A 72,089-nucleotide genomic window follows, 5' to 3' on the forward strand; every position below is an offset into this window, starting at 1 on the left:
CCAGTGTTCTGACCTCCATCTCTACAATGCAATAAAAACACCAAGATCTGTCTGTTTGGGCTCCTTTGCTCTCCATCAAACTCCAGGAGGTGATTCTAAGCAGAAAACCTGATTTGTTTTCCTTCTCTCAGGAATCAGTTCTGTGCTGCCTGTGGTCCAGTGTCTGAAAACAGTTGTTTTATATATTTTGCTTAATTTTCCAGTTGTTTACATCAGAGAGCAAATCTTGTCATGCTTATTCCCACCTGACTGGAAAGCCAAAATTTCCGTATATTCTTCTGGGAAGTCTGCCTTTTGCACCTGCAATGAACTAGACAGTGCTCCTCTCTCCATATGGTGTAAAATATGTGATTATTACAATTCATCACGTTTCTGAATGACACACTGGTCTTTATCTTATTTAAGTTATCCTGGAAACTAAAATGTCCATAGCCACTTAAAAGAGAAGGTGGCATTAGGTAGAAGCTAGACCTGAGCAGTGGAAGGAATGCCCTGACGTAGAGTCCCAAGTCCTTGAAGGGGGATGATAGAGACCTTAGCTGTAGTCAAGGATGGTGAATAAAAAGCTACACATTAAAAGCCCAGGAATACAACATCCTGACTTTGTGGCTTCTAAGACCTTGGGGCTGACAGACCAAAAAGCTACAGGAGCAGACAGGGCTCTCCTCTTCCACCTCTGCCCTGGGGTAACCCCTACACTCATTGAAATACATTTGCATTGTGGGTACAATCCTCCCATCCCCACAACTCCATGGAGGAAAGGTTGCTGGGATAGTTCCAGTACACACCTGTGGGGTCAAAAAGTCCTCCTCCCAACCTGTGGGAGGAGTTTCCAGAATGATTGGAAATAGTTTCCATTAGAGACCACCCCACTGTATGTCACAGCTCATCCCAGCCCAGAGAGACCCATAACAATCTCAAAACAATTCCGAGGCCAGGTCCACCTGGAGGAACTTGCCCTGCTCTCCCACCTTGAGAGTGTAGTTTCACTTTAGTAAACTGCTTTATGCTTGTCACTTTCCTTCTGGATGTCTTTATTCAAGCCCAGATCCCCACTTAAATCTTCATGGGAAATCCAAGGACAGAGACCCCTATTCACACAACACAGATTCTCTCACCTGTAACAGTGATACTTGAAACAAAATTTTACAAAAGCTTTACCTCCAGTTTCCATTTAAACCTGCCTTTATGGGGTTCTAATGCATAGCACATATATTTGGTTTAGCTACTGGCTGTTTGATACATTTTCCCCATTTTCAGTAGCTTGCCAGATCAGTTTGTGCCCAGTGGTGACTGAAGCAGTTAGTGTAATACTACCTATTGTAATGCTACATAATTTATGTTTAATTTCAAAATTCAATGAATACCAGGTTTCCCCTGTTATTCAAAAGTAGAGCATTCCTATGAAACATTGGCAAGAGTATCCCCCACTTTCTGCATTAGTACGGTAATAGCAGTTTTCATCGGATTTCTTTTGGTTAGTGAAAACAGGTACTAACATAGGTCTTTTGTGAGAACAAAGTGGTATGATGCCAACTTTTGGAAAGCAGGAGATACATGTAGATGCTACCAAAAAATAGACACTTTCATAAATGCACAAAATAAATCATGAATATCACTTCCAAAGAGGGTTCCAGGTTTAGAGAGTTTTAGTCGGACAAACAGTGGAAAGGAGGAGAATGCAGAAAGAGGGAGGAGAGAATAAGTAGCAAGGAATTCAGCAAAATATATATTTCCTGTATGTTTCGGGGCCCTGTCTCACAAAATAAGGCCCAGGGGGCATTCACAAATTTATATAGTCTTCTATGTTGGTGTATACCCAAAGGAATTAATCTTTCAGTCTCTTTGTATCTAACAATAAAAAGCTTTCCCTGGTTTTCTTCCTCTCTTCAATCTTTACAAGGCGATTTCAAAATAATATCTATTCTGTAAATATATGAGCATATAGATCAAACGTAAGTTGACAGATTTCTATGTAAAAATCATTGATTAATAGTAACCTGTGGCAGAGTGTGGAATGGCAAATGGGCAAAGAGGCAGGAAGGGGCTTGAAAGCCATTCAGCTCGGGGTCCATCAAGATCAACTCCATTAGTTACTAAATTACTTAATGATTTTATTGATGACTTGCTATAAGATTTACAGGTGTTTGAAATGAATCTTTTTAGCTTGCAAAATAAACATTAAAGGTGGGGGCAGAGCGAGATCTAGTGCTTGACCTATAAAAGGTAGGAGAACTCTGAAAGCAGAAACAGCAGAGAGACAAAGAACAGGCAGCGGCAAATTATAAATGAATCTGTAAAGCATCAGCCAGTTTTAAAAAAAAAAACAACCAAAAAGTTCTATTCTGTAATATCCCTGAAGATAGATCTGCCTCCAGTTGTTAGTGGAGCCTTTTGATTTTAGGGGTTTTTATTGTTTGTTTTTTGTAATGGTATTTGATGGATGTCAGCAAGAACTAAAATGTGTGTGTTGTGTTGTGTGTGTGTTTCAGTTCTCCAAATTTAAATTTAGAACATGAAGGCATTAAAGTTTTTTTTTTACAAAGCAAAAGTTTATTTAATTAGACCAAAAATGGAACAACTATTTATGTGCCCTTGACCTCCCCATCCTTGTCCAGATGAGAGCACTTTGTCTTCCTTCGTCCTTTCCTGTTGAACTTGAGCAAGGCCATAAGGCTTCTTGCCTGCTGAAGCTCACACTGGCCTTCCTTACCTTGAACTCCCAATATTCATACAGTCGAATATAAAATTTGTTTTAAAGCAACTGGTCTTTATGATCCTTAAATAGATCATGTGTTATCACACTCATTGGAGGAATTGACTAACAAGATCCCCCAGGGCCAGCTCTCCTTTTTTTGTTGCTTCCCTTGCTGGGCACAGAGGGGCAGTGATTTATCTGGTGGTTTAGGTTCCAAAGGTCTCATAATAAATGTGGAGAGAAGAATCTCTAGTTTTAATAAATATTTCTACCAGTTATTTATTTAATATTAACATCTCCTGTGATAGTACTTAATTCTTCAACATAGGCTTATAGTAGGCAATAAGGACTCTGAAAATACTTAACTATAAATTCAAATACCTTTAGGGACCAGGCACGTCATAAGGCAAGCATTTGGGCCTATGACAAAAGGGATGTGAGGCTTGTGGAAAACCCAGAAAGCCTAACTTTTACATCAACTCTATGAAGTAAAAATAGCTTCTTAACTCCATTTTACAGATGGGAAACTGAGACAGAGAGAGATTAAGTGATTTATCCAAGGTCATAAAAGGGAGTTAGGATTAGAGCTAAATTCCATCCAGGCTGTCTGGCACCAAAACCTATGCTCTTGGTGGTCAGAAATGGAGTTGGATGCTACAAATAGCAGGAGGTCTATAAGGACTGCATGTTGCAGAAAGAGATAATACCCAAAATTGGTTCAACAATCTGGACCACATTCAAGGGGAAAAAAAAAAAAAGACTTTAATGCCAAAGCTCTTTCCTTTTCTCCCTCAGGAAACTCTCACATCCTTCTTGTTAGAGGAGGAGCCCATCCCCGAGTGAAGCCAAGTGAGGGCCAGCAGGAGCAAGTGCCCAGTGGGATCTCAAGCAGGAGTGGAGTCCTATAGGATGAGGGGTCCTGGAATGTGGTGGGGATGCTCAAAAACAAGCCAGAGGGATGCATGGAGAGAGAGAGAGATAGACCATCTATCAAGTATCTCCAGAATCCATCAGAGAACGAAGAAGCATTTCAATAGGCAATGCCCATATGAAAATATTGGGATTAAGTTGAGGCACGCACAAGGAAAATAATCCATTTAAAGATGGTTCTAAGACAGGAAAAAAACTAACAAGACATTTTGACTTCCTGAAATAAGAAATTAAATTTTTTTTCTAAAGATTTTATTTATTTATTTGACAGAGAGAGACAGTGAGAGAGAGAACACAAGCAGGGTGGGTGGGAGAAGCAGGCTTCCTGCCAAGCAGGGAATCCGATGTGGGGCTCGATCCAAAGACCCTGGGATCATGACCTGAGCCGAAGACAGACGCTTAATGACTGAGCCACCCAGGCGTCCCCCAGAAATTAAATTTCTTAAATACCTATTAAGAATGAACCATATTGGGTGCCTGGGTGCTCAGTTGGTTAAGCGTCTGCCTTCGGCTCAGGTCATGATCCTGGAGTCCCGGGATCGAGTCCCACGTCGGGCTCCCTGCTCAGCAGGGAGTCTGCCTCTCTCTCTGACCCTCCCCCCTCTCATGCTCTCTATCTCATTCTCTCTCTCAAATAAATAAATAAAATCTTTAAAAAAAATAAAAATAAAGAAAAAAAAGAATGAACCATATTAATTAACTTCTTCATTAAGAATACTGGAGTACACTACCCAGGTAGTTCATTCACTGCCATCATTACTAAAAGCCAGTCAGTAAGAAAGGCCATGAGCTTTTCCTACCATCCCATTCCTCCTCAGTTTTCATGCTCCCTTCCTGCCACTCCATGTCCTCTTACCTCCGCACACACCATAGGCTTTACCATATCCCTGAAATTTAAAAGAGCAGAGGCAGGTGCCTGAATATAGACCTTGCTTGACTTCTCTCTGGCTATACAGACTCTAATGAAAGAAATATGGTGACATAAGGACTCTATGCATGAGTGTTGATCAGTATCAGTCGGTCAGTACCTGCTTCAATGACCTTTATAATCCCAATCCCCAAGGTGGATGGGAAACTTAATTAGGGCATTTCAATCCCTGTAAGCACCTCTGATGAACAGGTAGTATATTGCAGTAATTCTGAAAAATGTTTTCCACTTCTGCAGATTTCCCAGGGGATGCTCTGTAAGCTAGACACACAAAATCTTTCTGCATTTTGCTCTTTTATCCACACTCTCTGATGGAGCTGATTGCAGTTGGCCAACTGGAAGAAGGGGAAGAAAGAAAAACCACTTCTAGTTATTTGCCAGGCTCAATGCTAAGTCATGTGGTTCCTGAGTTGTAGCTGAAGGGGGTGTGTATGCGTGTACATTACTGTTAACTTGGATCTATGTAACTGCACCTTGGGACAGGCAACGACTGAATGGGAAGTGGCTTTCACAGCTGAGTATCTTTTTAATTCTTCTTAACAAAACATGCACTGGTGTTAGTAGGGCTCTGTTGGTAATCATGGCTGGCTACATGATGTGGTACCTTGGCTGGTAATTCCCCTCAGTGGTTTCCAAGTGTTTGTGTATCCTAAGAACACATAAGCATCAGGATAAAAGGTTGGTCTCCCATTGGTGCAATCCAATGCTCTGATGTCTGGGTGCTTTGATGAAACGATGAGACATTCCAAAACTGTCAGAGCATCTGGGCTAGCTGCTTTAGGCCTCTGAAATGATTCTCTCTTCTAAGAGGCAATGGGCCAGGATTAAAAAAGAAGCCAAGTCACTTGGAAATGAACATACCTGTTTGGTGGAAAAGGGATTTTCCAGGCTTATTTCCCTGTAATTCTCCGGTATCTGTCCATGGCTGGAATTGATCATGTCCCCATATCTTCCCTTTAGCCTCATGTCAAAGCAACATGTCCTTTTCCTTGGAAAACTGCCTATTACAGGTCTGTACTGCAGACTGGTCCTCTTCCATTCCCTGTATTGGTATAACTCAAGGTTGTTTTTCTAATTCTAAGCTTAATTAAAAAAAGCTTTTTCATCAATAAACAAAGTTTGAACCCTTCTACACTGTAGGATCACATCTCCTATTTCTATGGCAACATCTTTATATAGGAGATCATTTCTTTTATCTTGACTGTGGATAGTGTTATTTAGTCTGTGGAAGGGTTTTATTATTAGTTTCCTAAACTCCCCCTATCCCAGCTCCAGCCCTAAGGTCCCTTCTTAACATCAGTTATCACCTTTATTTGATTAACTGTGTAGCTATTGAGTCAATCCTCAATAGCCATGCTCTCTGCCTAGCCATGGGCACCATCAATTACCTTTTAATATTTGGTTGTTTATTTATTCAAAAAGTATTTATCATTGCACCTGCTAGCTATAGGAAGCACGGCACAGTCCCTCTTTTCAAAGTCTAATAAAAAAGATAAATGAGAAGACATTATGGCTACAAGAAAGCACATTTGAGTCAGAGGACAATCTAAGAAAAGTAAGAGTTTAAAAATAATCTATTATATGGGGTGCCTGCGTGGCTCAGCTGGTTAAGTGTCTGCCTTTGGCTCGGGTCATGATCCTAGGGTTCAGGGACCGAGTCCCACGTTGGGCTCTCTGCTCAGCAGGGAACCTGCTTCTCCCTATCCCTCTGCTGCTCCCCCTGCTTATGCTCTCTCTGTCAAATAAATAAATCAAATCTTTAAAAAAATTTTAAAAATAGAGATAATCCATTATCTACATCCAAGTGTGTGTGTTGGAAGTGCTGAAGTAAATACATAGGATATGTAAATCTAAATTATGTTACTTACTGAGAGCATTGATTGTTGGACACCACTTGGTACATTAATTCACTAAACATGCTTATTTTAGTATATCTCTGTGCTAGGAATTGTACTTAAAGACCTTGCAGATACTAAGGTGATGCCAACTGTCCTCTACTTCAGGAAGGTTCCAGTCTAGTGATCCCAGAAAGTGACCCAAACATTGTATTAGGGTGGGAAACATGCTATGACATAGGAGTCACAGGAGGGCCTGGGCACTCAGATTAACTGGGGATAGCACAAATTTCCCAAGGAAGGCTTTATTTCTTTAAGATTGGGCTTTCTCCAAGTTGAAAAGAGGAAAGACATTCCAAACAGAAGAAAGAGTATGTGTGAAGTGTCAAACACAGAAAATTATCATGACTCTTTCTACATAGCAATAAACATAAACTAATAATATTACTCAGTAGGTTTTTTTGGAACGAGTTTGCTCTTTCAAAGCACCTGTAGTGCATAATGAAATTAAATCTGCATTTTGATTGGAAAAAAGAAAAGATGTGTATTGTTTCATCAGTCAAGAGGAAGCAAGCAAAACTCCACTGTCCTAAAGAGCTGTGTCTACCCTGGAACTCTGCTGCCATATTGCTGCTGGGATGAAGCTGGTGGAGGAATTGTGTCTTTCCTTTGAGATGAGAGCTTCACCCTGTGCTTTGTCAGGGTGGGCCTTGACCAGTGAGGGATGTGGTGGAGACAGCCACACTCCCCTTCATGCCTCACAAATGATAATTTAGATGTTATTTGGAGCTTTGCCACTCAGGAACATATTTCTAAAAACAATTTTTTTTTTAAAGATTTTATTTATTTATTTGAGAGAGAGAATGAGAAAGAGAGAGCACATTAGAGGGGGGAGGGTTAGAAGGAGAAGCAGACTCCCTGCTGAGCAGGAAGCCCGATGTGGGACTCGATCCTGAGACTCCAGGATCATGACCTGAGCCGAAGGCAGTCGCTTAACCAACTGAGCCACCCAGGCGCCCTCTAAAAACAATTTTAACAAACTGTTAACTCAGTGGAATTTCAGCTAGAAGCTAAAATGCATGCATATGGCCCGAGGGTAGTTACTCGAGAGACTTCCTTGGAATCAGCCTAGGTGAACCTACAAGATGTGAGAGCCTCTCAAGAGAGATTTAAAACTGAAACTGATTCTATCAAAACTGTCTCAGCTATACTGATAAATATTTCCCCATCCGGAAAAGTAGAAATACCTGAGAATGAAGACAAATGTGAAAATATTCTTGATATCAAAGAAGACCTGAGGTGTACAAACTTAATGTAGGACATAACTAGCAATTAATAGCCTTGTCAGTCTCTAGGCCCCTTCTTTGTGCTGCTCTATGAACACCGTTAGTAAAGCATGTAAATATTCCAAACGCTTGCTACATGATGGAACTAAATTAAATTTTACTTGTTTATTTTTAATCAATGGGGAAACATGAAGGACTGGTAGGCAGGTAGAATGGCCTTAGGCCACTTAGTTTTCAAGCTTTGGAATTAGAAATGTACTTTAGGCGTCCTCCCACCATTTCTTATTCCAACTATTAGTATGTTACTCCCTGCTGTACTTGGATTAATTGAGTCACTACTGGAAATTCTCTTTGATTTTCTTTACTAATTGAAAAAGAGTTCTAATTCCCAAGTTTCCCTGCAGGCTCCATGCAGACATTATTTTGGAAACCAACATGGAAGAGAGAAAATTGCTTGTGTTTTTTGTGCTTTTTTCTAGAAAACTGAGAGAAATGTTGACCAACCAAACTATGAACAGACTTTCAGGTTTGATATTCTATCAAGGTATATGTATATAGTGTATTATTGATCTATGCACTATTGTATAATTATTTCAATGTCAATCTAAAGGAAACATGCAAAGATGTGATCTTTCTTCATCTAAAGATGAACTGTAGTTATAGCACATTTTGTCACCCTGACCATCAGTATTTCATTAAAAGATAAATATTAAATTATATATACATGTATTTTTAAAAGGACTGAGTTCACAATGTTTTTGCTAGATCACATTGACCTGCATTTTGAAGCATTTGCTCCACTAGAAAATGTTTTCTCTTTGAAATTCTTCTAAGTGTAATGATTATTAATAATCTTGTCCTTTCCTTTAGAGAATTATGAATATTTTTGGTAAAAAGATTAATAAGCTGAAAGTGTTTTCTTTTAAAAATATAAGAAACATCCTTATATGCTCCACTTTTATTCATTGATTCTTAAATCTTTTTGTTAATATCTTAGACTGGTGTTAGAGTCTCTTTTCTGTTAACTCATATCAAAGCTCAAAAACAATTTATTCTTGGGATATATTTTTTAAACTCCAAATGCTCAGAATTAAGAATATTTAAGGATCTTTAAAAACAATAATTTTATTTCATGCTGACTAGATATAATGATTTAATGATTGCTTCATGGATACCTGGACAAGCTACCTGAAAACATCAGCTGAATCATGAGCACTTGAGGATTCTTAATGTGACAAAATTGCAAAGTCTGTGAACGTGGTCCTGGTGTTTCAGAGACACAAGACATTTTCAATTAGTCATTCAAATTCCTTTTCTGCTCTTCTCCTTTGTCTTTGTCTTCTTCCCCTAACTCTTAAAATTTTAAAATAAGGTAAAAGTTTCTTTGATATGAAAGATTGAATTAAATGACTTGCTAGAAATCATTTATTTGCAAGTAATAGAAAACCAAATTTCTACTGGCTCAAACAAGGATTAAACCAGAAGATTTTCAAGGACAATTATCTCTGAATTCATGTTCCAGGTAGCAGTGGTACTAATCAGTCTTCTAATTGCTATGATGATAGAAGACTGAAACAGGGAGAAGATTATAAAATATTTTGATGATGGAAGAAGCATTCTGAAATATTTATAAACTTTTTTAAATGATACACTCTGACTCAGGTAGGAGTCCATGGAGCAACCATCATGGCACCAACATATCTCCATGAGTTTGTGAACCAGGATTCTAAGCATCCATGAATAGAGATAAGGGAACCCTGGATTAGTAACAAAGGCAAACTATACATCTTTCATTATCATCTGATTTCCCATTTCCTGGACTGTAGAAATCTCTGGCTTACAAGGGCAATGGTGTGATGAGGTGTAGGGATCTGCATTGTTCAAGGTAAGAGTGAGATCTACATGGCTAGAAGAAGGGTGTTACCATATGAGGGACCATGTGCAGGCCATACCTGGGGATAGAAGCCAAATGTGATGGCAGAAATCATTGTTAGTCATCAGAGCAAGGGCCTCCAGTGCTCAAGAAAATGATGATTCTGGGTTGGCCTGGTGGTGGGTATTGAGGAGGGCACGTTCTGCATGGAGCACTGGGTGTTGTGCACGAACAATGAATCATGGAACACTTCATCTAGAACTAATGATGTAATGTATGGGGATTAACATAAGAATAAAAAAAAATGGGAAAAAAAAATGAAAAAAAAAAAAAAAAGAAAATGATGATTCAAACAACATATTAGGAAAAAGAATTCCAGTTCAGATGAGGTGACAGAGTTCAGGATATAGGCCAAAAATATGCCAGTAAGTGAAGACCTCTCTGCTTGAGAGGTGGCCACATGCTGTGAACAGATTCATTATTTAAAGAAAGTGCAAGGTTCTGATCATTTAGCTTCTCTTCATGGAGAACTTGACTGGGGTTACAGAGTCACCTTAGTATAACATGGTAAACAACAAATGCCCTTAATGGCTTGATTCGTGATTTGGATGTACAAAACAACAGTTAATAAGAAAGAAATGCTATTAAAAGTGGCCAAATTCAAGTATTCTCAATTCTTTGAAGGCAGAAGCTTGATGACATTTCATAAGACATGCACCAATGTCATGTATGTGACTTTATACCTCAAGAATAAAAATTGGAAGAGATCGTAGATGTCACCAAGTACAAAGTCAATACTAATCAGTTTTATTAGGCTGCTGATTTTTCTAGACTTAACCATTCAGAATATAATTTAATTCAAATTATATTCACCACTTATCATCATGACTAGTCTTTATTTAATTACAAGAGGACTATTTCATTTGTGAAATGCCAACCTGTGGTGCCCCAAATACCAAGGAGGCTCTGATTTCCAAGATATTAGCTAAGTTTAACATGTGATATTGGGTTAAGAGATATGTTTTTTAAAGTACATACAAACTTACAAATTCACTATTCATTAAGAAATCCACATGCCATGCCTCAGCTGAACCATCTGAACCTTAGGAACACCAAGGAAAGCTGAATAAACCAATATATTCAATTCAGGTTCATGAAAATTTAACAGGGTTTCTGAACTTCAGGCCATACGTACTCTGTTGAGGGTGTTGAAACTCTCAGGTTTGACTTAGGAAAAGATAAACTCAAAAAGTAGCAACTAGGGGCACCTGGGTGGCTCAGATGGTTAAACGTCTATCTTCGACTCAGGTCATGATCCCAGGGCCCTGGGATCGAGCCCCACATCCGGCTCCTGGCTCAGAGAGGAGCTTGCTTCTCCCTCTCCCTGCTCATGCTTTCTCTCTCCTCTCTGTATCTCTGTGTCTCAAATGAATAAATAAAATCTTAAAAAAAAAAAAAAGTAGCAACTAAATAACCTTCCTTGCCTGGTGCCTCAGATATAAGTAAAAATGACAAAGGACCTATTCAAACTCTTCCACCCTCTATGCTTAAGTCCCTATTGACTATAATGACTCTCTATTATTTAGATAAGTAAAATCTAAAGGGCTTGTGAAAGGAATAAGGTAAAGTTGATATGGCATTTTATTTGATTTCATTTTACTTTACTTTAAAAATAAGTTATTATTCTGAGTAATGACCCTCAGCATTTTTTTCTTTTTCTGATGGAAAATTTACTCTATTTTCCTGCTTAATTATTATTAGAATGTGATGGGCTTGACTAAATCATCGTCCTTAAATTTTCAACTTGGGATCAGGTTTTAATTAGATATTCTTGATACTTCAATAATTAAGCTCCATCACATTGGTCTGAACTACCTGCCCAATATATAATTTTGCTTCACAGTAATTACAGGAATTCATTCAATCATTCAATAAATATTTATAGAATACCTACTGTGTATGTTTGAGACACTGTCAGAGACTTGGGGTACCACAATAATTAAGACAGACATGTTCCCTGCTGTATTATTTTGCTAGAGCTGCTGTAAAAAAGTATCACAACTGGGTGGCTTAAACAGCAGAAATTGATCGTCTCATAGTTTTGGAGGCTAGAAGTCTAAAATGAAGGTGTTGATGCATTAAATCCTTCTAAGGGCTGTGAGGGAAGGATCTGTTCCGGGCTTCTTTTCTTGGCTTGTATATGGACATCTTCTCCCCATGTTTCTTCAGTCACCTTCCCTGTACATGTGTCTGTGTTTGTGTCCAAATTCCTCTTTTTATAAGGTCACCAGTCATATTGGATTAGAGACCCACCCTACTCTAGTATGACCTCATCTTAACTAATCACATATGCAATGACTCTATTTCCAAATAAGGTCACATTCTGAGGTACTGGGAATTAGAACTTCAACATATAAATTTTAGAGGAATACAATTCAATCTGAACACCTAACCTGTGGACCTTCACTCTAATGGAGGCAGGTAACATTTAAACAACAAATTACAATAAAATGTAATAGATGTTACATCAGAGCATGGATCAGGTAGTGGGTAAGCACATAACCATGGAAAGAAGCCCAGATTTTATCCAAGGGCAATGGAAATCCATTTTAAGGGTTTTTAAATAGAGTTTTGACATAATGAAATTTGCCTTTTGGAAAGATCACTCTGGCTTTGCTATGGAAAATGTTACCATAGGGGAGACCAGACAAAAGTTGGAGTTAGTCTAGTTTAGCATAAAAGCAATGAGAATGGAGGAAATGGATGGGTTCAAGAAATATTTAGATCAGACTTAGTAAAACTTAGTATTTCATTAGAAAATTAGAACTGAAGGAAAGAGGGGGCTAAAGGTGACTTCCATGTTTCTGGCTTGAAAATAGCAAATGTCATTTCCTGTAAAGGGAAATACAGAGAAAGAAGAGGAGAAGCTCGTGTGTTCATTGATGTCCATGTTAGTATTTAAATACTCTAGAAAATCCAAATGGGCCTCTTTTTGGGCACAGTGGTCAGTTCTTTGGATCTCGATCTCAGGCAAGAAAGATGGACTTGAGATACAGATGAGGGTAATTTCAGAGTGTGGGTCAGAGTTTTGGCAGCAAATAGATGTCATATTGGAAAGAGGTCACAAGAAAAGACCTTAATGAATAAACTATTTACAAAGCTGTTGACTAGGTTCAGGAACACAGCAAGAGTGAGGAAGTCCTCTGGAATGAGCAACAACTGAAAGCAGCTACCACCTCTCGGCTTGAGGGGAGAGGGAAAGGAGAAGCTTGGAATCTCCAAGACCTATACCTATAGAAGAAATCTGCCTAACAGGAATGGTCTCTGATAAAGAAATGCAACCACTGCTAACCCAGAGCCTGGCAGGAAAGGAGCCAGAAAAATATTGGTATCTTGACTCTCTCCTTCTGTTATCTAATTTCCTGCTGGTTATCTTCCTCGACAAAAGCAAGCCACCAGCCAAAGAACCGATGACGCAGTTCATAAGAGATCAGCTTCCTGCTGCACAGAACAGAGTAGAGAGGGGTGGACAAGAGACCTGAAGAGCAAAGGATATCAGCACAAGCAGCACAGGGATGATTAGGACCTGGAATTTTGATAGAGATTTAGATCACCCAGGAAGAGATGTAGACAGAAAGAAAGCCTAAGATAAAGGTTTGCTAAACATCAAAATTTGAGTGTCTAGAAAAAGTAAAGACATAAAAAAAAAAAAAGATTTAAAGAGAGTGATTAGAAAAGCAGAGAGGTGGACATTTCATGCAGGAAAAATTCTTCCCAGAAGGAGAGAGCAGCCAACAATAATAAGTGCTGTGGTGAAGCAAAACAAAGATAGAAAGGGTATGTGAAGTTTCGCTTATATGGTGGCTGTTTGGGAACTCAGTGGGTAGCTTCTTTGAAATGGTAAGGCTGGTAGCCACATTGTGTCCACATAAAGAACAAGAAGCATGTGAGGAAATGAAGAGAACAAATATAGCTAATTTATTCCTGCAGGGGAGTAGGAAATATGAAAGCATATTTTCACCATCTTTTTTTTTTTTTTAAAGGATTGGAGACACAAGCATGTGTTGCAAATCCCATCAATTTAGCTGATGTGGTCTTGGTCTTTTTCTGTGGAGACTGGCCAAGCCAGCTTTAGGAAGATGATTTTGCCATTGTTCCTTAGGTAGCTGTGGACCCTCCAGGGCTGGACTGCTTTGAACAAAATGAAGAGTCAGAAGGCTTGACGGATGGCCACCATTTAAAAGGCTGACATCTGGTTCTCTTTACTGCTCTGGGAATGGACTTTGTGTGTGGCTTTCCAGGGAGGGTCCACTGGACTACTAGGTCTGTTTGTTTAATTCACTTGAGATGATCACAGTATTCACTGATGCCAATTTGATAATAAGAAGACTTTCCAGCACTCCCTTTGCTTCCTCTCACCAAGGCATTTGATTATCCCACCTATCTGGGGATTTAAACATGAATCTCTAAAGTGCTAGACTTCCTCAGAAGACCAGATGTTGGAAGAGAAAACCACTGGGCTGTTCTACTTTATCACATTTTTGTGTTATTGTGACATATGGTGTGAAGCAAATAATAGTGCGTGGAAATATAAAACATCAGGATGCATCTGAGTTATCTCTCCCTAGTTACATTTGATCTGTGAATGCCGGAAACACTCCATTTCATAGCCATATTTATCATTCAGAGTAAATCATGCATTTGGGTGGCATAAAATGAGATGTTTTAGAATGCATGTGATTACCAACTATAGCATATTTCTCCAAAGAAAGATTTGAATTATACGGTCAGTAAAAAGGGTTGCTGCTTTAGAGTGTGGCAAAGAGAAGCTGAGGTGAAGGATACATTATAATAGATTCATATTAAGCAAATGTTATTTTCCTTTTCCTCTTCAGTCTCAGAAATCAATTCCTTTAAGAGTTGCCTTGTGGAGTATTTTTGTTGGTTTGCTTTGTTTATTTTGTTTCATTTTTATTTTACAGTCATTCTTGACATTTAAAATCTGTAAATCAGACTTTTATAGATCAACTAATAGTTTTCAATAGATTTCCATTGTATTTTCAGAGGTGTGTTGTTTGTATAGAAATGCACTTGACTCTGGGCGCCTGGGTGGCTCAGTTGGTTAAGCGACTGCTTTCGGCTCAGGTCATGATCCTGGAGTCCCTGGATCGAGTCCCGCATCGGGCTCCCTGCTCGGCAGGGAGCCTGCTTCTCCCTCTGACTCTCCCCCCTCTCATGTGCTCTCTGTCTCTCATTCTTTCTGTCTCAAATAAATAAATAAAATCTTTAAAAAAAAAAAAAACCATAAAATTGTTTAAAAAAAAAAAAAAAAGAAATGCACTTGACTCTAAGGCATGTTAAAAATTACATTTAAAATAATTTGCCAATGGGAGAGAGTATTAAGATAAAAAAAAATCAAGAGTCCGTATTAGAGAAGCTGTGAGCACATGCTAAATCTAGTGTTAGAGGTATGGGAAATTTCAGGAGCAAATTTAAGGTCAGCTTAGTTTTAGGAGGTTAAATGGACAAGGTCAAGAATCCTGAGGGTCCAAATTAGGAATCAGCACAAGTGTTGAGGTTACAGCAGTGAGGTTGTCTTAAGGAGGAAATCTCAAACTGTCCATCCTTGTTTTGTTATCTTAGTGCTCCTTCCCTTACCCTCTGACTTGCACTATAAAAACATCCAGTGAAGGCAGGATGAGGATTCTGAAATTTATACAGAAATTGCCCTGAAAATGAAAGTCAAATGAACACATCCTAAGCTCCTTATTGCTTGTCAATATAAGGAATAGACTAGGGAATACTTACAGTGTAATTTTTAGAAACTACTTTAAAAATTGTTGCCTTAAGAACCTTAAGTGGCTATCTTCCACTCAGAGGAACTTTCTAATTTTATACATTTGTATATTCTGTCCTGACACCTCCTCACCTCTTCCCCCCACCTCTATCCCCCAATAATTTCAACCTAAGATATGTCATTATGATTTATTTTAATAGTCGTGGTTATATAAGTTCCATCTGGAGATCACCTCTTTGCTTTCTAAGATATTAACTTATCTTTTATTCAAACTCCTTGATGCTAATGTTTTTTGTTTGTTTGTTTGTTTGTTTTTAATACAGTGACCTCACATTTGCAATGAAGTATTGGGTAAGATAAGAGACTTGGCTTTCTTAGAGGCAAAAACAAAACAAAACAAAATGAAACAAAACAAAACTTTTTTTTTCTTTTTCTTCTCTCTCTCTCTTTTTTTTTTTGTAAGATCCAAATTACTCCTGCTCACCAATTAGGGAAACCCATATGCGGTCATTCCTCTTGCTTTTCTCCCTCCCAACCTTCTGTCCTCGTGATAGGCACTACACATATTTACATATTGTTTCAAGATTTATGTCCTCTGCAATGAATCTGCCTCTACTCCTCCTGGAAGACTTATGCTCTTCTTCCTATGTATTCCCATAGCATGTTTTTATTAAAACATTAAAGCACATTACATGTTGTATTGTAATTTTATTTCTATGCTCCCAAACCACAATGTCCTTTAACTCAAAGCTCTATCTTATTCTTGTCCATATCCCTAAAATTTGGTATAGTACATAGCATTTAACAACAACCACAATGCTAACAAGGAGATACAGAAACAGAAAAAAAAAAATAAAGCAATGATGATAATACCAAGTAAAAGATAATATTTTTGAGGGTTTATTATGATCCAAAGTTTGTCTTGGTTAATTTACATGTTAAAAATGTTAGGAGTAGGTGTGGTTGCAAGAAACAGAAAACCTCAAAATACCAATGAATTAAAAATGAAAGTATTCTACTTTTTGTTCACATTCAAGAGGTTCAGAGGCAGTAGGTCTGGACGTAATATGTCACTCTGTGGTAGCAAAAATCCAGGGTCTTTGTATCTTGTGATCCTCCATTGTCAACCTCTATTCTGAAGGTCATCTCATGCTTCAAGATGGATGTTAGAGCTTCTGGAGACCCATCATACCTAAATTGCTGTCAACAAAGAAAGAGAAGGGGGGCAAACTCCTCTTCTCCACTCGCTTCTTTTAAGATCTCTTCTCAGAAGTTTCAAGTGGAACTTTGCTTATGCCATATTGGCTGGAATTAGTCACATGATCAATCTTGATTGAAAGGCATGGTGGAAAATGGAGTCTTTTTTTGTGGAAATAATGTGAAACATTTATTTTCCATATCAGACAAGAACACAGCTAATTAATCCAATTCCACTGCAGCATTATAAAAATCATCCCTTCACCACAGTGTAAGATTTAAATGCATCTGCACAAGGGCACATGCTATATAAAAGTAGTAGTAAGATTGCTGCTGCCCCACCAAGTACTTCTAGTACCAATCCAGGTCCTACTGCAATACTGGTAGTCCCAATGGTTTTATTGAACTAAATCATGTTTAAAAAAATAAAGCATGGGGCGCCTGGGTGGCTCAGTCGGTTAAGCATCTGCCTTCGGCTCAGGTCATGATCCCAGGGTCCTGGGATTGAGCCCCACATTGGGCTCCCTGCTCAGTGGGAGGCCTGCTTCTCCCTCTCCCACTCCCCCTGCTTGTGTTCCCTCTCTCGCTATGTCTCTCTCTGTCAAATAAATAAATAAATAAATAAATAAATAAATAAATAAATCTTTAAAAAAAAAATAATAAAATAAAATGCAGAGTCCCAAGGGGCGCCTGGGTGGCTCAGGCGTTAAGCGTCTGCCTTCGGCTCAGGTCATGGTCCCGGGGTCCTGGGATCGAGCCCCGCATCGGGCTCCACGCTCCGCGGGAAGCCTGCTTCTCTTTCTCCCACTCCCCCTGTTTGTGTTCCCTCTCTCACTGTGTCTCTCTCTGTCAAATAAATAAATAAAATCTTAAAAAAATAAATAAATAAAGCATTTTAAAAGACAAGTCAAAATGCCTCAGAAACCATATATTCAACTCAAACTTTGTGTATTTTTTTTTTTAAAGATTTTTTATTTATTTATTTGAGACAGAATGAGAGACAGAGAGCATGAGAGGGAGGAGGGTCAGAGGGAGAAGCAGACTCCCTGCCAAGCAGGAAGCCCGATGCGGGACTCGATCCCGGGACTCCAGGATTATGACCCGAGGCGAAGGCAGTCGCTTAACCAACTGAGCCACCCAGGCGCCCCAAACTTTGTGTATTTAAATGTTATATTTGCCTCCCACTAATAAACCTTTATTTCCCTCTAAGCAATAAATCTTCCATACTGAAGTATCTTCCTTGCCCAATTAATCCAAAGGAAAAAACTGAAATGATTAGTAAAAATAAATAAATAAAATAAAAATTGTAGGAATTAACATATACTTTTAAATTGTTTTTAAATATTTTGAAGATTTAAAAGTGTTTAAAGTTTGTAATTCATAGTAAGAGAACATTACCATTACCCTAATGGTAAACCACTATAAAGTGTTTCACTTGCATGTGGGGCAGAGGGTAGGGATTGTCTTCACAGTACCCTAGCTTTCTCCATGAGAAGTTCAGAGGTACACTTGTTTGAATTACTGTGATGTCCATTAGGTGATCAAAGTTGCTCTTCCTTCAGCAAGGGCTTTATTTGTCAGAGGGGCATTTGGCTGACAATTTACTAATGAGATTCATAACCTTTGGGTTGCTCTGATATTTTGACATATTTGCTGGTTTCTGGGCCACATGCTGGAAGGCCACCATAACTTCTGGATCCTGCCTGGCTGTAAGAATCTCTGAATCACTAAGAATTTCATTGAGCCCAGGCATCCCTGCCACTCCAGGCATGCCCCCTTCCATTCCAGGCAATCCTCCAGGAAAGTCACCTGGGAAAGAGCCATCCGGAGCTCCTGATTGTCCTCTGGCTTCTTCCTCTCTCTGGGCTGTCTCCTGTTCTTCCCAAGCCTTCTTAACCCTTTCTATTCTTTATTTGATTTCCTGCTCTTCACATTTTTGCTCATTCTTTATCACATGTTCAGCAATTTTCAGGGCCCTTAGTTGAACTTCTTTCAGCATGCATGAGCATCTTCTTCATAATCCAGTTTACAAGCATGGGCAGGATCATGTGCTGCTTCTTCCCAATGGCCCAGAAGTCTGTGTGCTTTCCCTCACCACTCATAAGGCTGAGCTGAATCAGGATTTATTTCAATAGCTCTGTCACAGTCTCAGATGGCAGCATTTGGCCTCTGTAATTTGATGAAGACACTGACTCTCTTGGCATACAGACTGGCCAAGAGAGGATTCAGCCTGATGGCACCTGTGAACAAGTCAATGGCTTTCTGTAGTTCACCATCACTTAGGGCATCAATGGCAGCCACTATTTTTTATCATTTGCCTGATCCATCATTTCCTCGGTTAGCTCTACATTTTCATCTCCCATTTCTTTTTTTTTTTAAGATTTTATTTATCTGAGGGGCACCTGGATGGCTCAGTCGTTAAGCATCTGCCTTCGGCTCAGGTCATGATCCCAGGTCCTGGGATCAAGCCCCACATCGGGCTCCCTGCTCAGTGGGAAGCCTGCTTCTCCATCTCCCACTCCCCTGATTGTGTTCCTTCTCTCGCTGTGTCTCTCTCTGTCAAATAAATAAATAAAATCTTTTAAAAAAAAGATTTATTTATTTGAGAGAGAGAGTGAGAGAGAGAGAGCACAAGAAGGCGGAGGGTCAGAGGGAGAAGCAGACTCCCCACTGAGCGGGGAGCCGGATGTGGGACTTGATACTGGGACTCCAGGATCATGACCTGAGCCAAAGGCAGTCACTTAACCAACAGCCACCCAGGCACACATCTCCCATTTCTTGAGGGGATCAGGAGAGTTCAATCACACTTTCATTGTCAATTTCTAGACCACTTTCCTCACTTGATGGTTCGTCTGTCTTTATGTTTTCCTCCACCTTATTACTGTTTTTTCTTCCTTGATATTGTCTTCTGATTTAGTTTTATGAGCAGCAGGTGACATTTTACCCACCATGCTCTCCACCCACTCTGACAGGAAGCACATTTCCTTGGTGTACAGAATGATCGGATCCTGCTTACACATTTTCACCAAGGCCTGAAGCTCATTCACTCTGTGGGGATCCATGGTCCAGAGGCAATGGGAGGTCAGGAGGTAGCAAGAACAACAGAGGTTGCAGCCTGATACCAGGTGTGGGTACTGGCTCAGCATCACCATGTGGAAGGGATGGAAATGGAGTCTTTATTCTGGGAAGCCATGTGACTAAATAAAAGTTGGGGATTCTCAGGAAAGAAGGAAGGAAGAATTGACATTAGAAGATTATTAGCAGTCTTTGGCATATGTATATTATCAAATTTAACCCTCTAAACAACCTTATGAGTACTAACCTTAGGGTACTCTATAAATACTATTCATTTATTTGTTAAATATGATTGTGCATTACTGCACATTAGAGGTAGTTCTAGGGTCTTGGGATTTGGCAGGACACAAGGCAGGCAAGCCCCTGTCCTTTTGGAGGTTTTATTCTGGTTAGGAAGGCAGACATTAAACAAATACATAGATGATATGCTATACAGTGATAAGAGTAATGAAGAAATGTTAATAAGAGTAAGAGAATAATGTATAATGAAGTTAATTTAAATAGAGGGATCCTGAAAGGACTTTAAAGAGATGACTCCTGAGCAATGATCTAAATGGAGCCATAAGAAAATTGGGGAAGGGAGGTTTCCAGGCAAAAGGAACAAAAACACCTTCAGTTGGACATTAGGGAATTTGTAAAAATGCTGGTGAATATGGAAATAAAATCAAAGAGAAAGGGGCAGGGTCAGACTACATAGAGTTGTAAACAGCAATAGGAAGTCTGAGTTTTATTTTGAGTTTGATGGAGCCACTGGCGTTTTGGGGCTGGTGAGTGAAATGATTAAATTTATGTCTTAAATAAAACATTTTGGTTGCTGCATAAATAATGGACTCAGAGGGTAAGGGGCCAGTGGGGTAGGAGGCAGAGTGAAAGCAAAGAAAGCATAAAGAGTGTAGGTGAGAGATGATGATAGCTTTGATGAGGATGGCAATAATATTGAATATGATAAGTGATAAGAGGCAGGATATACACTGAAAGTGGAGCTGATGGATCTAATGTAGTAAGAGTGAAAGACACCAAGGATGACTTGTAGGTTTTTATAATGCTTGATTTTATGTGTGCCCAGTGTTTGAAATTGGTTCTCTAATCTTATTAGATTCAAAAGCACTAATGACTACTTCCATTGGTGAAGAGAACACGGATAGTCTGTGGTGTGATGTGACAATAGAGATTCAAAAGTATCACCATCGGATACTCCTAATCAAATACTTATGAGGCAAGTTTCTGAGTGACCATGTATTTAACATTTTAGAACATTTTTATCAAAATAATGAGTATGATTTTGGCTAGTTGCTCCTAATTGCACTGGACCAAGCAAGGAAAAAGAAGGATGAGTTTAGGAATCAAATTCCCAGCTCATATGCCACGTTAATGACCTGAAAGTTTCTATTCTGTCCTGAAAGAAACCCTTATCACCTGTAGCAAAGAGCTGAGAGTGCTGGAAACAAACTCAGAGTCTCATCCTGCAAGTGGTTGAATTACAATGCAAATTGAATTTTCAACCTCACAGGGTGTCTGCTATTAAAGTGAGGGCATAAATTGGGAAGGAATGAGATCCTGAAAATTGGAATATGGGAAGATCCTGATAAAGCTGGGGACATTGAACACTTTAACTCCCATGAGTCTTCTTTGCCAGTAGAAGCAGCCACTCCATCCTCATCTGAGGATATTAACCTTGCTCTGCCTAAAGAAATTGTAATGGTCTCCCCTGAGGTAGTTGCCTTGCAAGACACTGATGATTCTCTTCAGGACCACCCCCACCACTGTCTTTGCTTCTAGATCTATCACTGGACTCAAGTTCCTGTAGACCCCTAATGGTGACATACAAAATGTGACCCATAAAGAGGTGTAGTATACTCCACAAGAACTACATGATTTTTCCAATTTTTATAAGCAGAAATCCAGGAAATATGGGTGGGAGTCAATATTTAAAGGTGTGGCATAATGGTGGAAGGGCCATAAAATTGGATCAGGCAGAATTTATTGATAAGCAGAGATCTGGATTTAATGTTGCAGCTTAGGGGATTAGTAAGAGCTCTAACTGATTGGTTGGTTGGCTACCTGAAACACGAACAAACAGGTGGTCTACACTAAATGAACTGAAATACCAGAACTGCTTTGATAAACTACAGAGGAAGAGATTCAAAGGCTTAGGGAGATTGGAATGTTAGAATGGATTTATCACTTAAGATCTCCTCATCCACCCTAGGAGGGTACAGAGGACATACTTTTCAATATGACTATGACCAGTAAGTTTGTGAGGAGAGGCCCAACATTCTTGAAGAACTCTGTGATTGTTTTCTCTATAGGTCAGAAATTATAGTGGGAACAGCTGTCACTGACTTGGAAAACCTAAATGCCGTGGAAGTAATTGAATCCCAAGGTGTCAAAGGCCAAGTGGTTCTATTTAATCACCAAAGGCAAGGTGGTCATGGTTGCTCTAATGGATAGCAGAATCAAAGTAGCAATTAGAATATTATGATTTGCAGAGAGCTACAGCACTGGCTAGCTGATCATGATATTTCTAGGAGTAAAATGCATGGTAAGTCTACTAAATTCTTAATTTGTGTAAGCAGAGAGTTCTAGGTCAAAGGAACAGAAGTCAAATTTGAATCATAAAAGCAGAGAGTCACAGACCCATAATTAATTCCTAAACTTGAGCCAGTTTAGACTCAGGACCCCTTGAACTGAATGAAGGGGAGGCCAGTTCCCCTTGAAAAAGGACCCTACTACACTGCCAAAAATGTATACTGCTATTGTTTCTCCCAGTCTATTCCAGAGGGATATTTGGTGTTTTATCAAGATGACTGAGCATTGAGAAAAATAAAATAATGACTTTTCTTTTTTTACAAGTTGCCAATGGCACTTTATTTTTTCTTTTCAACATGATGTTCTGTAGCTTCCTTGGGCTTTTTTGCCCAGATGCCAAAGAGCCAGACATTGGCACTGGCCACGCCAAGACTGGTGAAGGCCTTGACATAGTTCTCCTCCTCTGTAATGACTCTGGCTTTCTCCTTCTTCTAGACATTCCCCAGAGGCATGACCAGTCCTGTTAGCTGGGTAGCCAATTTGAGTTCTTCATCAGAGTTGTCTCCCTTCTTGGGGACAGAGGGCTTCCCGGCAAAGAGGATGAGCTTGGAGTGGTACTCCTTCAGCTGCTGCATGTTGGACTGCAGGGATTCCATGGACTTGTTCTACTTTTTTGGATCCACTGAGATCCCAGTGACCCATGCCACATTCTTGTGGATGCCAGCCACCCTTAACTCTTCCAAGCTGAAGCCCCTGCCAGCTCGCACTTTGGTGTGATACCTTACTGTGGGACACTTTACAATGGGCTAGGTGGGTCCGCATGCTGGGCACGGGGTAATGCAGCATGCCTTGGCTTGCCAGGCCTCGTGTCTGTGAATCTCCTGGTGCCAGCTGGTTGAACCATGTGGCCATGTGCCCCTGCCATGTGGAAGTGGGGCCTCAGTATCATGCCATTCCAGCTGGGTGTCATGGCTGCTGCCTGCAGGCCTCCTATGAGGAAGAACTGAAAATAATGACTTTTTGAGGATGGTTGGACACAAGCTCTGCATAGACACCAAAGATGATATATATATATCTATATCTATATGGATATATATGTATGTATATATGTGTATATATATATGTAAATGAATATATATGATATATGTATATATAATATCTTTGTTTTTTCCCCTTTTATCTCTTTATCATATAAGATGTATTCACTTTATATCACAGGATTTAATTACAAGATATCAAGAAGAAAACTGAATTATCACCTAAGCACTTTGCATCCTTTTCTAGGGAAAATATGAGTGTGTTTTGGCTGTACACAGGATATCTGTATAATGTTAGAATTATGACCTTATTATGGTCTTTATTTGGAGATTAAATATAGTTTAAGAAGATGCATATGGATGTCAAGTTGACAAGAGGTGGACCGTGATGGTTAATTTTATGTCCTCTTGGCTAGATGTTGTAGTGAAGAAACTTTTTTAAATTAACATTTAAATTTTAATTTAATTTAGATTAACATTAACATGATTAATATGATTATCATTTAAATCAGTAGATTCTGAATAAAGCAGATTACCCTTCATAGTGTGAGTGGTATGCTCCAATCAGTTGAAGGCCTTAAGAGCAAAGACTATGGTCCCCTAAGGTAGAAGGAATTCTGCCTCCTGACTGCATTTGGACTTAAGTTACAACATCAACCCCTCCCTGAGTCTCTAGCCTATTGGCCTTTCCTGCAGATTTTAGACTTGCCAGCCCTCACAGTTGCATGAGCTAATAATTCTTTAAAATACATCTTTTCTATATGTTTACGTATCTTACTGGTTATGCTTTGTGAAGAACCCTGACTAATACAGTTTTGATCTGAGCAGGTAGGTGAACTGTTGTAATATTGACGAAGATGAAACAGATAGAGAAGTGAATTGTGGTGGGGAGGGGAGAGAGGAAATGGAGAGGAGCATGAGTTTTATATTAGACATACTAATTCTGAGAACCTTATTAGACAACCAAGTGGAGATGTTGAGTAAGCAATTGGTAAATGAGTTTAATGCTCAAGGGATATGTCAGAACTAGAAATTTAAAATTGGGAGCCATCAGCATATAGAAGATGTTTAAAACATTGGGACTAATGAGCTCAACTATAGAATGTTGATAGAGAACAGAAGAGAGCTGATGACTGAGTCCTGAGGAAGTCCAATGTTTAGAGGTCAGGAAGAAGGAGAATCAAGCAAAAGAAACTGAAAAAGAACAGCCAAAGGGAAGTACAACAAAACCCAGGAGAGTATAGTGACCTAGAAGATAAATAAGAAGGTGTCTTAAGAACAGGGGATTCATCAACTGTATCAGATGCTGCCGAAAATTGGGAATTGTTCATTGGGTTTGGCATAGTGGAGGTCCATGGTGACCTTGAGAAGTGGAATATCAGTAAATGGTTGGGGCAAAGCCTGACTGGGATGGGTTGCTTCTACTGCCCCAGATGGCTGGCATTTCACATGTTTTTCTGATCCTCAAAACCCTATTCATATTCTACATCCAGATGATAACTTCAACTCTTATTTCACTGGGAGGAAGATTCAAAGCAATCAGAAGAAAACTACAGTATTTCCCCATTATAAAATCTAGTTATCTGTTGCATTTTCATGAATATACTCAGCTTCCCTGCTCCTATTTCACTCCTTGCTTTAATTTAATATTAGCCTCCCAGAATGCGCTCAATCTCATCCCCTCTTCCTATTCTATGACTTTCCAATTGCAATTATACTTTCTCCTCTGCACCCTTTTTCTCTCTTTACTACATCACTAACATCACTGTACAAAAATGCAGAAATATCTCCCATTTAAAAAAAATCCTCCCTGGACTTTGTTGTGGTGAAGATGTATGGCTCTCAGGTACAATTTGATATGTTATAGCCTTCTTACCCTACACTGTGCTAGAGCTTGTCCAGTAATGCATAAAAACCTAAGGAAGTATCCCTGTATTCAATAATTTGGAAATATTAACAGTGAAAAGCTGAAATTAAAATTTTCCAAGTGGATTCTTTTTTTTTAAGATTTTATTTATTTATTTGAGAGAGAGAGAGAGAGACAGCAAGAGAGGGAAACAAGCAGGGGGAGTGGAAGAGGAAGAAGCAGGCTTTCCGCTGAGCAGGGAGCCCAATGCGGGCCTCAATCCCAGGACCCTGGGATCATGACCTGAGCCAAAGACAGATGCTTAACGACTGAGCCACCCAGGCACCCCCTAAGTGGACTCTTTTGGATTTTCACACCAACTAGTAGTCATTACAAATGCCCCCCTCTGCTTCCCAACAAATCTTTCTCTGCTCTTAAATTCCATGAAACCCTATAGCATTGCCCCATTTCTGTGTTCATCTTTATAGCAAAATTCCTTAGAAAGTTGTTTATTCTTGCTAACTTTACTTCCCCAATAACTATTTTCTCCTCAACTCATCCAAGTCAGGCTTTGCTCCTACCATTTACCGATATTCTGCTTCTCAAGGTCACCATGGACCTCCACTATGCCAAACCCAATGAACAATTCCCAATTCTCAGCAGCATCTGACACAGTTGATGAATCCCTTGTTCTTAAGACACTTTATTTATCTGCTAGATCACTATACTCTCCTGAGTTTTCTTCTACTTGTACTTGTGGCTGTTCTTTTTCAGTTTTTTTTGCTTGATTCTCCTTCTTCCTGACCTCTAAAATTGGACTTCCTCAGGACTGTCATCAGCTCTCTTCTGTTTTCTATCAATATTCTGTTTATAGTTAAGCTCATTGGTCCCAATGTTTTAAACATCTTCTATATGCTGATTCCTCCTAGGGAAATACAAAATGATTGTTGGGCTGTGCTGAGTCCTACTTGAGGTTTTCCATCACAAATTCAGAATGTCCCTGTTAGAGCATTGAATGTTTTTCTTCAGCCATACTGAGAGGCTGAAGAAAGGGTTTAAGAGCCAGGTTTAAACAGAGTTAGAGTTTATCATGTAAAAATTACATGGATGGTGGTAGGCAAAATTTTAAAGATGTCCCTCCAAGATCCCATCCTCTAGTTATTCCATCAGACACTAATCTAGGTCCTACTATAAAGGGACTTTGAAGATGTAAGGTTATTAATCAGCTGACTTTAAGATAAGGAGGTTATCCTGCATTATCCAGGTGGACTCAATGTAATCACATGAACCATTAAAAGCAAAGAGGCAGAAGAAGAGATCAGAGAAATTCAAAGTATGAGAAGTATTCAACAGAACTTGGCTCTGAAATGTAGCGGTCCACATGCAAGGACCAGACAGTGTCCTCTAGGGGCTAAGGGTGGCTCCCAGCCAACAGCCAGCAAAGAAATGGGACCTCAGTCCTGCAACTGCATGGAACTGGGTTTGGCCAACAACGTAAATGAGCTTAGAAGTGGATGATTCCTCAGAGGCTCCAGGTAAGAGCCCACCAGGCTCTGACCTATAGAATTGTGAGATAAACAAATGAGTGTTGTTTCAAACCACTACATTTGTAGTGATTTGTTGTGGCACCAATAAAAACTCATCCATAGGTAGCAAAGTTCAAGTTGTTGAAAAAATATGCAAAGGAGTGGTAATTAGTAATGGACTGTAGAATCCTACCTAGCAAGGTAAGGAAGGAAGAAGTAGGAAGATTGGAATTTTAAGAAAAGTGGATAAAATTCTTGAGGAACTGGAGAATTATTGGACCCAGTGCTAAAGGAAGTAAGCTGAAAAGATATAGGATCCAAAATATGGCTGTAAGAGTGGATGGTAGAGATGGGATAAAAGACAAGATTGTTGGAAGAGGTAAGGAGAATTTATTGTTAGAAGCCAGGATAGTGGATGGATTATCTGTATGTGTGGTAAAACCCGATAACATAGGGACAGGTATAGTAGTAGAGGAAAACCTATTGAATGAGGCAAGTGCTAAAGTCTCATGTGAAGGGTAAGGAAAAAGCAGGGTATTGATGCATGATTGTGTTATGAAGGGATGTAGGCAGTATAGTCTTATGGCATTTGCTTCAGAGAACATTGGATTTGGGGATGGTGAGAGAAGAAATAATTTAGACACAGTAAGAAAGAACAAGAAAGACAATTATCCTACCACAAAGCCCTTTACTACATAGGGTGGTAAAAAAACAAAACAACTATCACAGGAAAGAGCTTTAGGAAACCATTTTCCTTTAGAGAAAGAAGGTGAGAAGATTGCTTAGAAAATAGTGGGGTTTTTTTGTTTGTTTTGTTTTGTTTTTTCTGATGATGACCATGAATTGCAAAGGGAAAAATAGAAGAGTTCGGTGCTTTGCTGGGGCAGGGGTGGTAGTCATGGTAAGAGATGAGAGCTTGAGTTAAATTCAGGGTTATACAGAAACATAGGGGAATAGGAGTTCTTAGTAATGGATATCATATAGGTCTTGGACCTCTTGTGGAGATAAAATGTTTGGCAGTCTTTTTGGAGAAGGAAAGCCATTAATTATTATTATTTTTTTTAAGTAGGTTCCATGTCCAGTGTGGATGGAGCCCAATGGGGGGCTTGAACTCACAATCCTGAGATCAAGACCTGATCTGAGATCAAGAGTCAGACACTTAACCAACTGAGACAGCCAGGTCCCCCAGTAGGCCATTAATTCTGATTTTACCTCCCTTCTTCGGGATTGATTTTTTTTAGGAAATGGGGCTGAGCTGGTAGTAGTACAAGGGTAGAAATTAGTGGTCTTATTAGGTGCATGAGAAGTTTTCTGGACTTCCTTAAATCCTGATGTTTACGTTTAATAAAACTGAGGCAAAGAGAGATTGAATAAATCTCCTTAGCTTCATCAGCAAGCAAGTGGGAAAAGCTGGATACTCGAGCAATTGGACTCCAAAGCAGAGTTCTAACTCTTGTGCTAGAGGCATTCAGGGATGCTTGTTGACTAAACGAATGGATGCAGAGAAACATGTTATTTGGGAAAATGCCTTTCTGGGGGTTAGGATGATGTCAGTTTGCTAAAGACCCAACACAAGTGAGAGGCAGACCTGGGGATATGGGACTTCCAAGACTACATCATCATAATGCCATGTTTTTCTATCTTGTGCTCTCTCTTAGGACATTGTCCTAGAAACCCAGTCACCATGCTATGAGGAAGCCCAATCTGCACAGAGAGAAAAGGAGGCCGCAGGCCCTCAGACTCAGCTATCTATCCTTGGATAAATAGCACCAACTTGCCATCCATGGAAATGAGCCATCTTGGATATGGATCCCTAACCCTAAATTGTGCTCCCCAAATGATGCCATATGGGGCAAACACAAGCCTTTCCTTTTGAGTCTTGCTCAGATTGCATGAGCAAAATAAAGAACTGTTGTTATTTTAAGCCACAAAATTTAGGAGTTTGTAATACAGCAATAAATAACTGGAACATTCATATACCAAGCTACCTGATGTCCCTGAGCCTTTGTTTCCCTAGTTGTAAAGTGAGGATCAGATTATCAGGCCAGAGGATTGTCATACAGATTCACAAAATGGAAATATACATATTGTGGTACAAGTAGTTACTCAAAGTTGCCTTTCTCCTCATCCCTCTGTAGCCTCCCAGATTAGACAAAGCAACCAGAAGTGTTTTATATGTACATAAGTAGGCAAAAATATGAAAGGAATTAGAAAGCCTACTCTATCTGCTGATTCTCATTGCCAGAATAGCTCAACTTTTACTTCATTTGGGTCTCTGCTCAAATGCCATTTTCCTAAAGAGGTTCATCTGGGTTCCCCTCTATAATAAAGCAGCACATACAGACTCTCCATCTTGTCCCTTTCTACACATTAATATTCATTATTCTTCTTCATAGTGCAGATCACCTGAATATTATATATTTGTGTGTCTATTATACTCTCTCACTCCACTGACATGGAAACTCCATGAAAGCAGGAATTTTCGCTTATGCCCCACTCTCTCTGCAGCACCTGGAACAGTGCCTGACCTACAGCAGGAATTCCGTAAATATTTGTTGAGTGGTTCAGTGAATGAATTCTTTCTGGTATAGTCCCTCCTCTTGTTTTAATTTACTTCTTTCAGATGGCATGCAGAAGAACATGTTGAATGGAACATTGGCTTTAAGATTAGAAAGTCAGACAGACTCTAAGAAAGGAAAAGGCAGTCAAATATGCCAATTACTTCAGAAGGGTAATGGCATATTTTGAAATTTGGAGGCTGCTTCATTAAAATTCATTTTGCGCTACATAAAATAAGGAATAGGGAGCCTGACAGAAATGAAACTCAAATAGGCATTCATTTCCTTTATCTTTTTACAAGACAGATCAATTAGTAATTTTATGGTTGAAAAAACTCATTTTTAAATGTTATGTGGGACTTAGTGTAATATCAAATCTGGCCTAATGTCACCTTTATTAAGGAATTGAAAACACTTTTACATCTGTTCATTCCACTAAAAAAAATACTGAGCAGTACATTTTTGCCATCTAAAGTTTATAACGGAGGAGAAAAATGGGCACAGAAATGATCTTGTTGCATAATTAACATCCCAAAAAGTAAAGGCGAATGATCAGCACTGGACTGGAACATTTTGAGCTGCACTTACATTTGTAAACCAAGCTACGGAAACCCTCCCAAACAGGTGTGTTAGAGAGTCCAGATGGCCTCAATGAGAGGCCAGGAAGCCAACACCTTCTGCTGTATTTCTGGCTGCTCTCACAGGCTCAGTGGGTTTGGCTGCATTGGTGCCTTGTGCTGGGGGGCGGCCAAGGGGACACACAGGTGGTGCCGGATGAGAAACAGGGTTTCCAACAAGAGACTGCTGTGCTGCTGGAGAATTGCCTCCCTTTCCACTACCGGGTTATAAAACTAAGATCCAAGTCATTTATGGCTGGTAGAGATCCTAGACACTTTTATTAAGAGCGCATAGGTGTTATTTAATCTCAGTATCCTAACTCAGGCAATTACATTATGCCACCTGAAATTTTCCCTGCGGGTTCAATCAAATCTGGTATTTGCCTTTGCTCTTCAGTCCTGTGTACAGTTGTTGTGCTATTAAGCAGCTGCTGAGCACCACTCTATACAACACAAACAGTGCGTATTCTTTATGAGCTGGATGTTGGGATGAGGATGTGTGATGCTGGCAAGTCTTCATGTGGATCTAGTTCTAGCAGGATGTTTTGCTAATTATAAACAAGAAAACCTTTGGCCCTTTTGATTGCAAACAGAGCCTTGGGAAAGTGATGCTGATTGATTCATTTGGTCCCTTCCAGTGAGAGTAAGGCAGCAAGGGAGTTTTGCAAATCACAAACCTAATGATGGAATCTTTATCTGGTGGAAGGAACCCCATGGAATGATTGCTGTGCAAACAGACCTACTGAGAGGCATAGGCAAAGTACTGTGATGGAGGCCACGCCTTTCTTCTCTCCCTTTAGCTTTTCCGCCAACTTTCCTCCATTTAGCATTCCTGTTCTAGAAGAGGCTTACCCGTGAATGTGGAACCAATTTAGAGGAATGCTGAAAGGCTCCAATTCTCCAAATACCCACCTTCTCATTCTCATACAGGATTCTGTTGGGTTAAGATTTTGCATTTTCAGAAAGGATCATTAAAATCAGTGTGTTAATTTAGAAAACTAATCACAGGTACATGTGTTATTCCGGCAGTTTTTAAAGAGTTCCCTGGACAAATAAAGCAAAGGAGATTCTCACAGAGGACAAACTCCCAGGGTGTGTCCAGGGCTGTGTCTGATTTCAGGATTACTAGAGGTCCACCCTTCTATCACAAGTAGGGAGCTTCAACGGACAAGTGAGGGAAGGAGGCATTGTTGTAGGAATAATATTCAGTGCATTTTAACTTACATAAAGAGAAATAATTTACTAATACTAGTTCCTTGGCAAAGAAAGCAGATAGCCAAAATGTCTGTGTGTAAGTCCTTTTATACATCTCTTTTTGTTAATCTATAGTTGCAGAGAGAAATTTAACTTGCTCAACCAATACACTCTCCTGTATAGAAGTCTGCGTTAGTCCTCAAAGTTTTAAAATAAAATCATTCAAGCATTTCCACCCCCCCCGCCCCAATAGACCACTTTTTATCAATATTAAAATCTGTTGGAGCACTTTGTGTCACTTAGAATTGGGATGGCTTCATACAACAAAAACCTCAAATGTGGCTTAACAGAGTTTTCTTACATGACCAGAACTCTAGGGGTGGGCAGTCCATAACTGGGGCAGTTGTTTTAGGAAGTCATCCAAAGCTAGGCTCCTTCTCCTTCCTGGTCTGCCATTCTTAGCCTATGTCTTTTAACTTCATGATTGTAAAATGACTGCTATACTTCAGACACTGCATCTGTATTCCAGCAAGAGGAAGAGAGAAGAATAAGCAGCAAAAGATTCATACAGGCTGAGTCTGTCCCTTTTGACAGGAAAACAACATTGTTCTCAAAATCTCTACCGGGAGACCGCCCCTCACTGGACACACCCAGGCCACATAATCCTCTAGTTTCGGGGAAGTGTAAGGTGGAAAGTTCTTTTAATTGGCCTAAACTGTTCATCACTGCTATTCTGAATGAAATCAGAGCTGATAAGGAAGTAAGAGTTATAAATTAAAAAATTCATTATTAATAAGAAATTCAAGTTATGAATAAAAAAGAGGAAAATAGATACTGCAGGTTGACAAGCAGTGGGTGCCACAGATGTCCCTAATGAACTTCATAAACTCCATTGGGTATCTTCATTTTCCTTCTTACCATTGACCTTGAGGATGTACAGATGCAAATTGTCTTGAGTATGAACCAACATCTACGGTCCCCAGAAAAATTCCCATCAGCGGTAACTTTACTATGTAAAGGATTTATAGTCTCAGACATACTCCTGACCTTCTTCTGTATGAACCTTAGGCACAGAGTATTGAAACTTAACTTCTGTCCACTGTTGGAGAGGAAAATCTCTTCCTCTATCTCTTACATTCAGTCTTGGGGGTCTGTGAATTTACCAAAAGATAGATCAAGAGGAGAAAAGGCACAGAATTTTTAATAGTTACATGCATAGGAGTTCACAGAAAAGTGACAGTCAAGGGGCACCTGGGTGGCTCAGTCATTTAAGCATCTGACTCTTGATTTTGGCTCAGATCATGATCTCAGTGTTGTGAGATGGAGCCCTGCATTGGGCTTCCCACTCAGTGGGGAGTCTGCTGTAGAATCTCTCTCTCCCTCTGCCCCTCCCAGCAACTCACACACATATTCTCTCTTTAAATAAATAAATAAAATCCTAAAAAAAAAAGAAAGAAAAGTGACAGTCAAAAAAATGGTTAGACTCGGCAGCTTATACACCATTTTAACAAAGGAAGGAAAGTTGGGACTTCAAAGGACAATAAATTATAGGCAAGGGACTAGAAATACACCAGGCAGCTGATGGGAGATAAGAGTTATTTTAGTAAGGTCTGTTTGTACAAACTCACCTTGGTGTTGACTCTCTATCCCAGGTGACAGTCACTCCTCTTCCTGGTAAAATGGGGTCACCTTCACAAAGGGAAATTTATGTTCTGCTTTTAGGCAGATAGCAGGGAGGGCAGAGAACTCTTTCTGCATCTGTTGGTTCTCAATTGCCTTCAACTCAAAGTAATCCTTATGTCAAAATGGCATATTTTGGGGTGGCATATCCCGATCCCCCATCAACACCTATCCGCAGGATCCCTCCTGTATTATCATTTGTCGAGCAAAGAAAAGTTGACAATTTTATAGCAAAATTTTATTTATGTCTATAAGAGTCTGAAGTTGAAAGTCTTTAAGTAGAGGAGTCTTGTATAGGTGTTAAATTAATTATAATAAACCTCACAGTTGGTTGTGGTCCAACAATGTATTGACACTGAAAGCTCGGAACAGCTGTACTAGACAGTAAAGTTCGTCCACTGTTCTTTACCATGGGGTTAACATTTCATCCAGTTGACAGAATGAGACCCAGGACACACAATGTTTATGGTTGAGTACGAGAGGCACAGAGAAGAGAAAATGAAATTCTGACATTGAGGAAGCTGCTAGGATAAGCAGTCACCAGATGGGAGGACAAAGCTCACCGGAAAGTAGAAGGTAACTTTGAAATCCAACTTAACCTTCTCCCTGAAACCAGGAGGCCAAATTTGCTTCTGCGGGCTAGAGCCAGATGCCCTAATTGTTACCCTATTTGCTTTAAACTGAATCCTTTTAGGTAAGCATTTTTATATTTAACTGAGAAGCATTAGATTTATGAATTATGTTTCAGTGGGCTCTTCAGTTATAAAACATTGTCTTTTTTTTTTTTTCTTTTGCCTTGATTTCAAGAGTCAGTAGGTGAAATTATTGACCCAAGATTGGGTCATGTTATGAAATGCAAACTATGGTTGTTAAATTGAATGGAGGGGAGGAATGCACTTGAAAAAATTCAAATTCATTTTCACTTCCCTCTTGTCACTAATGGCCTAGAGAAAGAACTCTTCCAGAAAACACTATGATCAGCATTATGTAAACAGAGCCTTAATCTAGGCTCTCAATGGCCCCTTGGAAGTGTCCTCAGGTCTGACCCATGCCCAGTTTTGGTGGGAAAATGTTTATTCTCTACTATTAGGTGTCTGTTTAAAAGCTAATTCTTCTTCCACTGCTACTGAGGAATAGAAGAGTTTCTGAACAGTCTGTTAAAAGGCAATTTAACTAAAACAAAACACAAGATAACTGTTTCCAGTAAAACTGCAGGAAAAAGTCAAGAAAGCAGAGTGAATTTTCTAATATGGAATCTGGCCAAAACAAAGGCTAACTCATTTCCATTGGGTCTTTAATGGCCACAATTTTAGGGCCACTGCCTCTTCCATTAAAACGTCTCTACTATGGTTTTGAACTGTCCCTCCTCAATGTTGCTGAATCCTAAGGTATTAAATTGGCCATTCTGCTTTCCATGTTTCGTTATATGTGTGGGTTTGTTTTTTTTTTAAGATTTATTTATTTATTTTAGAGTGTGAGAGAGAGCACAAGTGGAGAGAGCGGCAGAGGGAGAGAATCTCGAGCAGACTCCCCTCTGAGCACAGAGCCCAAAACAGGGCTAGATCCCAGGACCCATGAGATCATGACTTGAGTCAAAACCAGGAGTCAGGATGCTTAAACGACTGAGACATCCAGGCATTGTGTGTGTGTGTGTATTTTAAGGTTTTATTTATTTATTTGAGAGAGAGAGAGAGCACATGAGAGGGGGGAAGGTCAGAGGGAGAAGCAGACTCCCCACTGAGCAGGGAGGCCGATGCGGGACTCAATCTGTGGACTCCAGGATCATGACTGGAGCCGAAAGCAGTTGCCCAACCATTAAGTTTATTTATTTTTTTTAAGTAATCTCTACACCCAACGTGGGGTTCAAACTCATGACCCTGAGATCAAGAGTCGCATATTCTTCTGACTGAGCCAGCCAGGTGCCCCCCATGTTTCATTGTTTTATTATTATTATTTATTAACCTCAAAGCTTCCCTTTAAATGTTCACCAGTCCAGCTGACAGACAACAGTCCTGTCTCCATTTTGCTGTTTCTGTTTGCCATAATTTCTCTCATTAGCCTAAAGTACATTTTAATTGAATGAAACCATCAATTTGTATTCAAGTTAGATAAAAACTCATAGCCTTCCCTTATTGTGGTTCACCTTATTAAATGGCCTGTACAAGATATGCTGACCTTGAGTTTGAAACTCTAAGTTCAGAGATTTGCAAATTTCTGGGGATCTTGAGGATAGGGTCACAGGACAGAGGGCATCAAGAACTTCTCAATTTTAATAATAATAACAGTAAGATCCTACCTCAGCTGGGCCACATTAACCTGGAAATGGAATGAAATGGAAAACCAGATTGTTTTATAATTGACAGCTTTGTCTCTCAGCAGATGGCTGTAATCTCCTGCATGTGCCAAACACAGACTCAAGGATTTTTGAGTTTGTAGTGAAAACAGAAAGGACAAATATTTATCATAATTACAACATTTTGTGCATTGGATATAGTTTCACAGCCTTTTAATCCTCCTTGATTAGAAAATACAGAGTGATTTTTTTTCCTTGCCATTTGAAGAAGTTTGTTTACCAACACTTTGAGAAACATTTCAAGTTTTAATAAATATAAAGCTAGGTCATACAGAAATAGAAAACATATCTCTTTTTAGTTTACTTCCTAGTGAATCTATATGTCCCATTCAGGGAGTTTGAATCAGCACTATAGCCCCCAGTCAGCAACTACAGCACTCAAATTCAAGAAGCATTGTCATCAACTCTAGATTTATCTGAGGAAATGATCCAGTTTTTAATATTTTTTCTTTCCACTCATTACTGTTGGTTAGTTCTTGTCAAGAAGGTCAGTTGGGGATCTCTGGAGTGATTTACATAATTAGGTTCTCTGTGTAGTTTATGGAAATTACTTTTGGGGCAACTTGACCCGCACCTGATTAATCCCATCAGATTATGTCCACCTCCATTGTTAATAAATCATTAGTCAGCATCTGTATTATGATCATCCTGAAAAGTACTGAGCTATTTCCAGAGAACTGCAAATTGTAACTCAAATGTAAAGTCCTTGGACTGAAGTCAAGGTTTCCCTTCAGTTTTGGAGTAATGGGTGAAAATAATCAGAAACTGCACCAGCAAATGTGAGTTCAAGACACACCTCCTTCACTTTAAGTTTTGGTGCCTTGGGCAAGGCAATTAGCATTTCTTAGACTATTTCCTGACTTGGAAAATGCTAAGCACTTCAGATTGTTACTTTGAAGGGCACCTGGGAGGCTCAGTCAGTTGGGCATCAATTCTTGGTTTCGGCTCAGGTCATGATCTCAGGGTTGTGAGATTGAGCCCCAAGTATACATCCAGGCTCAGTGTGGAGTCTGCTTGGAATTCTCCCTCTCCCTCTCCCTCCCCATCCCCTTTCTAAAATAAAAAAATAAATAAAATCTTAAAAAAAACAAACAGATTGTTACTTTGACAAATATGTCCAAGTATTATACACATGGCTACCCAGATTCTTACTTGTAGCCTTTGATTATCACATTGGTGATATTTTGCGTAGTACTATTGCCAGATCACACCATGGACTATTAGTGTTCCCCTCACTACTTAAAATAGAGTCATTAATGTCTTTAAATCTAATCAGATTAAAAAGCCAATTCTAGAAGCCCTAGAACCAACGCAGAAAATTCATCCTTAAGATTCTGTTCTTCCAGAACGACTCTCAGTACCAAAATTTGCATTAGTCAGGGTTCTCCAGAGAAACAGAACCAACAGAGAGAGAGAGGCAGATAGAAAGACAAAGAGAGACAGAGACAGAGAAAGAGAGATAGAGACAGTGAGAGAGGAGGTAGAGAGAGGAGGGAGAGGGAAAGAAAGGGAGGGAGATTTATTTATTTATTTTTATTTTTATTTTTTTTTAAAGATTTTATTTATTTATTTGAGAGAGAGAGAATGAGAGACAGAGAGCATGAGAGGGAAGAGGGTCAGAGGGAGAAGCAGACTCCCCGCCGAGCAGGGAGCCCGATGCGGGACTCGATCCAGGGACTCCAGGATCATGACCTGAGCCGAAGGCAGTCGCTTAACCAACTGAGCCACCCAGGCGCCCGAGGGAGATTTATTATAAAGTATTGGTTCACACTGTTATGGAGGCTAGCATGTCAAAAATCTGCAGGGTGGGCTGGCAGGCTGGAGACCCAGGAGAGCCAATGTTCCAGTTGAGTCCAAAGGCAGTCTGCTTTAGAACCAGGAAAAACTGATGTTGCAGATACAGTTTGAAGGCAGTCTGCTGGAGAATTCTCCCTTGCTCAGGGGAGACCAGTCTTTTTATTCTATTCAGGCCTTCAACTGACTGGATGAGGCTCATCTGCTTTACTCAAAGTCTACTAATTTAAATGTTAACCCCATCCAAAACACCTTCATGGAAACACCCAGAACAAGTTTGACCAAATGGCACCCCATGGCCCAGGCAAGTTGACACATAAAATTAATCACCATACTCAGTAAAAGTCACCCCACAATAGATTTTCCCTGCTTTCCACTTCTGCATTCATATTACCACTAGAGTGAACCTAAGTGCAAAGCAGATCACATCCTTTCCTGCTTAAAACTATTCAATTATTCTACCTTTCCCAAAGGACAAAGGCCATAGGCCTTAAAACCAACTGTAAGCCTCCTCCATTTCTCACCTGACTTCAATCTCTCTTTCCAAGTGTACTTCCTACACCTCAGAACTATTCCCATCCCACCACATGAGCTCCTTCTATTCTAGCCTACAGAATTATTTACATTTCTAACAACACACCAAATTTTCATGCCTCCATCTTTATCCATATTCTTCACTCTGCCTTCATCCCTCCCCAATATACCCCTCCCCAAATATATTTGCCTATAAAACATGTATTCAAAATCCAAGAACCATCTTAAACATTTCCTCCTCAGAGATCCCTTTATTGACTTCCAATCAAAGTTATTTCCTTCTTGATCTTACCGCTGTAGCATCATTCTGAAATACCCTCATTCTCTCTTTGTGTCTGGCTATAAGCTCTGTTAAGTCCAGGAACTATCTTCTTTTGTTCCTTGGTGTCCCTTGTGGTGTCTGATTCCCTTTAGGAACTCAAAAATTGTTTGTAGAATGAATGAAAGAGGAGGGATTAGATGAATAAATTGGGGCCTACTTTGGTAATCAGTGGGGGAATCACTAAAGGTTTTTAATTTAAAACCGCTTCTTGAAAGAAGTAAGAAGGAGTTGTATTTTAAGATCAATCTGTCATTGATGGAAAGAAAGGCTGAGGGCAAGATGGAAGAAAGAAAAAAGAAAGCAAGAAGGCTATGTAGGTGATAGTAGTAATCCAAGGATAAGGTAGGAAGGAGTTAAACCAGACAAATGGAGTAGAAATAAGAGATGCTCCTATTTATGAGTATTTCCTCCTTCTTTAGAGCATGTGGTAGAATTGCATTTTCTTTGACCCCTTTGAAATTAGGTATGGCTACACGATTTTCTTTGGCCACTGAGATGTGATTGGAAGTGATATGTGCCACGTCTAAACAGAAGCTCAAGGAGCCAGTACATGATCTGCCACATTCTGATTTTAGACTCAGTGATCATGACCATGTGTCAAGATATAACCTCTGTGAGTCTGGCTCTCTGAAAGACAATATTGAGCGGAATTCCTCTGCCAACCTGTATTGGACATGTACTGTGAGTCACTTTTGTTGTGTCAAATAAATGAGATTTTGGAACTGGTTGTTACTACAGCAAAACCTAGCTTATCCTGATTTATCAGGATTTGGAAACTGATAGGAGAGGGCGTGAGTAGCACAAAACACTAACATTTAGCATGAGGGAATATAAAACTTTCGGCTTGAATGACTGAGTCTGCCACATGTTGTCATGAAATGCACTTCGCAACTGCAGCGCTCCTGTTCACATCTTAATCTATCTGAATTGTGGCCCTTAGAGTTATGTCATGCATAACCTGCATGGATGTACACAGCAGTCCTGGGAATGTTTCATTCAGAAAAAAATATATATTATTTATTGTCCACTGACTCCTACATGACATTCTGAGTGCTGCAAATACAAAGGCAAAATAGAGTTTATCACTCTGGGTGATGTGGTCAGAGGCCAGCATGATGTGGCAGATGCTCTGATAGATCGACTGCACAGAGGAAGAGGCGACCAGCTCTGTGAGTTGTAGTTGAGCTGCAGTTTGAAGGCTGATTTGGAATTGTTCATGCAGAGAAGGAAAGTGGGTCATTTAAGTGCAAGAAACAGGTGAACGTCCATGACACATTGGAGAAACTGCAACAGGTCTTTGTAACTATGGTTTAGGTATACATTTTGGAGATGAGTAGAAATGGTAGGGAAAAGATTAGAAAGTGAAGTTGGGGTCATTTTGAAAGATTTTGTATTTTGCTGATGATTTAGTCTTCATTTCTGGAATAAGAGACCCCCTATCTTTTTAATCATTTGAGTGTTGTATTTAAGTCTTATGTTTTAAAAACACATTAGTAGGAGATTTCTATCATATCATTGATAGAAACAAGGATATTAGATCTAAAAGAGGAAGCTGATACACTCTGCTTGGTTTCTTTTAATTAGCTTTCTGATTTGAAAGATCATTATTATTCGCAAAAAAAAACAAAAACAAAACTTGAGAGTTAAATTTTGTTAATACTTATCACAAAGGATGGATCCAACTCCATCATTGGTGCTACTTTGAAATTTTACTGATTTGAATGTAGCTTGAAATACATGGGCCAATCATTTAGAATCTGGAAATATTTTGTCATGCAAAGATTGCCTCTCCTAAGGGGATTTGATATGTAATCATACAGGACCATAAACAATACCACCCAGAGCTAGAGAACTTTTCGAGAACTTATAAAGGGCAGAGGTCACCCAATTATAACCTGAATTTATAATTCCCCTAGAGAGCAAAGTCCAATTAGATCAGCTTTGTGTCTGATCTTCTTTGTTTTTTGGCTTTTAAAGTCTTCCCCATACTGACATTTACCATGATAGATTGCCACCTGTATCATGGGCAATGATTTCTGGTTAATGTTTGTCAGTTCAGGCATTACTATAAAATGCTAGAGTCTAGATCTGCTGTATCATCATAATTTGAAATAAGACCTTTAGGCATTCTTCCTACCATGAAATTACTGCTTTCAGCCCCGTGTAGCCCCTTAGTTAACCTATTTGTAGGGTTTTCAGATATAGCATTCAATGTTAACAGTTTTAACTGTCTTCTGCTTTTTCACTGAATAAACTAAAAATTGGGCAATAAGGAATATCCTAGTGATGTTGCAAATGACCCATCGTGGTAACACAATGGGTCCCTGGAACTCTTCATTTGACTATGAAAAAGCATTGAACTTTAAGGCTTTTATACATTGGTGAGGAATTCATGAAAAAGCAGCCTTCAGAATGAAGAGAAAATCAGGGAGTTATAAATGGCCTGGTGAGACATAGATGTCAAAGTAGCTGCCAGATGTTGGCACATCCAAAGTCAAAGGAGAACTTGATTTGAATTTTGATTCATTTGAGGAGAAGGCAAGATAATTATTGCCTACCCAAGGATTATTGTTGCGGGGACCCTGCAGAGCATTCCCCTAAATTTAGAAATATTTGTGCTAGGGAATCTAGTGCCTGGCACAGAGTAATCACTCCATTAATACTAGCTATTAATATCACTGTTCCACTGAACTGAGAAATAAATTGAAAATTTCAAGTTGAACTTAAAATCAAGTATTCCTTTGGCTTTTATACTAATTAACACATAGCCTATGATTCAAGCTATATACATTTTTAATCCTTCTGCCAAATTCACAATGTGATGAGGTCCCTGTCCCTTGATAATGCTACAGATGGCAAGACAGCACTGCTGATGTCTGATAATACGTGCTCCCTACCATGTTCAATAGAGATATTTTGAAAAATGTGATTTAACTAAAGGAATCGGTGGAACTGAAAGAACCAACCTTCTCATAATGACATTGACCATTTTGCAGCCTTTAGGAATAACTATAGTTACAGCTTTAGGAAAATGCAACATATTCCAGACATTTCACTAGGTCTCATATTTACAACCATTATCTCATTTGATTTTCTCAGCAGTCTTAGGAGGTAGATATTCTTACTTCTCTTCACATATGAGGAAACTGAGATTCAGGCCCTGGCCCTCATCACACAGTCAGTAATTGGTAGGCTGTGATTTGAAACCAGACTGATGGAATCCAAAGTCTGTGTTTTTAATCACTACCATTCACGGCTCTTCCACTAGTGCAAGTTCAGTGTGAGCTTTATTCCTCTCTTTGCATTATTTTATGCATCAAGAGGCTTCACAAATGTGATTCCTTAGGCTGTCTAAATGATTGAGTGAACCTCAATGCAAGGATTGTTAGGTTTCTCTGAAACACCCTTTCTTTGATAAATCTCTCAAAGGGAATAGTCCAGGGATAATAAATCGAGGCATCTTGGGGACTCATGGGAATTTACCTCTGTGATTGATGGAATGAGCGGGCTGTCACCTGCATACGTAGTAAATAAAGCCATGGAAATGCATGAGATTGCCACCTGAAAATTGACATTGGTTTGTTCATTTTCTTACAGGAAGAATACAATTGAAATGAAGGGAGCTGAGGGGAACCATAAGAGTGATTGATAGAAAGATACAGAGTTTAGATTAGGAAGCTGGAAAAGAAAATAGAAGGCTTTATTATTATTATATTACTATGTCTTCAAAGTATGCCAGCACCCTTTCCTCAGAGCAATCACAAAGTATACAGCATGCTACTAGGCACCATGGAAGAGAGAGACAGAGAGACTGAGGAAGAGGGAAGGTGGGAGATGTGCTCTCTGCCCTTAAGGAACAAATGTTTTAATTAATATATTAAAAATTAATTTATACTGGGTTGAAGGGCATGCACATGAACAGTACGAGCACATGTTCATCACCCAAGGCCACCTTTACTGATCATTTCATATAATTTGTCTCTAAGCAAATGGACTTTCTAAAAAAGAAAATTCAAGCTCTCTTGACCAGCAAAGGTTAAGCAGGATGTGAAATGCAATGTGTCAAAGGTATGCAGACAAAGCATTTTTTAAATAGACAAAGGAAAGAAAACCAAGGCAAAAGCCTGTCTTTTATGATATGGCAAAGGAAGGCAGATAATTAGTGACCCAAGTGTCAGAGAACCTTGGTGCCTTCATTTACCTCAAATTTTAGTAAGGGAATTATTTTAAAGAACTGATTACAAAAAAGACTCACCCAAGGTTATTTAAATATGGATTTTTCAGCCTTATATTTTATACTTCAAAAGTGTATTTACTTTTAATTTGTATGCAATATAAAGTGCAGACATTTTTGTGGGTCTGAAATAATCATCAAGGTACCTTCCAAGGGTACTTGGCCAACTCTTTAGAAATCGTTAGGTATCAACTTCCAAACCACAGTCACATGGAAATGATAATGGAATAAAGTAAGCATTATGTTAAGAGGAAATAACAGGAGGTGAAAGAATCAAAAAGAGAAGAAAAATATTCTCCTTTAAATGCAAGGAAACAGGAGGATAACATCTTCTAACAGACCATGAATTTGGGCTTCCATGGAAAATTGTGAATATTTCCCTTTGAGACATTTCAAACTAGGGTGAATCATGTTTCTAGTAAAGTCTTTCTAATTAATTCTTCTGTATCTGTCTGTAGGATGTGGGATTAGCTGTGCCTCTGACTCCCATGCCCTTTCCAGGATTTAATTCCAGCTGGAAAACTTTAGTGTGAAATCACACTTCCATCCTTTAAGGTCATAGCTGTTAAGAACTTGCTCATGAGTGTAGGCTATTGGTTCCTCTGAAGAAACAGTTCCCAGAGAGTGACGTGGCTCAAGGACAACAGTGCACATGGTAGGCATTAAACAAATGCATGTTGAGTGGTTTTGAATTGATAGACCCTACCACCATTGGAGAACATCTCTCTCCTGTTGACCTCCCTAGTATAAAATCTATCTCCCTTTCATTGTCCTCATGACAAAGGATAGATTCAGAATCCAGGTTTAGAATTCTGTCCGTGGTCAAGCCCTTTGCCATTTAGACTAGTCACCACTCACTGCTCACTTGGGTTTTGGAGGCAAATAATGACTGCCACTCAGGTTTAATGATAGTTTCACTTTGAAGTGTTCAGAAGAAAAAGACACCTCAGCACAAAATAATGTTCTCTCTGGATTACTATGATCATCTGAGACTAGAAGATGAAAAGGAAGACTGTTTGGTACTATAAGCTATTTAGTACCCATCAATACACAGCTCATCCTTTTTGGACAAAGGATATCACAGAGATCAGGCCGAATTAGAAGGTGAGGAAGCTGTTGTGGGCAAACAGAGGTGGTATTTTATTGCATAGACCTCTGCCCAGAGGGAGCTTCAAAAATTCCTCATACTCTGGGCCAGATGAAGGCTTTAAATCTCACCAAGAGCATTGTACATCTGGACTGGTATCTTCCAGACTATGCATTAATCCTGGAAGTCTGGATACGCATATTGTTTTCCCATAGCTGAGATTTTAAAATACCCCATAGTGTCTCTCTTTTTACTTTTTGGATTAGTGTCATTTAAATGTCTTGGTTTAAAGGTGTCAGTGAAAAAGCTAACAGAACTTCATTTGAAAAAGAAGGGTGCTAAGAGACATGATAAATTAAAATCAACCTCAATCCAGTTAATACTGAGGCTTTTTTCAATAAGAGAATGATTTAAACTGAAATGAGCAGAACTCTTGATTAACCAGAGATTCAGTCATAATTTCTTGAAAGCTTAAAATGAGGACAAAAATCATATTTTTAGGCAATTTAGAAGTTAAATACACATATAAAAGCACACATATAAAATTCATTCCTTGGTAACTTAAAAGCCTCAGCATACCAGTGAGAATAACTGATTTATTAAAATTCAAGGGAAAAAATCAGAAGTTAAAGTTCACCCGATCAACATAACCGGTGGTCATTTTTACAACAGTTTAGACCCCTGAAGGGAAAAAAATGTCTTTAAAGTTTGATTATCTGTTTTTGTTTGATTGTTTTGATTTTTGCTTTTCATTTTTCTTTCATTTGCTTTTTGCTTCATGGTTCCTTCAAACCAAACATTTTTATCTTCTATTACAGTAAGATTTAAAAAAACATCCAAAGACTTAAACAATCTTAAGACAGCTCTGAAGTGGCAGAGAATGAGTCTAAGACTGTCTGACACCAATAATTTTGCTATTTCCACTACGCATGGTGACTATGATTTCTTCATTTGTAAAATAAGGGTAATGTCTACTTCACAAGGTTTAAGAAGATAACATACATTTAACATGTAGAGCATGTCTGACATCTGGTAGGTATCCACAAAAAAAGTGTGATGGTGGTTATTGCTATTATAAGAAAATGGGCCGGGCGCCTGGGTAGCTCAGATGGTTAAGCGTCTGCCTTCGGCTCAGGTCATGATCTCAGGGTCCTGGGATCGAGTCCCGCATCAGGCTCCCTGCTCCTTGGGAGCCTGCTTCTCCCTCTGCCTCTCTCTCTCTCTCATGAATAAATAAATAAAATCTTTAAAAAAAAAAAAAAAAAGAAAATGGGCCGGAAGGACAGGTCCCCTGAATGGTCTGAGAATAATATCCTAAGTTTTTTAAAATAAAAATAACTGTGACTGTGGAGTACAAACTAATTATCTCCAAAATCTGCATGCACTTATTTCTTGCAAGAACAGATATTTTTTCCAACAGATTTGGTCACACACCATAGATCACAGTTAAGTGTTGACTGGGTGGAGGATATTTTGCAGTAGTCCATAAAGAGGAAGAAAAAAATTATGGCCACTTCAAAAATTCTATCACAATGACTAGAAGGCACTAGATTAATTGCTTAATAACTACCTCTTGAAAATTCTTCTCATGGGCTAGAATATGAAGCTCAACCCAGAATCAGAGGAACCTAGTTTAAACCAAAATAAACACAAAAACACATTTTATACAAGCATGCTTGTATTTTAGCTTATAATAAATGAAGATGTTCTAACTATGTTTACTATGTTCAGAGGTCTCTTATATACACAGTTTTGTCACAATGGCAGGAAAAAGGTTGGAAACTGCCAAAAAAGAAGTCTGCTTAAGGTAAGAAGCTTATGATAGCCCACTAAAAGGGCAGAAAAAGCAGGTTTAACATCCTGTATGGGTGGGCTCTGTCCCACCCGCTCAACTCTACAATCATCTGAAGGAAAAATCCTGAAGTGGACTACAGAGAAAATTATCAATAACCTCAGGGTCAAAGGTTTTTCCTATTTGCATGCAATTTCTCTCAGAGGATATACTTCTCTGGTCTTTGTTTCATTTTATAAAATACACATGTATACATACATACACACCCAGACTGATAAACAAAGTAGCTGTAGCAGTAAAAATGTCTGGCTTTCAAGACAGGATGGGTAGAGTGTATCAATGTCCCATTTTATTTTTATTTATTTATTTTTTAAAGATTCTGTTTATTTATTTGACAGAAAGAGACACAGCAAGAGAGAGAACACAAGCAGGAGGAGTGGGAGAGGGAAAAGCAGGCTTCCCGCGGAGCGCGGAGCCCGATGCGGGGCTTGATCCCAGGATCCTGGGATCATGACCTGAGCCGAAGGCAGACGCTTAATGACTGAGCCACCCAGGCACCACCTCAATGTCCCATTTTAAATAGGAGGGGGAGATGAACTATGACAGACTATGGACTCTGAGAAACAAACTGAGGGTTCTAGAGGGGAGGGGGGTGGGGGATGGGTTAGCCTGGTGATGGGTATTAAAGAGGGCACGTTCTGAATGGAGCACTGGGTGTTATACACAAACAATGAATCATGGAACACTACATCAAAAACTAATGATATAATGTATGGTGATTAACATAACATAATAAAAAAATCACTTTTAGCAATTCTAATTTATGAGTGTGACTTAAAAGTAATACTAGACTATTTAATACACTTGGAAATTATTACTTGATTCTAACACCTCTGTAACATATTCATCTTCAAATCCGCAGCAGCATCCCATTACCTACACCCCACCTAGGAAAATAAGGGACCAATATGAGTAGAAAATTTTCCATCTGAGGAAACTGAAAAAGGAATGCTTCTTAGCTGCTTTAGATCAAATCCCAGCAATGGAATAGAATCTAGTTTCTCACGTCTTTTCCCCGCCTTATTCACACAGCAGTATTGGGTAATTAAAGGAAAAACAGATATGGAAAATTCCTCTGAGAACATTAATTCTCTGTGAAATTTCATTATTTTATCCATAAATGGTATGGTGTAGGTTATAAAGTAGTCAGATAGCAATTGTGTTAGAACACGCCACAGTGTAAATTTTTTTAAAACACTAAATTTCATCATCAAAACAGAATTGGAGATACCATAAATGAATGTGGGCTTTAATCTTTGATTGAATATAAGACTAACACTCAACTGTGTGACTATTTTGCACATCATCAGAAAGAGAAAATTTCCCATTAGCTGTTGCATCAAGTTTTTAGATCAGGAAGAGTCTTGCTCAGTAAAACTAAAAACAAAACCAGGTCTTAGCCAATTTGATTTCTCTTTGCAGAGTTGACCTAATAGGGTGGCTTGGGTAAAACCTTTACTGGTTGGTTTTGCTTTTTTGGTGGTTTTTTGGATTTTGTGTGTTTGTTATTTTATGAGCTAAAGGAGAAGGAATCATTAATAGATGAGCCTAAGGCATTCTGAAATATACTTGCTAAATAATAAACTTATCAATTTCTTCCAAATGAATAAATTATTAATTCTCATCCAACTTGACCAAACCTAACAGTCAGAGAATGCAGGCGCTAAGGAAGAGAAATGAATCTCAGCAGAGTGTATAGTAAGCAATGGGAGGGTCAAGGCTGACATTAGATAGGAATCTTAGAGACAATGCCTTAAAACACAGGAAGGGCAATGTTCAATTAAACATTAGGAGAATCTATTGCAATTTTAAACACTTTCAGCTACACAGCAGAGAAAATGCCGAAGGGCAGGAAAAGGTGCCCACCTGAAACTTTTGAGATCCATCAATATTGATTCACATCTCTAGTAAAAGTATTAATTCTACACTAGAACTAACATTGGTGATGGAGAGATGTGAATGTGTCCAGCCCTTTTCAAATGTGATGTTTTAAGCATATATCCTCACATATTTATTTATTTCAGTAACTCAGGGCAAGTTTTCCATTTTTCTAAGGGTGAAGGTGGTTTTTCCATGATTCCCTCAAATTCTCTATGTGTCAAGAACTTGAATAGAGCGCAGGAGAGAAGTCCTGTCACTGATCCATACTGATGAAGCCTCATCTGGAAGATACTATGAAGGAAGGCTAGGGACTGGAATCATCTGAAGGCTGTTCACTTTCATGCCTGGTGATTGATAATGGCTCTCAGCTGGGACTTGATCTAGGACTGTCAACCGGATCATCTACAGGTGGCCTCCTCATGGAGCCTGGGATTCCTCAAAATTTGGTGGCTGGGATCCAAAAGTGAGTGTCCTAGAGAAAGAGCCAGATGGAAGCTATATCACCATTTGTGTCCTAGCCTCAAAAGTCACACTGTGTCTTCCTTTGCATTCTATTTATTGGGCAGTCATAAAGTCACCTACATTCAAGGGGTGAAAATTAGACTCCACCTTCTGATGGGAGAAATGTCAAGGTTCTACAGTTGTAGAACTGGAAACACAAAAACATGGACAGTTTTTGAAACACGGTCTGCCACAGTGATTATTTCTTTTTCTTTTTCCTTCTCTTTTCTTTCTTTTGTGTGTGTGTGTGTGCGTGTGTGTGTGTGTGTGTGTGTCCTGTCTGTGCTTTCTTATAGTTTCTAGAAAAAAATAAGTCATGCATGGAGAGCACATTTCCAGTAAATTCTAGTGTTATTTTGGTCATCTGCTATGAATCAGCTCATTTCAGATTAATAACTTTTGTACCTGGGGTTATTCTGGTAGGTCTACCAGATATTTGTTCCGACACAGACATTTTGGAGTTTATACTTGAGGATAAAAACAAACAAACAAACTTGAAAGTGTTAGTTGTTGGAAAGAAGTCCAGAATAGGTAAGAAGATGTTTAAAAGTGCAATGAAGACAGATGTTGGATTTGAGTCTATTGAGAAAAAGGATTTAGGATGTGAAGGAAAGATCTCTTTGCTGAAAAGGATTGTTTCTTGGTGTGTGTAAAGCTTCTGATAATTTTTAGAAATTAGTTGTTTGACTTCAGGACATGTTATTTTTCTGCATATTGTTAAGTCAACATTTTAATTAAAAATGTTTTCATTTATTTATCAATAGATATTGTAGGCTCCTTTTAACGTTCTGGAAATGCAAGAGTGATGCTTTCTTTTTTTTTTTTATTCTTATGTTAACCCCCATACGTTACATCATTAGTTTTAGATGAAGTGTTCCATGATTCATTGTTTGTGCATAACACCCAGTGCTCCATGCAGAATGTGCCCTCCTCAGTACCCACCACCAGGCTAACCCACCCTCCCACCCCCCTCCCCTCTAGAACCCTGTTTGTTTTTCAGAGTCCATAGTCTCTCATGGTTCGTCTACCCCTCCAATTTCCCCCGCTTTGATGCTTTCTTTTTGCATCATGCTTCTCCATGTTTTTGAATACCCTCTTCTGTCCTAGTGCTATTGCTGTAAGTGAGAATACTTATGGATGATGAGCCTGTCGTTCAACTCCCTGGACTGAAAAAGCCAGAACCTTGAGCTAATGCAAATGGAGATTAACAAAAACATGGAGAAGAAAGAATGATCTCTTTCTTTGAAAACCACATTCCATGAATATTACTTATTGACTTTATAAATCTACATTGAAAATTCTATTCTATAGAAATAATTTCAAAAGTACATGGCATACTTATTGCAATATTGTTTGTAACAGTAAAAACTGAAAAAGAACTAAAATGGTCATCTACAGGGGAATGTCTACGTAGCATATTCATATCTAGAACAGTATTGCAACCTTAAAATAACATATATCTACTTTCGTGGAAATGTGTTTAATTGGTACATTAAAAAATTTCCAAAATATAAATAGCAGAATCTCATTTTTATAAAAAAAGATATAGAATTTCATTCAAGAGGACAGACTTAGCACCACTTTAGCTACTCTATATCATAAAAAAATCTCTAGAAATGATCATATATTTTCTTTTTAAAATTCACATCTGGTATGTAAATCAAGAAGGAGAATTCTCAATGGATTATAACATATAAAAAATTCTTGAAAGGTGGGAAATGAGAAGAATGAAAGTTCCCAAGACATAGAACACATTTTTCTTCTAGAAAAGTTGGGAGTTGTATCAAGGGAGCTTCATACCCAAGTGTAGTGGATCCTGAGTTCAAGAGTGGTCCTAAGAGTAACCAACTGGTAATCAGAAGAGGGAATCAAGCAGGACAGATTCTGAATAACCCACCTTCTCAGGCCAGAGAGCAACCACAGGGTTTTCAGGCTCAGGTGGGATGGGGATGGGAGGGTGTCAGGCTGTGACAACTTGAGGTCAAGGAAATAGGGTAACACTAAAGGCTACATATTGCACCAGTAGAATATCCCAAGCCTCTCTACTCTGAGTGAAACCTGCTCAGTCACAGGCCACAGCAGTTCATCTCACCTCTCCTCATAAGTGGACAATCATTCAGTCAACCCAGCAAGGTGTTTCAGCTGTAGAGATGAGAGGACACCAATAGTCACCAAACACATCGTGCTTTTTTTCTGGAACTGGTCCTTTTAGAAGTGTCCCTTTCTTGTTGTGAGTGGTATGGAGTCAGCTCATATGTCTCTGAGACCCAAAAATCGAGAGATTCTTTGTGCCTGGCTGCTGTACCCAGTGGCTTGGTGGTCATCACCATGCCATAAAAAAATGTATTGAGAGCTACACCTACACCATAAGCGCTATGGATACTCATTTGCATTACCAAGAGAAAAAGAGAAAGAAGGAAGGTCAAGAGGCTCACAAATGTTCAAAGGCAAGAAGATGATTGGTCTGAATGGTAAGCTTTACCACAAACAGTGCCATGTTGAGAAAATACAAATGAAAAAGACTATTAAGATGCATGAAAAGAGAAACACCAAACAAAAGAATGATAAAAAGACTCCACAAGGAGCAGTACCTGCATATCCACTGGACAAAGAGGGACAGTCATGAGCTAAGGTACTTTCCAAAATGATTAAACAGGGGTGCCTTGGTGGCTCAGTTGGTTAAGTGTCTGCCTTCGGCTCAGGTTATGGTCCCAGTCCCACATCAGGCTCCTTGCTCAGGAGGGAGTCTGCTTTTCCCTCTGCACCCCTCCCCCCAACTCATGTGTGTGTGCTCTCTCTCTCACTGTCTCTCAAAATAAATAAATAAAATCTTTAAAAATGATTAAACAAAAACAAAAAATGAAAGCAGAAAATTTCTGCCCAAAGTTCCTGCCTGGGAAGAAATAGAAGTATTAAGTTATTCGAACAGGAAAGAAAGAGAAGAAAATATGGAAGAGGATGGTTCTTAAAGTCTGCTGTGTTGGAGATGGCTTTACTCAAAAACCACCTAAATATTAAAGATTCATTAAGTCAATGGGCTTATGTTTCAAGATCAGGTGCATTCAGAGTGGTAGGGCTGTAGACATCTGTGGCTGGGCTTATGTTACAAAAAGGCCATGTAACTCATCCTGAACTGAATGGCACCTTTTGCCTACTAATACTTGGTATAAAGAAGAGTCTCCTATCCCCACTATACCCAACTTTGAATGTCATTACCAAAGGAACTGTCATTGAGGTGAACATCAGCAAGTTGGGCCTTGTGACATAATGACACAGGAGGCAAAGTATTTGGGGAAGATATGCCCACAGGTTACCAGCAATTCTGAAAATGATAGATGCATAAATGTGGTCCTATGTTTTGACATCAATTTCATACAAGTAACTCCTTATAATTATTGAAGACTACACACCAATCAAGAAAACCAGCATTACTGTGATGTTTCTGAATACTACCCAACAGCCTTACATGTCCGCAATCATCAAGAATACTATTTATTCTATTGTTAAAAAAAACAATAAAATGGCCTAGTTTTAGAAAGAAAAGTCATCAATCATTCGAGAAAAGCCAATACTTTGTTGTTCCTCAATAAAAGATTAGCTTAATCATGAGGACAGAGACTTAGAAGAATAAGCATAACAGGAAGTTTAGAGTAAATATAATTTATATCCTAAAAAATGTAAGAAGATATTTAACCCATAATAAAATTAACCTAATATATAATGGAAATTAAAACTGTCATCATTGTTGGCAAGAATATGGAAAAAATGGAACCCCTGCACACTGTTGATAAGAATATAAAATGGTGCAGCTGTTATAGAAAATAGTATGGAAGTTCTTCAAAAAAAATTAAAAATAGGGGTGCCTGGGTGGCTCAGTCGGTAAAGCATCTGCCTTTGGCTCTGATCATGATCCCAGAGTTCTGAGATTGAGTCCTGCGTCAGGCTCCCTGTTCAGTGGGGAGACTACTTCTCCCTCTGCCCCTCCCCCCATTTGTTCTCTCTCTCTCTCAAATAAATAAATAAAATCGTTTTAAAAATTAAAATTACCAGATGATCCAGCAATCCTAAGTCTGGGTATTTATTCAAAAGAATTGAAATCAGGATCTCAAACAGATATTAGCACTCCCATGTTCATTGCAGCACTATTCACAAATAGCCAAGATATGGAGACAACTTAAATGCCCATCGATGATGGATGAATGGGTAAGGAAAAGGTGGTATACAGATAAAATGGAAAATTATTTACTTTAAAAAATCATATGTGATAACATGGAGGAACCTTGAGGACATTATGTTAAGTAGAATAAACCAGCCACAGAAGGACAAACACTTCATGACTCCATTTATATAAGCTATCTAAAGTGGTCAAACTCAGAGAAGCAGAGAGTAGCATGGTGGTTTCTGGGCCTGGAGGGAAGCGGAAATGGGGAGTTCCTATGGATGAGGATAAAGTTTCAATTATAGAAGATGAACAACTCCTAGAGATCTACTGTACAACATTTTGCCTGTAGTTAACAACACTTAAAAATTTAAGAGTATAAATCTCATGTTAAGTGTTCTTACCACAATACAATTTTTTAAAAATTTAAAAATAAACAAAATTCTCATCATTGAAATAACACTCGGTAGTTGGGTTGAACAAAAGAAAGGCCATAGTTCAAGAGAAACTAGTAAGCTAGAACCAAGGAATTTTCTGGAATTTAAATAGTTGGAGAGGCAACATTGTGTGGTTGTTAAGAGCACAGACTCTGGAAACAGACTGCCTAGGTTTGAATATTAGGTCTGTACTTACTGGCTGTGTGACATTGGAAAAATCATTCAAATTTTTTGTGCACAAGCTTGTTATTAAGCTTTTTTCCTTAAACTCCAAACATATCCTACAATACTTTTTTTTTTTTATGAAACTGCGGCTAGGAATTTGTAAATATATTTCCCCTTTGTCACTTTATTAACTGTATTTGCCCACAGAGAGCACAAAAGCACAATGAAGATGCTGGAGGCAGGGGTAGGAACTTCCTGTTTGCTTGTAGTTAATGTCACTATGTTGTAGCAATAGGATGTAATCCTAGCAATAGCAGTTGGTTCCAGTCTCTACCTTCCTTTATGATCCCAAAACAGGCTTCTTCACCCTCCCTCACCAGTATCCATACAGTGGGCACTGCCTCCTCTCCAAGAGACCCCTCCTCTGTCTACATGACCGACAGTAACACCTGCTGCTCAGAGTTCTGTACTCCAATTCCATGGAGTTTCTAGGTTCTGAAAATCTTTCATGAATTTCCCCACACTTACAGGTGGCAGCCACTTTTACTTCCATATACCTCTAGGTCAACTCAGTGTTCTCATTTTGCCTTTTCAGTGTTCCAATACTTGCTTAACCAATCCCCTATGTAAGTTCTCTCTGCTGAAATATCTAGGGTGTTTTTGTTTTCCCCAATCAATCCCAAATAATATAGTTTATCATGTTCTACCAGAACTAGGTGGTTATGAAAATTGAATTGAGTTAATACATGTAAAGCACTAAGAACAGTGTCTATATATAAAGAGCTATATAAGTATTCACTATCATTTTCAAATGCTATCTCAAAAAGCTGAGGAAAACATAAGAAAAAATGAGAGTCACTGAAGATAGAACTAAACATTTCAGCAGCTATTTTAGAAGATGAGAATCAAAATTACTCAAAGACAATAGTAGATATATAGATGAATATATGATAGAGAGAAAGATGATGGATAGAGAGATAGATGAGGAGAGAAGAATTTGCATGAATTTAATATTTAGATATGTCATTGGCAGAAGAAAACACACATATAAACAGGTACATACAAACACAATAGTTTATACCTACGTATATCATTTGCAACTCTTACACCACCAAGCTGGTATTACAGCTAACCCTTGAACAACATGCAGGTTAAAGGTGCTGACGCCACATGCAGCTGAAAATCCAAATATAACTTTTGACTCTCCAAAACTTTAACCATGAATAGCCTACTGTTGACTGAAAACCTTACCATTAACATAAATAGTTAATTAACATATTTTGTAGGCTATATGTATTATATACTGTATTCTTACAATAAAGTAAGGTAGGGAAAAGAAAATGTAACTAAGAACATAATAAGGAGGAGAAAATACATTTACAGTACTGTATCAAAAAAAAAAATCCACATATAAATGGACCCTTGCAGTCCAAACCCATGTTGTCCAAGGGGCAGCTGTTATCTGTTATCAAATGTAGATAAGGAGAGAATAAGAAAATAAAACTGTTAAAAAGTTTCATTTGTGAACAGAAGCATGATATCTAAAATAAAATACTAGTAATAAAGCTAGCAGTGTTTTAGAAAATAATATGACGTAATTAGCGTTTATTTCAGAAATGCAAGGGTAGTTTAATATCAGAATTTATTATGATAGTTCAGGGTGCCTGGGTGGCTCAGTTGGTTAAGCAACTGCCTTCGGCTCAGGTCATGATCCTGGAGCCCCGGGATCGAGTCCTGCATCGGGCTCCCTGCTCGGCAGGGAGTCTGCTTCTCCCTCTGACCCTCCCCCCTCTCATGGGCTCTCTCTCATTCTCTCTCTCTCAAATAAATAAACAAATAATAAAATCTTTAAAAAAAAAGAATTTATTATGATAGTTCAGCTCATAAATAAGAAGGAAAACTGTATGATGATCTCAATAGATAATGAAAAAGCATTTGATGATACTCAACACCCATTCTTTATTTAAAAAAAAAAAACTCCGAGAAAATGAGAACTAAAATCAACTCTAATTTGATATGAAATTTCTACCAGTAACCTATAGCAAATATCATGATCAATAGTGAGTCCCTAGAAGCATTCCCATCAAAGTCAGGAAGTAGATAAAAATGCCTGCTAATGTCTTTAATATTCTACATTGGAGTTCCAAATTAATAAAATAAGAAAAAGAATATGAAGTACACATACTGAAAGGGAAAGGTAAAAATCGTGATTTACAAGTGATAAGATGACCTATATAGTTTGTCAGTTGATTGTCTTTGTTTTCCTAGTAGAATAAATAAGGAAGTTCAGTATTACGGCCTGATAAAAAATAAATGCTAAAAAAAAAATCTAGAGCTCTCCTATGTACCAGTGGAATATAATAGATTTAAAGATCCTTCTTCTGATGGAAACACAATATATAAAACAACAAGGAAGGAATCAGAAGTAAATGTATAGTAACATAGAGAAAATTATAAAATTTTGCTAAAGGTGATGGAAAGACCTGAGTAAAGGAGAAATATAACATGTTTGTTCATGGGAAGATGCAATAAATAAAGTTGTTAATTCTTTCAAACTTATTAAATTCAATGTAATCCACCAGAATTCCCCACAAGATGTTTCATCCTTCTTGACCAGAAGAGTCTAAAACTCAAGCAAAAGAGGGGCACCTGGCTGGCTTAGTCGGTAGAGCATGCGACTCTTGATCTCCAGGTTGTGAGTTCGAGCCCCAGTTTGGGTGTAGAGATTACTTTAAAAAAAATCAAATTCAAGTGAAAGAATAAATGTGAAAAAAGGTAAAGGCAGTTTTGTAAAAGAATAAATTGAGAGTAACTTGATCTAACAGATTTCAAATTCTAAAGATCTAGGTAGTAAAGCAGTATGATACACGTGTGCATGTATAGGAATAGATGTACGCTCACTGGGATGGAGATATTTCCAAGCTGTACTGTTGAGTGAAAAAAGTAAAAAGTGAAGAAAGTAATGATTTTCTCTTTTCTAATTCACAAAGCAGGAATAAATCCAGGTGAGCACATATCCACTGAAGACTTAAATGGTGGCTACTGATTATATGGATTCTCTCACCTTATGAGTAGTCTTGTGATTTTTAAGGAATGTAATCATATATGACTCAAGTAAAGATAAATAAAAGTATTTTTAACCCTGGATTCTTTATATACAGAAATACAAACTTATTTATATCTATATAGTTATATCTTTCCATCTTTATGAACTAACTTATAATTTGCAACAACCCATTTCAAAACTCGGTTACTTAAAACATTCTTAGTTCTCATGATTCAGTGGTTGGGTTTGGAAGTTGTTCTGACTTAGCTGAGGATGAACTGTCTAGAATGACCTCACTCACCTGTCCTGGCCTCTGCTGGAATGGCAGGGACGGTTAGTGTGGCTGAGGCTCGCTGCACGTGGTCTCTCATCCTTTAGGAAGCCACCTAGGCTTGTTCACATGGTGGTGGAAAGGTTGCCAGCAGCAGGAGAAGGCACACCTTAGCACAAGCATTTTTCAAGCTCCTATTTGTATCAGATTTGCTATCATCTCATTGGCTAAAGCAAGTCATCTGGCCACACCCAGGCAGTGTGGGAGGGGACTACCCATTGAAGAAAAAAGCACAAAAGAATACACACCAAGCAATAAAGTGGATATACCCGGGAGGTGGAGATAATGGAGGATGAAGAAGGAGGATGTTTACTTCCTTACATACCAGCATGATGTTTTGTTTTGTTGTTTACGATGAGCATGTATTATTTTTGCAAATTATATAACTGAAAAGTTAACAGAAGAAAACATTCTTTCACAGGTATGGACTGAGTTTCCACACTTTGACTTCACTCCCCATATCTGCATACATTTACCTTCTACAGCCACTGAGTCTTCATGCCCTCACCTATGTTAACATGCATTCTCCTTCAATGAGACACTGCAAAATGCCTACCTCCTAGAAACTTCACCTTCGCAGTCACCCTAGCATCTGCCTGCACATAATGCACAGAGAGTATGGAAACATGCATAACAAAGTAAAGAAGGACAAAAAGGCTTTTAGAAGTCCCAATTGGTGGCAGCTGCTTCTGTCCCCCAAGGGAGTGGTACAATTTCCCTCTAGAGCCAACAGCTTTTTGTAAAGCAAAATGCCTCCACTGGCTGATTTAGAGTGCAAACATTGAGCATCTCAGGACACGGTTTAGAAGGATACAATGTAAGAAAGAGAGTCACATTTCTTGTGACATTGGAGAAAATAAAGATGATTCAGGAAGGAATGAGAAGAAAACAAAGGAAGAAAAAGCAAAATAATGGCTTTGGGTAATGTGGGTGGCTAAAATTATTTTTAGGACTGAGTGTGTTAATTATTAAATGGTTGTCTTTCTCCTTTGTTGCCCTTCTATACGCTGCTTTGCTATGCTGATGCTTGGATGCTGCAAAGTACATTTTCCTTTGTCAGCTGCCTTTGTTAGGTTTTGCCACAATGAGTCCAGGGACTTGCTCCTTCCTCTTTGCTTGTTACTCCTGTCATTGGAGCCATTTGCTGTTTGTATAATCATCCTCCCGACAAAGAACTTCATTCAAGTAGCAGAAGTCAGCTTCAGTCTCTATATTCTGGCACTTCCAGGACCAGCCTCATTGTACCCTCATCGATGTACCACCCTAGAAGGGCAACAGGCTTTTCTCAGAGGGCTCAGCCCCAGCCTAAGCCACGCCCTCCCCAAGACCCTGATTTGCTGGCTTCAGCCAGATGGTAACCCTTTCCTCAAGGATCCTTCCCAACTGTGTGGGGTCTGAGCTTCTAGGTTCTTATATCTCCCCTCTTTTGTCTCCAACACTCGGGGTGGTGATGGCTTGCAGTGATCATTAACTTCATATTACCTCAGTGTAACCTCCTTTTTTTATGCCACTGTGGAAATTAACAAAGAACAAATAAGAACAAACAGAGGCTATTTATCCAAAGCTTGCTAGAGCAAGGGAGTCAGCCACCATCACTTGCAGTTGGCAGAGACTCACAGGCAGACTGGAAAGTGGAAAATCTTTACAGTGAAAAAGGGGAGGTTTCAGGTGTGCTCTGACTGGGGTTTGTTAGAATGGGGAATCTTGGAGGCAGGCTAGCTAGAGGCAGGGTATCATGGGATTGATTTGGAGAGCATATTTGGCTTGGGATATGCTCCCCAAAGTTGGCAGGTGGCAGGAGTGGGGGATGGATGATGGATTTAAAAACTGGGGAAGCCGGTGGTCATTGGTCAAGTCCTGACCATTCTGGGCTGACTTCTACAGAGGTCAAGGGTCAGAGTCCTTTTGTCATACATGAACAGGCCAGGGTTCTTTTGTATGTCCAGTGGCTCACCTCCTGTGCCTGTTTGGTTAATTCCCTATGTGAAGTTCTCTCCGTTTAAATGTCTAGTGTGCTTTCTGCTTTCCCTGACGAGACCTTGCTTGATACAAGGGGGGTCTCATATTGCATTTTCAAAATTTCCCCTTTTGTGAGTGTGTGTGGACCCATTTTGTCAAATCCTTAGTGAGTCTGACACAAATGCAAATGGATTGTATGAATGGCGTTTGGGGAAAATCGAGGAAATGAACCCATCTGTAAGAGTCCAGGACAGAAAGAGCAGCAGCAGGAGGAAGTGCGTTAGTGACCCCAGAACTTCAACAAAGACAGGAAGGGGAACCTTGAAGGGATCGAGAGAACCAAGCCCCAAGTGCCTTTCCATATCCGTATTCTGTATTAGGAACTGCATGAAGGTGCCTCATAAACCTTTTGGTTTGGTTAACGTTCCCAAATTGATAAAGCAATTTTATCTAAGTGTTTTGGTAGTACTTCTGTGATTCATTCATATTTGCGGGCAATTCTCTTCAATTTATTTTAGCTTTACTGAATTCCTGGTCTGGGCTAGGTATTGCGAGATATTTGTAAACTGGAAATTACCCCACCTCTGTCTTCTAAAGGCTTAAAGGCTTTCTGGGAAGAAATGAACAAGGGGGAAGTAAGTGGAAGTGATAAAAATAATATATGTAAGGTCCAGAGTAAGAACTACAACTAAATGGCATTGTATTATTTTGAAAAAGGGAAGAAAATGTATATGATTTTAGTTCATTGGGAAGCTGTTGCACAGTGGATCAGACTCTGATCTTCATTTTTCAAGAAAGAAAAAGCCAAAATAAAAAAAATTCCATCTTTAAAAAAAAATTCCAAAAAATTGTCATCACAAAAATTGTTAATTCTACTTCATTAAAAGCTCATGTTTTGCTTTAACTTTCACATATGCACAGTTTAAATATTCACAGTCTTGATATACAATTTAGTAAGCCTTTGTATTTACATTGTCATAAATATTTTTCATGTCTTTACATGTTTTGTATTTGTAATCATCATGTAACATTCCATCATCTGGTTGTGCCATAAATTATTCAGCCTTCCATTTGGGGTATTTGTTTTAAAATTTTGCTATCTTAGATTAACCCATGAAGATATTAATTGTGTCACTAAATTTTTGCTTCCAGCATATTGTTTCTTTTTGAAATACTTTTAGAGAAGACAAAGGGTGCTAGCTAAGAGCACATTTATGGCTCTTACTTTTAAAATATTGCTTTATGAAAAGATTGTAAAGTATTGTTAGTAAGGAACTAGTTTATCTTAGCCACATCAGCTCATGTTATCTTTTTTTTTTAAATCCTCATTTCCAAGGTGCTATAATTTGCATTTTTAACTACTAATGAGGAAAAGAATTTTCCATCTGTTTTCTTCTTGTATTTGTTGATGAGGATTATAAAATGTGCAGAGGAAAGGAAAATACCTTGAAAAAAGACAGAAATGAACACAGCTGGGGGGTAAAAGGGAAGATCGCTGGATGGTAGGAGGATAAGTAGAAATATTATTTATAATACGCATATGTATTTTTCATAGCTATGCACATGTACACATATTAGATGTCTCCATATTTCTCCCTGATCAAATATTTGCTATAAGCCCAACACTATATTAAGTGATGCTTTTTTTAAGAAAAGATTTTATTTATTTGAGAGAGAGAGAGAGAGAGCGTGTGCAGGGGGGAGGGGCAGAGGGACAAGCAGACTCTCCACTGAGCAGGAAGCCTAACATGGGGCTTGACACGGGGCTCCATCCCAGGACCCTGAGATCAGGACCTGAGCTGAAGGCAGACGCTTAACCGACTGAGCCACCCAGGCTGCCCTTAAGTGATGCTTTCAATAAATCTCATATTATCCTCGTAACAATCCAGTGTTTGTTTTCCCTAGTTTTCTGGCAGGAAACTGAAAGCTCATGGAGGTTAAGTCACACACATAGCCACCACATTTAGTAGCAGTGTGGGATTTTTCTAATTTCTGTCTTACTCTACCACATTTCTAAATACCAGGTGATACTCTGAATATTTTACTGAAGCGAAGAATCAGTACTGAGAAATAAAGGCACACATGAAAGGCTATCATAAATTGGTAAAAGTGGAATCTTCCTGGGCCCTGGTAGGATCTACCAAAATGAGATCCATATTGGCTGTAAGGACTATATTCATTTTCTGCTGCCAAATGGACTTGGTTTTAGTTTAATTCTCTTTATAGAATTGATGTTTGTTCTTGGCTAACCATCTATGATATTATTATACTGCACACAATGAATTATTCACCCGAATGTGCCTTACAATTAGCCTCAGCAGAGTATTTGTTCCTTTCGTCCAAACATTTTACTTTATCTATAAAGATTAAATTAATCATCTCTGCCAGCAATGAATAACTGAGAGAATTAGTTTTTAATATCTGGAGTAGAGGAGGGGAAATTGCAGGCAGAGCAATACATTTTGCTTGACCAGTGTTCCATGTTTCCTTTTATAATCTGTATTCTGTATCATATGCAGCATCTTTGGCTGGGGAGAAGAAGAGATAGGATACATTATTTGATCAATGACGGCCAACCTTTAGGGAGGAAGACAGCTGAACAAAGATGATTAATTAAAATGCACTTTAACTTTAGTCATCTTATTTCAAAGTCCCATCATTTAATTTTTCCAGCAATGCTCTAAGACAAATACTATTAGTTCCCTATTTTACAGATGAGAAAGTAGGCACGGTGGATTTAAGGGATTAAGCCAGAGAATGTGCTGAGGGCTCGCAGCATCAGTATTCCAATCTTGACCATGGTTCTGGTGCTTCCTGAAGGTGTTCTGCTCTGGGTCCACTCCTCTTTTCTGTTCCAATCCACCCCTCCTTGTGATTTCACAGAGCAATGAAATTCCCCAGAAGGAAAGCATCAGGAGGAAAGCAAGAGGGCTATCTGTCCCCAAAGATATGTACTATTTGGTACATTATCAATAATTATTCACATTGAATATGGGATAATCCATTTGGAAACAAGTTGTCCTGTTGAAACAGCTTTTCTGGTTGTTTCCACTTCCATGTGAACTTAAAAAAAAAGAAAAATAGGAGAGCTAAGTTCCTTACCTTGACCCCTGTAGGGGCCAAGGGCAAGTTGCCCATAATGTGCCACTTTGGCATGCAGATTATATTTCAAGCTGAAGACAATCAAGGTCCAAAAGATTCAGGAAGACATTTTGACCTTCCTGTAACTGCCGAAAGAATTTATATAAAGGACCTGCTCCAGGAAGGGCGCTATCACTATAACTACAGTATAAAATGAAGTTAGCAAACTCTGTTAAAATTCCTTTTTTTGTCCCATTGTTTCCGTATGGCTCAGCAAACATTTGTTTACCAAACATACTCTTTTTAATCTTCCCATGAAGATTCCTTCTCTTTGAAGTCCCACATCCCTATCCCCTTCTTGGATGAGGATGACATATGTACTTCATTTTGCCTATCTCTGGAAACTCATGTCTGTGGGGATTCCCTGTACCTACAGAATTAAATTTTATTTTCTCCTATTAATCTGTCTCATATCAATTTAATTCTTAGACCAGCTAAAGTTTTGTGTTGTTGTTTTTTTTTTTTAGATTTTATTTATTTATTTGACAGAGAGAGAGAGAGAACGGCAGGCAAAGGGAGAAGGAGACTCCATGCTGAGCAAGGAGCACGACGTGGGACTAAATCCCAGAACCCTGGGATCATGACCTGAGCTGAAGGCAGATGCTTAACCGACTGAGCCACCCAGGCGTCCCTAGACTAGCTATAAGTCAGAAGTTCAAAATGTAGTCAGTTGGCCACTTACATCAGAATCATCTGGGCCCCAGCCCCACATACTGATTAAGAATCTTTGGGCGTGAGGTCCAAGAATCTTCTTATAAAACCACCCTCCAGTATTTGAGACCTACTCATTAAACTATACAGGTTTGATGATGGTGGTGATGATGGTAAATGAGCTAATACCTGGCACCTACTTAGTGATGTATATAAATGTATACATGTTGTACATTAAGTTATCTTGTTTAAACTCCTAAAACCCTAGAGGCAGTTACTATTATTATCCTCACATTAGATGAAGGAACTGGAGCTTCATAGAGTCAATTCTAGGTATCCTAGTTCTAGACTTTATTATGCCTCCTTAAACTCTACATTTTATCAGTGTTTCAGTTACAGAAAATTTCAGGCAAGGGTGTCCAAACCAAAGTGTTGCAATTTACAATGAAACAAAAAAATTAAACAAAATAATGCCATATACCTCATTTCGATTAAGTATTCTGCCATTTTCCTAGGATTTACCGAGTGACTAGATGAAAAGTAATTATAGTGTGATTAAATGTTTTAAAATCCTACACTTTATTAAAAGACTTAACTAAGGGGTGCCTGGGTGACTCAGTCGGTTAAATGTCTGCCTTTGGCTCAGGTCATGACCCCAGTCTCCTGGGATCAAGTCCACCGGTCAGTCTGACTCTCTGCTCAGAAGGGAGTCTGCTTCTCCCTCTCCCTCTGCCCTTCCCCCTTGCTCATGCTCTCTCTCTCAAATAAATAAATAAAATCTTTAAAAAAAAAGATTTAACTAAGGACTTGGCTAAAGTCTATAAAGTATTTAAACATTAGCATGGAAAAACCAGACAAACAGAACTGAATATAAGTAAGAACTGTTCTCAAACAGGAGAAAAATCCAGACATAAATTACTTTATTTACCTAGCCCACAGAGATTGGAAGAGGTCTTCAAGGGGGTAATTGAAGAATGGTCTCACTCAGAGCAGTCACGGCTTTTTTTTTACCTTGACTACATAAACTAATGGGACTATATTTCCTGGGGATCTCTACAATGCTTCCTAATCAGAGAAAACAGGCAATTTCCAAACGCACTTGTTACCGCGCTGAAAAGCAGAAGCACGTGACAATGATTTCTTCTCAACTTCTTTGCATATTTACTATAGTAATCATAAAACACAATGGATTTTAGGACCACATCTGGAAAAACAGAGGCTCAAATATTGATGGTTTGTTTCATTATTCTTTCTTTTTAAAAATTACAATGGGGCATCTTTATTTAGTGCTTGCTGGACTGTATATTTGTACATTTCTGGATGGCAATTGGCACTAGGTAAGAAATTTTGGAAATGTTCTTTGATCTAATGCATTTATTTATAGGATTTGTTGTAAGGCAATGACGAATGATATGAACAAAAATTTTCCCACAAGGATACCTATTACGATAATCATTATAATTTTTATTAAAAATGTTGGTAATAGAGAAAAGTACCACCTGCTATTCCAACATGGAAACATGGCAATAATGACACATGATGCACTTGCCTTCCAGTCTTTGTTTCACTAATCATGGCTATACCTAATTGTCACCAATTGTCTATTGTTTTATATCTTTTTAAACTTAATATCCTGTCATAAGCTTTTGCTCATATAGATAAATTGTTATACAAATGAATTTTAATGTCTTTAAAACAGTTTAAACAAGTACTGCAAAGGCAAATCATTATTTTAATTGCATTATTTTAATGATGTAACATAAGTTAAATAATTCCCTGCCGTTCAATATGTTTTCCATTTTATTTAATATTATAAATAATGATACAAACAACTGGATGCTTAATTTGTTAACTATAGGTATTCATAATTAGAGGCGATTTCTTTTCATGTAAAGAACTTATTTCAAAAATTGTAAACATAGGTGTTTTAAAACAAAAAAATAAAATCCTACAAAGCACAAATTGGGTTTTTATTTAAAGCATATTAAGTATAATATGTATTTATTACACAAATAACCATTTACTTTTTTTTGTTTGTTTTAAAGACTATTTATTTTAGAGAGAGAGAAAGAGGGAGGGAGAGAGAGCACAGTTGGGGGAGGGGGAGAGGGAGAGAAAATCTCCAGCACACTCCCCACTGAGTATGGAGCCCAACTATGCAGGGCTGGATCCCACGATCCTGAGATCATGGCCTAAGTTGAAATCAAGAGTCGGAGGCTCTACTGACTGAGCCACCCAGGCACCCCAACCATTCATTTTTAAAAACTTATTTAAGGGGCATCTGGCTGGCCCAGTCAGTGGAGCATGCAACTCTTGATCTCTGGGTTGTGAGCTTGCACCCCACCATTGGGTGTAGAGATTAGTTAAAAATAAAATCTTAAAAAAACCCCCACTTATTTAGAACTTCATATTGCTTTTTTTGGTCTGTGACATTACTTATGGGTAGATTACCTGTAATCAGCTTTAATAATTTAAATTAATATAGTCAGGACTTTATCGATGAGGATGATTTTTTAATTGTATATCTCAAAACCGTGTTCATTACATAACGGTTGTCAAGAGGTTATGACGTCAGAACGTTTCCTCTAGTTCTATCTCCTCTATTTCTGTAATGCCTCTATTTTCCACTTTGAAGAACTAATTTTAAATTGCTTTCATGCTTCAAAAAAAAATGCAAAAAGAAAATATCTTTTGTTATAAGCACTGACTTATATTTTAAGGATGTGTTTCATGTTGTTGATGAGAACTGCAATGGGACCCACCAATAATGCTTCGGAATAGGAAACTATTTTTTAACCCAGTCATTGTGTTATGAAGGGCCTTCATTCTCAGAAAGTTGTTTAGGGGGCGCCTGGGTGGCTCAGAAGGATAGGCATCTGATCGTGATCTCCAGGTCCTGGGATCGAGTGCCACATGGGAGTCTGCTTCTCCCTCTCCCTCTCCCCCTATTTGTGCTCCCTTTGCCTCTCTCTCTCTCTCTCAAATGAATAAATAAAATCTTAAAAAAAAAGTTGTTTAGGTATCAGGTTTCTCTTTCACTGGCACTTTTCAACAAGGCACCAGCTTTCTTTGAAAGATGAAAATTCCCTTCCTCTTTGGATGCTCATTAGGAAGTGGAGTAGATGGTGTATATTTGCGTTTTACACATGGATGGGAGTAATGGCTTTGTCTCAAGGTAAATGACTAGAAAGTAGCCAATCAAGTTGATCTTTCTATATCAGACTTTTTGAAAAATATGGAATATGTTAATGTATTAATAATATTCCAGTTGGTTCACAAAAACCCTATAATGCTGCTTAAATGAAAAGGCCTTGATGGTATGAATCTAACCATCTCATCATTAATAATGATATAATATTTTCATATATTAGCCAAATGCTTGTTTTGCTCCCAGTAATGATTTTCTTTTACTCCATGGAATCCATTAATGCCTCAGGCAAGTGAAGCTGGTAAGAGTAGTAAATAACAACAACAACAACAACCAATAATAATACCATAATTAAAAACAAATCTCATCTGTTTCAGAAACCAGAGTTTTTGATTTGCAAAAGCTTAAAGATTATTTTTCTTTCTTTTTATGGACCTTGTATGCTTGGAATTGAATGAGTCATGATCCTTGGTTTATGAAACACTATCAATGTTTCATACAAGGCCCTCATTTATTTTGTTTTATTTTAATAATGTAAAGAGCACCTTATAACCTAGTATACTGTCGAAGAACCAAAACCTTACCAATAACTTGCATCTACTTACTCTTGGGTAAGGAGTGGAATTGCTAGGACAACTTTATTCGATATGCAACCCTAATAGATAATGCTAAAATGTTCAAAGCATGGCTTCAATGAGCTCTGTATAAGGAATCCTGTTGATCTGTTCTGGAATTGCCTGGCTTTTTTATCTTTACTCATTAAATGGAATCAAATTTTATCTTGTGTGGTCTTGATTTGCTTATCTTTATGGCCTTGATTTTCTTCTCCAAAGCACTAATGTGGTTTAGTACATTGATTAGCCATATGTCTTTTTTCCCCTCTGTTCATAGCTGTTTCTGCTTTTCCCTCCATTTTTCTATTGATATGTCTGTTTTTTCTATTAGTATACACATACAAATAAATACATACAAATATACACATACAAATACATACTTAAGATTTTTTCTATTGATTATCAAGATATAAGTAATATATTATGTACAAACAAATATATATTTAAGATTTGTGGCTCTAGATATTACAGATATGTTCTCCCAGTTTATTGCTTATCTCTCATCTTCTTTCTTTTAGGTATCTTTTGACATCATTAAAACTAAGACACAGGATTGATTTAGCTATATGTAGTCTTTTTTGTTTCCATATGAATTGCAGAATTGTTTTTTCTATTTCTGTAAAAATGCCACAGGGGGAGGGTTATTTAGGTATCAGGTTTCTCTTTCAGTGGCACTTTTCAACAACACACCAGCTTTCTTTGAAAGATGAAAATCCCCTTCCTCTGGATGCTCATTAGGAAGACTTTTTCGATTGTTTAGCAAGATATATGTCATATATTACATACAAATATGTGTGTTGGTGAGGATGTATAGAAATTGAAACCCTTCCACACTGTTGATGGGAATATAAATTGGTACAACCATTATGGAGGTTCCTTTAAAAATTAAAAAGAGAAGTACAGGGATGTCTGGGTGGTTCAGTCAGTTAAGCATCTGCCTTTGGATCAGGTCATGATCCCAGGATCCTGGGATTGAGTTCCTCACTGGGCTCCCTGCTCAGCGGGAAGCCTGCTTTTCCCTCTGCCTGCCGTTCCCCCTGCTTGTGCTTTCTCTGACAAATAATAAAATAAACTCTTAAAAAAATAAAAAGAGAAGTACATATGACCCTGCAATTCCACTTCTGGGTATGTATCCAAGGCAATGAAATCAATATTTCAAAGAGATATTTGTACCCCCATATTCACAGCAGCACTACTCAGAATAGCCAAGATGTAGAAACAACCTAACGCCCATCAATGGATGAAAGGGTAATGAAAAGCCTGTATGTACATATAATGGAACATCATTCAGCCTTAAAAAGAAGGAAGGTTTGCAATATGAGACAACATGGGTGAACCTTGAAGACATTATGTTAAGTGAAATAAGCCAGCCATAGAAAGACAAATACTATACGATTCCAATTATATGAAGTACTGAAAATACTTCAGTCCATGGAATCAAAGAGTAGGATGATGGTTGTCAGGGGCTAGAGGGAGGGGGAAATAGGGAGTTACTAATCAACAGGCGTAAAGTTTGAGTTAAGCAAGATGAATAAGTTCTGGAACTCTGCTGCACAATGTTGTACTTATAGTCACCAATAATATACTGTACACTTAAAAATTTGTTGAGTGTAGCATGTTAAATGTTCTTACCACAATAAAATAACAACAAAAAAAGTAAAGTCCCAAGATAAATGTCCATTAATACATACTATATTCATGCAGGAAAATAATTTATTTTACTTGTGGGAAACTCAGTAGAAATCATGGAGAAATTGAAAAGATTAGTGGAATAAGGCACATTCAGAAGTGTATCTAAGCTTTTTGAACTGCGAAATTTGAAAAATTCACGAGAATAACTTCTTTATTAGGAAGTTGAGAGAATCATGGATGTGTCATATAAAAACAAGAACAAACATAAGAAACTTGAAAAAAAAAACAAAACCCTAAGACACAAATTTTATAGCATAAAAAATAGATTTAGCAAAATGCACGAAACAATCACAATATTTAAGAGCCAGTTTTCTTAGTCCCATAACAGTCCAGAGAAGGGAGATTTGCAGAGATAGTTAAAAAGGAAGCCATACACTTAAATTATGCTTTTTGTCCCTAAAACAAAGCCCCGCCCCTGCTCTTCCACTAGATGAGTCTGGCTAGAGAAGGAGAATAAAATGTAGAGTACAGAACACGTGTCTTTAAGACCCCCAAGGAAAGCTTGAGGAAGTTGAAATCTTAGAGTTCTCCTATCCTGGCATAGCATGATAAGGGTAGAGTAGAGACAGCTATGTGGAAATCTGCATTTCCTTAAACGGAGTATGAAGGTCTGCTTGCATGTGAAGGATGATGCAAAAGTAGCTGGTGGCCCAACCTGAAGAGGCTGACATAAAGGAGACAAAGTAGCAATCATTATGGAAAAACAATGAGAGCAGTCAAAAATAAACACACACAGAGAGAGAGAGAGAAATTGTAAAGGATACTGCAGGTGAATAAAGGCTAATAACTAAGGGTCAGATGGACCCTATCCCTCGCCTTGATAATGTATGTGAGTTGAACTGACACTCAACATGGTGATATGTATGTGTGTATGTGTGTATGGGGGAGGGAGGAGTGATGTTCTTTGTACATGGCTTATAAGAGCACCTTGGGCATTGATATCCAGTGGTCTGACTGTGAAAAAGACTGAGAGGAGTGCTGCACAGGAGGTGTTTATCAACCAAGTCTAAAAGAATCTTCTCTCATTCTGTTGGTCAGAACTCAGACACATGGCCACAGCTAATTGCAAGGGAGGCAGAAAAACATCGTCTAGCCACATGTCTCAGAGAAATGGGAAACAGATTTGGTAAATAGCTAGTCAATCTTTATCACAGTGCTTAAAATCAAAAGTTAGGTTGGGTTAAAGTAAAACTGAGCTAGATACCTTTCATGTCTGAATTGCATGGCCTGAGGTTTTATACTATCAACACATAGCTTACAAGAATATTCAAGGCCTGATTCCTGTCTACATCTATATTCTTATCACTCCTCATTTTCTTTCTTTGAATTCTGTCCTCCAGTTTGACCAAACTCATTTCTGTTCCTTTTTTTTTTTTTTTTAAGATTTTATTTATTTATTTGACAGAGAGAGACACAGCGAGAGAGGGAACACAAGCAGGGGGGAGTGGGAGAGGGAGAAGCAGGCTTCCTGCGGAGCAGGGAGCCTGATGCGGGGCTCAGTCCCAGGGCCCTGGGATCATGACCTGAGCTGAAGGCAGATACTTAACTACCGAGCCACCCAGGCGCCCCTCATTTCTGTACCTTAAAGGAGTCATGCTCTTTGAGGATTCCTCTCTATATCCATTTTTTTCTCTACCTGAGAGACTCCTATTGCTTACCTTCCCCCCCCTCCCTACTGTGCCATTTGTCTGGTTAACGCTTATTCATCCTGCAGGTCACACTTTGGAAGTCACTTCCTTAGAAAGTCTTCCTTGACTACCACCCATACCCTAGACTAAATTAGTTACAACTGACTTCTGGATATACCAATTTTACCTTGATTTTCTTGTTTTGACTTTTATAATTGTGTGATTTTCCCATTGGAGTGTAAGTGCCAGGTCAAGGCCTAAGCTTATCTTACCTACTATTTTATGAGCACTTCTCATGATATTTGGGATAGTTTTTAAGAAGTACTTTTGGAAAGAAGGAAAGACGGGAGGAAGGAAGGAAAGGAAGGAAGGAAGCAAGGAAGCAAGGAAGGAAGGAAGGAAGGGTATTTGCAAGAATTCATCAACAAGGAAATTGTTGTATTTGTTACATATTGATCGCCAGATTGACTCAGCTGATTATCTCAGTAGTTAGGTCTACAGTCCTTTCTTCACTACTCCATTTGTGCTATCTACAACTACTTCTACAAACTGCATGCTTGGTCGAAGAGAATGCCTCTGAGAAAAGAAAACCCCTCCCGAGTCAATTGTCTGTGAGTCACTGCGCTGTTTTGACATCCCTAAGCATGATTTCATTTACCATTATGGGAAATGTATTTGTAACATCCTGATGAAAATTACTGCCAGGTGCATACATTGATTTTGACGGCTGAAAGAAAGAGAATGATGAAGCCTGTTTAGAGTCTTCTAGATTCTTGTTGAATGGAGAGCATGAAGACAGGAACTGGCAGACATTTATCTAGATTTTGTAAAATGAAGTTTTGAAGATAAAAGTAATGATTAATCAAGAAACTCATGGCCTCTGAAGTTAGTCTGTAATGGATTATGGCTCAGCTGGGACTGATAAGGCGGCAGTTGTGCTAGTAAAAAGTACCTATGAAGAAAAAGGTAAAGTAAAAGAGTGTTGCCTTCTCCCTTACTTGAGTGTAACAGAGTCTTACATGCTGGTATTACTGAAGCTAATAGAAGAGGGTAGAAAATAAGGAAAGAATAATATCTAGAACATAGTCTCTCTACATGGTTACCAAACTAGAAGTTATTCATGTTCTAGGGGCACTTGGGTGGCTCAGTCAGTTGGGTGTCTGCCTTTGACTCGGGTTATGATCCCAACGTCCCGGGATCGAGCCCCACATTGCGTCGGGCTCCCTGCTCAGTGGGGATTCTGCTTCTCCCTCTCCCTCTGACCCTCCGCCTGCTCATGCTCTCTTTCTCTCTCTCTCTCAAATAAATAAAATCTTTTAAAAAAAATTCACGTTCTAGTTGGGGAATTGCCACCTGGCTCTGCACACACCCTCTCCCATAGGTTGACTGCTCACTGCTGTTTTCAACAGAATGATGTGAATCCTACTTTCAGTTATTCTCCAGGAGAGGTTTACCACTGAGAGTCTTGTGCTTTATATTTCCTCTTTCCTCTTCTTTCCTGACTTTAGGCATTTTCCACTGCTTTGGATGGCCTTCCCAAGAGATTGCAGTGGGATAATCAAAGGAGAGGAGACATAAGCCAGACAGTTTTGTAATGATTTGTAGCTTTTATAAAACCATTTCTCTAAGGGAGGAGACTTTAATGAATCATTGTCATAAGGGTTTGGGATTATCTGTGATTTTTAATTATTCCAACTACCCAGATCATTTTTTGCCATAAGAATTAGGACTTGCCGACATGGTTTGGCTGATTGAGATCAGGTTCCTGATGTGCTGAGTAATTAAAAGTACAATTGATCCTTGAATCTCTAACTGCCTATGTGCCCATCTCCTTTATTAGGTATCTTCTTACATCTAATGTATATTGCTAATTTTTAAGTAGGAATCTTGTTACTTTTACTTTTTTTCTATGTGTCAATGAAACTCTCTAAGACTTCTTGGGTCAAATCCTTTTTGCATTAATCAAATTGAAGCCAACCTTTTAAAATGCCAGCAGTAGAATGCATGTATGTTGACTAGTTTTTATTTTCCACTGATGGTGTTTACAAAGAGAGAGAGAGAGAGAGCCTTCATTTCCAAATGGCAATTATCTTTGCATTTACATATCACCACTTTGTCAGAGAGTCTGAAGTGATAGGTTCTTCTTTCATTGTTATTCATGAGATACTATCAGCCAGTCATAAAATTGTAGAATGAGTTGCCCTAAATTGGGATTAGAATGTAGTGAACAAGTATAAGAATCAGTTATTACTTTTTGAATTCAGTGAGGCCCCAGTGGTGTAAAGCTTTCGTCTCTGACAGCACATTTTTTTTTTTTAAGGAAGTTGGATTGGGGAGGGCAAATGGAAGGAAAATACAGGAAAAGTTCACCAAGACAAAACATGGGAACTCATCACGGCTATTTGAGAGGAGGAAGGCTGAAAGCAGTAAGAATCAAAGAAACACAGATGGATCCTTAGTCCTCAGGAGTTTAGGGGTCTGGAGACATCAGCTTTCAATCAAAAAATAGACTGACCTAAAATAATGAGAAGCACTGGAATTCCTTTTAGAGCATTCTACACATATTACCTTAAAAATAAGCATGTAGGGCTCCTGGGTGGCTCCATTGGTTAAGTGTCTGCCTTCAGCTCAGGTCATGATCCCAGGGTCCTGTGATCAAGTCCCACATCAGGCTCCCTGCTCCACGGGAAGCCTGCTTCTCCCTCTCCCACGCCCCCTGCTTGTGTTCCCTCTCTTGCTGTGTCTGTCTCTGTCAAATAAATAAATAAAATCTTTTTTAAAAAAAGGCATGTAAATAATGTAAATAAAAATAAACTACCTATAAAAATATTCCCGTAACATGGGATAGTGGATGTAATCCTGTGCTTGGCATCCTGCCTCATGTCAGGTAAGGCACATTTTGCTCACCTTGAAAGACAGGCAGATCTCATGACTCTCCACTCTCAGTAAATCAAAGTTCCCTATTAATACATCTTCTGTCTTATTTCCTGCTCCCCTGCCATAATCCACATGATGTCCAGCTCTAGATACTGGAAGAGAAAATTTAAATTAGGTTTAAAAATGGGAACAGGTAAAAATTCATGGGAAAATAATAGCCCATTTTCATAAAACTATGCTGAGTAATAAAAAGATTTTTATACAAATAAAGAGAAAATAAAATTACAATTCATAATTTTCTTTAAGTAGGCTTTTTTTTTTTTTTTAATGCCCTGGAAATTCCTAATGGTTAAATAGCACCTACTCTGAATACAGACAGGTGTCCTTTCTGTTTTACATTTACTTTAAAAGTATCCATATGTATACTCATTTTTGTTCCATTTCTTCTTTTTATCCAGCCCTCTTAAATTTAAAAAGTGACTCAATGTCCCAACTTGGAATTCTTCGGCCATTTTTCTGGAAGACCCTTTCTTAATAATCAGTCATTCTGCCCTTGTCAAAATGCTGATGGAATAACTAACCCTGTTCTGATAATAGTTATTTCCTAGAATTTCTGTCTCTATTGGTGTATCCATAACTGGATATTTCAATCAGGCAGGGAACATTTCAGGTAAAGGGAATAGCTATCCTGAATCTTCTGGGAAAGTAAGCCCATTGTAAACATAAATGCTTAAGTTGGCACAAGCTGTGGAGTGATCATCAGTGAGAGGAAGCCCACAGGTTTTGATGTGTTACCAGTGACTAGAAATTTGTGCTGCAGCTGAGCAAAATTGAGCCGGTTACCAACTGACATCAACTAACCTCAATTAAGAATATATTTCCTGATCATGTGAATACCTTTACCTAAAACTATAATGATATTTAGAATACAAAACGGATATTTGCATGGGAGAGAAATGCCTTTCTATTCCGCAAATGATTCTGATTCTTTACAGGGCTAGCTGTTGCCTGTGTTTGGGTCCCAGGGTGGAGTGTTGGCTGCTCTGGTAAATAAATTATAAGGGAGAGTGTAGAACA

General features: G+C 38.6%; 1 long non-coding RNA gene and 3 pseudogenes across 1 annotated transcript in view; 2 read left to right on the top strand and 2 right to left on the bottom strand.

The window, feature by feature from the left end:
• Positions 1 to 52, top strand: part of LOC145723244 (uncharacterized) — an 11,535-nt gene extending 11,483 nt beyond the window's left edge. The window contains exon 3 of the long non-coding RNA XR_014148167.1: positions 1 to 52. This exon is cut by the window's left edge and continues 226 nt beyond it. This is a non-coding gene — a long non-coding RNA (uncharacterized LOC145723244).
• An 18,062-nt stretch (positions 53 to 18,114) lies between these two features.
• Positions 18,115 to 19,663, bottom strand: LOC102742181 (hsc70-interacting protein pseudogene; annotated as a pseudogene).
• Positions 19,664 to 22,486: 2,823 nt separating this feature from the next.
• Positions 22,487 to 23,118, bottom strand: LOC102741277 (large ribosomal subunit protein eL13 pseudogene; annotated as a pseudogene).
• Positions 23,119 to 26,881: 3,763 nt separating this feature from the next.
• On the top strand, positions 26,882 to 50,563 carry LOC102740555 (ribosome biogenesis protein NSA2 homolog; annotated as a pseudogene).
• The last annotated feature ends 21,526 nt before the right edge of the window (positions 50,564 to 72,089 follow it).

This window comes from Leptonychotes weddellii, chromosome 9, assembly GCF_054177405.1.
Source record: "Leptonychotes weddellii isolate Sample4059 chromosome 9, ASM5417740v2, whole genome shotgun sequence".
NCBI classification, from domain to species: domain Eukaryota; kingdom Metazoa; phylum Chordata; class Mammalia; order Carnivora; family Phocidae; genus Leptonychotes; species Leptonychotes weddellii.